General features: G+C 39.0%; 1 protein-coding gene and 1 pseudogene across 3 annotated transcripts; one reads left to right on the top strand and one right to left on the bottom strand.

Annotated features, from left to right (window-relative positions):
* The first annotated feature begins 38,249 nt into the window (after positions 1-38,249).
* On the top strand, positions 38,250-42,876 carry LOC112590486 (40S ribosomal protein S25-like; annotated as a pseudogene).
* A 370-nt stretch (positions 42,877-43,246) lies between these two features.
* Positions 43,247-60,719, bottom strand: LOC105185627 (uncharacterized). 3 transcript variants are annotated; one of them, XM_011145262.3, is made up of 16 exons: positions 60,245-60,719; positions 59,910-60,064; positions 59,621-59,722; positions 59,223-59,347; positions 58,942-59,125; positions 58,687-58,790; positions 58,448-58,564; positions 58,229-58,344; positions 57,923-57,971; positions 57,576-57,791; positions 57,290-57,515; positions 56,401-56,956; positions 54,047-54,750; positions 53,428-53,624; positions 52,214-52,388; positions 43,247-44,819 (listed from the first exon to the last, which is right to left on the bottom strand). In XM_011145262.3, exons 2-16 carry the CDS (start codon positions 60,057-60,059, stop codon positions 43,530-43,532), a joined length of 4,311 nt encoding a protein of 1,436 aa, XP_011143564.1. In that variant the 5' UTR covers positions 60,060-60,064; positions 60,245-60,719; the 3' UTR covers positions 43,247-43,529. The 3 variants fall into 3 exon arrangements, with proteins under 3 accessions (XP_011143564.1, XP_025162944.1, XP_011143565.1); XM_025307159.1 differs by lacking the exon at positions 60,245-60,719 and having other exon boundaries at positions 52,214-52,346; positions 59,910-60,238; XM_011145263.3 differs by lacking the exon at positions 60,245-60,719 and having other exon boundaries at positions 59,910-60,238.
* Between the last annotated feature and the right edge of the window lie 6,168 nt (positions 60,720-66,887).

Below are 66,887 nucleotides of genomic sequence, written 5' to 3' on the forward strand. Positions count from 1 at the left end.
TTCGGGCTCCAAACGGCCGAGGGCGTTCACCTCTGTCTGTCTGAGGTGGCAGACAGGAGGGGACAGGGACTCACCTTCCATCTGGCGCAGGTGCTGACCGGACACGGGTGTTTCGGGAAGTACCTGTGCCAGATTCGGAAGGAGCACATCACTTGATGCCAACACTGCCCGGAGCCATTGGACACGGCGCAACATACGTTGGTGACATGCCCGGCATGGAACCAGCAGCGCCGTGTCCTGGCCCGAGCGGTAGAGTGCCACGTGGAGGACCTCTCGCTTTCAAGCATGGTTCGCGCCATGTGCGGGAGCGAGTAGGTGTGGGGGGCGGCGGCCTCCTGCTGCGATGTCATGTCGCGGAAGGAGGCCGCCGAGCGGGAGCGCCGCCCTGGTATCCGCCGCAGGGAGCGGCGGCGAAGACGGCGCTTCCCCGGGACGGGCAGCGGGCCCGAAGTGGCGCCGGCCGAGGAGTTGCTACCGATTCGCCGGAGGCCTCCTCGGCCGCCTCGGGCTCGCCCTCAGACGCGGGGGAGGAGAGGGGTGACAGATGTGTGAAGCCCACCCGCCTCCCTCCGGGCGTCGATAGGGTTAGGTGAAGGAGGAGTGGAAGCCTGATTGGGGCTCCACTCCCCCCTCCCCCCTTAACAAACAAGGGTGTTTAGGAGGGAGAGTAGGTGTCCCCTCCCTCCAGTAGGTGTAACCAGTAAGCCAACCCGGGGGATTGCGCCCCCGACTCCTTATGTGGAAGGGGGCGCGATACTCAGGCGTGGGGCCCTTAGTATTAGCCCTGGGGCTGGGGTGTCGAGGAGGGAATACGGGAGTAGTTCCTCTGCCTCCTCCCACCACGGTTCGGAAGATAGACACCCCGGTGGGGTTTTGGCAGGTAGGAGTCCGGCATAATCCCTCGCTCCCCCAAGGGGCGGGGGTATCAATGATGAATTTCCTCACCGTTATAAAAAGAAAAAGTTAGTGTTTACTAAGTTATTATTAGGTGCGCAACTAAGTTCTCGCTGTTTTTTTGATGAAAATGCAACTTTATTGTGAAAAAATGGTTACAAATGAATCATTCAAAATATTGCCCATCGCTAGCGACAACTTTTTCCCATCTTTCTGGCAGAGCTCGAATACCGTCACGGTAGAAGTGTTCGTCTTTTGAGGCTATCCACGAATCAAGCCATTTTGAGATGTCTTCATATGAGCGGAACTGCTGATTAGCCAGACTATGTGCCATCGAAAGGAACAAGTAATAATTGGACGGCGCCATATCTGTGGAATATGGCGGGTGGGGTAGGACTTCCCATTTGAGCGTTTCTAAGTAGGTTTTAACGGGTTTGGCAACGTGAGGCCGAGCGTTGTCATGCTGTAGAATCACTTTTTCGTGCCTCTGCTCGTATTGTGGCCGCTTTTCGCGCAGTGCTCGGCTCAATCGCATCAATTGAGTTCGATACCGTTCCCCAGTGATGGTTTCATTCGGTTTCAACAGCTCATAATAAATAACACCGCCCTGGTCCCACCAAATACATAGCAAAACCTTCGCAGCGTGAATATTCGGCCGAGCCGATGACGTAGAAGCATGACCGGGCAATCCCCATGATTTTGTTCTCTTTGGGTTGCTGTAATGAATCCATTTTTCATCACCTGTAACGATGCGATGAAGAAAACCCTTCCTTTTTTGCCGCTGGAGCAGTTGTTCACAGGCGAAAAAACGACGCTTAACGTCTCTTGGCTTCAAATCATAAGGAACCCAAGTTCTTTGTTTTTGAATCATTCCCAACGCATGCAATCGCTTGGAAATGGCTTGGCGGGTAACTCCTAATACTGAAGCAAGCTCTTTTTGCGTTTGGCACGGATCCTCATCGAGCAATGCCTCCAATTCAGCGTCTTCGAAGGTTTTTGGCCTTCCTTCACGCGAATGATTGTCAACATCGAAATCACCGTCTTTGAAGCAACGGAACCAATCACGGCACGTTGTTTCACTTACAGCAGCATCTCCGTAAACTTTTTGGAGTTCTCGATACGCTTCAGCCGCCGTTTTCTTCGAATGAAAGAAGCAAAGCAACACTTCCCGCAAATGACGATTATGTGGCACAAAATAAGATATTTTCACACAACCAAAAGTATATGACGCAAAAACAAAATCACTAATGTGTCAAAGCGGTTTGTTTACCATATGTCTAAGCTTGGTTCATGACGTTTTGGTTATGTCACAATCGACCAGCACTTACTACTGGAGCCATCTCTTGAAAAACTGCGGGAACTTAGTTGTACACCTAATATATTTTTTTCATAGCATTTTATATTATTTACTGTTATAAAATACTTTACAAGAAATGTCTATAAATTTAATACTAAAAAATTAATATCATATACTAGGTGCGCAACTAAGTTTCCGGGTTTCACACATGGATGGCGCTAACGACACATGTAGTCGACATACATGTCTGAAGTTGTATTTTTTTATAGCTTGGACATCTGTTAACAATAACCAGTCGTAATACCAACACATATCGCAACGCAAAAATATTTTTTGCAACAATGAAGGTGTCGAGTTTTGTGCCAAATAAACAGCATTTGCGGAAGCTTCGTTTTTCTGCTGTACTAAGTGCGCAACTAAGTTTCCAGGTTTTTTTGATCAATGAAAAATGGAAAATTTCAAAAAAATACAAAAAATAGATTATTCAAAGTATCGTCCCTCGCTAGCTACACATTTTTGCCATCTCTCTGGCAATACATGAATACCGTGACGATAAAACGACGCATCTTTGGACCGAAACCATTCATCCAATCAATTTTGCATTTCTTCGAAATTGGCCAAGTGTTGCCCAGCCAAGCCATGCGCCATCGACCGGAACAAGTGATAATCGGAAGGGGCCAGATCTGGCAAATACGGCGGGTACGATAGCAGATCCCATTTCAGCGTTTTGATGGTGCCCTGGACGATGGGCGGTGGCACGGAGCGTTGTCGTGCTGCAATATCACTAGTTCGTGTCTCGTGTCCCCGAAAAAAAAGCAGCTGGAGCACGTCATTTGCTTGAAGAGGCCTACGGCGAACATGCACCATCGAAAACTATCTGTGAAGATGGGTTTAAACGCTTTAGAAGTGCAGATTTGGACACTGAGGACAAGGAGCGCTCGAAAGACCAAAAACAATTGAGGACGCCGATCTGCAAGCGTTATTGGATGAAGATGATACGCAAACACAAGATCAACTTGCGGAGGCATTAAACATGACTCGCCAAGATATTTCCAAACGTTTACATGCCATGAGAAAAATTCAAGAGGAAGGAAAATGGGTGCCTCATGAATTGACTGAGAGACAGATGGAAAGTCGAAGAGCCACTTCCGAAATTTTGCTTTTGCGGCATGAAAGAAAGAGTTTGCTGCATCGAATTGTTACTGACGATGAGAAGTGGATATATTTCGAGAATCCCAAACGCAAACAATCGTGGCTTTCACCTGGCGAAACATCAACATCGACGGCACGGCCAAATCGCTTTGGTAAGAAGACAATGCTCTGCGTTTGGGACCAGAAAGGAATCGTGTACTATGAGCTACTGAAACCGGGCGAAACTGTCAATGGGCATCGCTACCGACAACAGCTGATCAATTTGATCCATGCATTCTGGCTCGAAAAACGGCCAGAATAGGGCACGAGACACGAACGAGTGATATTGCAGCACGACAACGCTCCGTGCCATCGCACTTCCATCGTCCAGGACACCATCAAAACGCTGAAATTGGATCCGCTACCGCACTACCGTATTCGCCAGACCTTCCTCCCCTTCCGATTATCACTTGTTCCGGTCGATGGCGCATGGCTTGGCTGGGCAACACTTGTCCAATTTCAAAGAAGTGCAAAATTGGTTGGATGAATATTTTCGGTCCAAAGATGCGTCGTTTTATCGTCGCGGTATTCATGTATTGCCAGAGAGATGGCAAAAATGTGTAGCTAGCGAGGGACGATACTTTCAATAAACCATTTTTGTATTTCTCTTGAAATTTTCTATTAGTCATTGATAAAAAAAACCCGGAAACTTAGTTGCGCACCTAGTAGCGAATTGTTACGTTCTGACGTTATGTTCGAAACGTAATGATTATAATCATTTCTTCGTGAATAGGGGGGAGATACTTTTTATAGAGAGACGAGTTTATTCGAATATATGTATTTAAATATACGCTACGAGAGGAACGGGAAGTGTTTCTTGCGGGAAAGAAGACAACTGGATACTGACGAACGGTTTCGTGAGAAGTTTAGAAGAAAACTACTATCAAAAAAGGGATGGAGTCATAAAAGTAGGTATGATCATAATGCAACATTTGAAAAGGGATAGGAATGTTCAAGACATAGGTAAACAGACTAGGGCTGGAAAGATACGGAGATACGTTAGGAACGTAACACCTCCCCCTTTAAAGTGAGGAATTTCCTTATAATGGTTTACAATACTTCCTTAAAGCTAGAGTACAATATAAATTCTTATCTTAGAATATCCTGTATCATACCCTTATACTATAACCTGTAGTCATTACAAATTTATTATTATTCTAATAAAAATTGTTCATTACATTAAGAGATAATATTATAGAGTGGCGTTGTATGTGTTACGTTATAGATTTGATAATCGGTTTTTCCGCGAACGAGAATGTCTAGTTTCTGTATTTCTAGTATGCGCCTGTTTACTTATATCTGTATTCTGTATAAATTCTGTAATTTCAGTGAGTGTTGGAGTAATTGTTGTATTGCGTCGTAATTTTGGTAAATGAACATCGTGAGCGTTAATCTTGGTGTTGAAACAATCATGAAAATATTGAGAACAACCATTCTTAGGTATACAACATAGCCTAAAGACATTAATACATTTCCTTATCAAACTACATTTTAGAACGAAATATAGGATAATTAATCCGATAATTATATATACTATATAATATAACCAACTCGTTTTTTCATATAAAGTTTTAGCGCGGTGATGTTTCTCTATCTCTTCTGCTTCTTTGTACAGTTCGTTCAAACTGAAACTAGCTGATTTTAATGAATTAACATCTAAACGAGGCATTTTTCCAATATTTAACAGAGGAAGTTCTGAAATATTTACGTTATGTTCCTTTATACAGTCTATAAAATAAGAGCGTGTACGGCATAAATGGCAGTTGGCTTCAAATATCGTTCTAGTATTTTTGTGAGCCGATAGATGAAATTTTTGTCGTGAATGCTTTGTCATAAAAGATTCAGTTGGCGTCGAACTCTAACCTGAGAAACACGTTAACCGCCATGAGTGCCGCATACACATCGCGCTACGAGGCTGTGTTACTTTATTCCCACCCCAAAGGACCAAAAATGTCATGCAGAGGCTGATAAATACATGGGAAAGTCAAAATCGTTCGTCGCTAAGTGGGTTCAGCTATATAAGAAGATCAAAAATGTCGATGACTTGCCAGAACGTAGCTCGATAGGCAAAGTTACGCCGAATATGGAAAAAAAATTGTGAATTTGTTTAAGCGGAACCCGACCTTAACATTGCGACAAGAAACAGCAAAATTAAAACAGAAAGGTATAGAAGTATCACATACAACAATTTGAACCCATCTCCTTGCGCATAACCTCAAATATCGAAGCATAATGAAGAAACCACTGTTAGTCGAAAAACATGTGACGAAAAGACTCGCTTGGGCAAAGGAAAGTTTGGACCGAGATTGGAGCAACGTGATCTTTACGGACGAAGCTTCTGTTTGGGGATATATTGTCATCCGACGTTCCTGGTCAACCTTGATCAATAGATTAATACAACGGACTGTTAAACACCCTGTAAAAGTTCATCTTTGGGGCTGCTTTTCGAAACAGAGTTTTGGAGCATTACATCTGTTTACATACAATTTAAATGCTCCGAACTGCTTAAAATTTATGAGAAGTGTTTGTTGCCGACTGCTGAACGATGCTTCATAAAAAAAATACGAGGACTGGATCTTACAGGAAGACAACGACTCAAAACACCGGAGCAAGCTTTGCACTGAGTGGAAAGAGCAGTCTAGCATCGTCACACTTGATCGGCTATCGCAGTCGCCAGATGCAAATCCCATTGAAAATGTGTGGGCATATCTGAAGCACAAGCTTCGAGGAAAAAGAGTGTGCACTTTGAAGCAGCTGATACGACAAATTCGTCTCATTTGGAGGTCTTTACCGAACGAATACGCAGTCACCTTAGTAGAAAGTATGCCTTGGAGATGTCAGGCAATTATCAATGCTGGTGGTGACTGGACTCATTATTAATGGTATAGCATTTTTCTTCTCATGGAGTACAACAAATCCATGTACTTAAATATTATTAAAAATAAATTTTTCTATACATTAACCCGTACACGCTCTTACTTTATAGACTATATATTCGCACAATTTGTTAGTACTTAGATTAACTTTGGATACAAAATCTCTGTTTGTAGTGGATACTGTACTACATGGGCTGAAAAGTCTTTGGCCTGACATATAGATGGCGCCACAAACTAAAAATCCTTATATTTCTTATAGAGTACCAACCTTAACTTAGATGCTGTAAAATTTTCATGATATTTCGTTGACTCGTGTACAAGTTATAGCTTTCGAAGTGACGTTACCTCTGAATTTATCTTTACTATGGAAAAAAGTGAATTTCGTGTTTTGATTAAACATTGCTTCCTGATGGGAAAAAACACTGTTGAAGCAAAGGCATGGCTTGATAAATGTTACGGCACATCTGCCCCACCGAATTCAACCATCAAATATTGGTTTGCTGAGTTTCGTCGTAACCGTACGAGCACAAATGATGCACTACGTTCAGGAAGGCCAAATGAGGCAGTTACTCCAGAAAACATCCAGAAAATCAGTGAAATCGTGTTGAATGACCGCAAAATGAAATTGAGTGAGCTAGCTAACATCATAGGCATCTCAAAGGAACGCGTTGGTCATATCATTCATGAATATTTACACATGAAAAAGCTTTGCGCGCGTTGGGTGCCGCGTTTTTTGACAATTGAGCAAAAAACGGAACGTGTTCGACTTTCAAAGCAAAATCTGGCCCTGTTTAACCGCAATAAGAAGGAGTTTTTGCGTCGATTTGTCACAATGGATGAAACATGGATCCATCACTATAAACCGGAGTCCAATCGGCAGTCAGCGGAGTGGTTATTGCCTGGTGAAAGCCGTCCGAAGCGCCCGAAGACACAACAATCAGCCGGCAAGGTTTTGGCCAGTATTTTTTGGGATGCGCATAACGTAATATTCATTGATTATCTTGAACATGGTAAAACTATCAATAAAGAATATTACTGTACATTACTGGATCGATTGGACGATGAGGTCAAGGTCAAACGGCCACATTTGGCAAAGAAAAAAATTTTGTTTCACCAAGACAATGCTCTAGCTCACTCGGCTCGCGATACGACCGAATATAAATAAATAAAATTAAAGAAATTGCGCTATGAATTGGTCCCGCATCCCCCGTATTCTTCAGACCTGGCCCCCAGCGACTATTTCCTTTTTCCCCGACTGAAGCAGTGGCTCGCTGGTAAAAAATTTTACTCGAATGAGGAGGTCAAGTTGGAAACAAATGCCTATTTTGAGGGACTTGACACCGAGCGCTATAAGACCGGCATCGAAATGTTAGCGGACCGTTACACTAAGTGCATTACTCTAAATGGAGATTATGTCGAGGAATAAAACACTTTTTTCATTAAAAAATCGTTTTTTCATTGTTAAGCCAAAGACTTTTCAGCCCATATAGTAGTTATAGATTGGCTATGTAACAATACATTATCTGAGATTGCATCACAGTCGGGTAATAATTTACTTAATCCAGTTGAAATCAATTGAGTTTGACGGGGTTTATCATATTTGCACAATATGTGTAATGTTTCTTCGTGCGGAGCTGTGAACAATCACAAATTAGCAGTATGTAATTGGAACCAAACTGTATTATGTATTTTCATCAATCTGACATCACATTCCTTTAACAGGTTCTCTAGTTTAAGTAGTATGTGGGAAGGTATGGGCCGTCAAAACATTCCCCCTCCACTCGAACCACCGGCGCCACTAAACCATGTCCACCGGCGCCAACGGGTCGAGTGGAGGGGGAATGTTTTGACGGCCCATAACTCCCCACAGGCATAAACTGATCGATTTTTGACATAAGCAAATTATGGTCGGAACTAGTAAAATAGCGGACATTATTAGGGAGTTAGCGATTCTGGCTCTTGACCAGCTACCTAATTTACATATTGCATTTTTGGAAGAACTCTGTAGGCTCTGTTAGATTCGAACCTGGGACCTCTGGCTCTTGAGTCACGCGTCTTACCACTACGCTACTGCTATACCTTGATGAAAACTAGTTATATTGCTATACCTTGATGAAAACTAGTTATATTGCTATACCTTGATGAAAACTAGTTATATTGCTATACCTTGATGAAAACTAGTTATATTGCTATACCTTGATGAAAACTAGTTATATTGCTATACCTTGATGAAAACTAGTTATATTGCTTACATACGGAAAATATTGACGTCACAAGTTTTGGAAAAACTCTGTGATCCTGCTCGGATTCGAAACCTGGATCCTCTCTGGCTCTTGAGTCATGTATTTTACCACTACGCTACTGCTATACCCTGTTAGAAACTAAAGGTTGTCCCAAAATTCACGCAAGAAGTAATTTTGATAGAAAACACAGGTTTATAATTAAAAATTGTAAATTTTTTATTGATTCATAAAGTATACAATATAGAGTTATGTATGGAATAGCATATCGGATAAATGGCCTTCACGGCTTTGCTGGCACATATGCACTCTTTTGTTGAAATTTCCCATAACCGTTTTGCATAAATGTGGCTGAATTTCGTTGATACAGCGCTCAATTTCCTCCTTCAAGGAGTGGGTGGTCGTGGGCTTGTTGACATAAACCTTAGACTTCAAAAAACCCCAAAGAAAAAAGCCCAACGGTGTTAAATCGCATGATCTGGACGGCCAAATCTGATCACCAAAACGGGAAATTATACGACCAGGAAATGACTCATGCAGTAATTGAATTGTTTCTTGGACTATATGACATGTGGCACCGTCTTGTTGAAACTACATGTCGTCCACATCCATATCTTGCAATTTAGGCACAAGAAACTGGATTATCATGTCGCGATAGCGAGCACCATTAATTGTTATTGCCTAACCAGCCGCATTTTCGAAGAAGAATGGTTCGATGATGTCTCCAGCCCAAAATCCGCACCAAACAGTGACACGTTGTGGATGCATTTGTTTCTCAACAATCACTCGTGAATTTTCTGAACCCTAAATGTGACAATTTTGTCGATTAACCAAACCATCAAGATGAAAATGAGCCTGAAGATCATCGCTGAAGATGATTTTGTTCGGAAAATCAGTATCCATTTTAAAATATTGCTCAACAATGACAACGCGTTGTTCTTTCGTGTAGCACTCCATTTTAAAAATCCTGAACTGTCAGCTGTCATGCTGTCTTTTTTTTTTTCGTTGTCAACACTTTACCGTACAAATGGCGCAAAATTCAAATCTTGCGTGAATTTTGGGACACCCTTTAGTTACATTGCTTACATACGGAAAGCATCGACGTCACAAGTTTTGGAAAAATTCTGTGGATCCTGCTCGGATTCGAACCTGGATCCTCTGGCTTTTGAGTCAAGCGTCTTATGCACTACGCTACTATTATACTCTAATGGAAACTAGCTATATTGTGTACATATGGAGAGTATTGACGTCACGCGTGGAAAATTTCGAAAATTCTAGACTCAACGGACTCAAGTCTCTGAAGCTCTTGCTCTTGAGTCATGCGAGCATATGCGAACATGTTCGAGCAGATAGGGTTAATTTCGAAGACAAAAACTACTCAGTAATTGTTGGAAGACGATACCTCCGGTCTATGTCTACCCGAATATTTTTACCTGTGTGTGTTCCCTCGCTTTCGAATATGAAAAGTTTACAATGGGTTTTGTTACCGTGAACTGGAGATCACAGAGAAGAGAGAAGAGGTGGAGAGAAAGGAATTGCGACCGCTCCTATCACGGGGGAGGCGGACAAAAGTCGCGGCGACCTATCAGTCGCCCTCCGTCGCTTCCTAAAATTCCACCAAAACGAAAGTTGGGCGCCAGGCACGATTCTCGTGCTCACCAATACGAACAATAGCTGTAGCGACGGCGAGACGACTCGGTCGCCTACGAGACCGGTAGCTACTGTGGTTATAGTCGGAGTAAGGGAGTGGATCGGTCGTCTCGGAATCCTCGAGAAAAGGGATGGTACCGAAATTAATAGAACGTGAGATTTCGAATAAGGAAATAATCGTATATTTTCGTCCGTGCGACAACGGAATTATAAATTTCTATTTTCGTCCGGGCGACAACGGAATCACACCCGAATCGATAATCAGCGCTATGTTTTCGGTATAAACCGATATCTCGCGTACCGCGTAAGTTAAGTAAAAGTTTCGCGAATGACTCTCGACGGGGCGACAGTGACCCCGGTGTGTCCTCTCAACACGCGACTCGCGATTTCGATAGCGGCCATCACCCACTCCGGAAAGAGAGAGACGCCCGGCTCTCCGCGTTCCGCGGAAAGACCGCCCAACGGCTTCGGTAACCGATTTTGTATATTAATTCTTACCAAAATCCGACAGCCGCCGACCGATCCCGCCGCGCAAGCGGTTCACCCAGATAAAGGGGCTACTACAGAAAGATACCCTTACAAGTTCGCACGCCCGCGGCAGCCTTCTTCCGGTAAGTCGCACTCCTCCGCTCGTCCGATCCGCTCGCTCTCCTTTTCGTCTCCTGCGCGCTCTCTATCTCTCTCTCTCTGTCTCGCTTCCGCTCAGGCACGAACGACAGCACTGGTCCAGTCACGACAACGGAGGCGATACCCCCGGTATTCGCACTCTCTATTCACGGTCTACCGTTTTCGCTGTGGCGATACACCTACGACACCAACAAGGCGGCAACTCGGGATTCGAATCTCGATATCTTATTTTTCACAAAAAGAAAAATCTCTCCTGTCGCTCTAACGCCGCCATGAGCAAGACTTGTTTGCCCGCGCCCAAGAGACGTTGCTCCGGTTGCTCCTTCCTCGCTCCAATTTTTCTTCTTGGATCACGCGATGTCGAGATGTTGCTCGGTATCTTTCTTTCTTTCGACGAGTCTCTCCTGCATGATCCAGGCTCCGGGTTATTATGTGTCGTGTCTCGGTTTGTTTTCGTCGCTGTCGACAATACACAAAAATAAATCGGCAGTGGTGCAAGGTTAACGGCACAAACTTTCGAAAAACAAAATTATGCTCGGGACAACGACATCACCTTTTTAATCTCTTGGTTCTCCCGGCGGCTCCCTGGTTCCTCCCCTCTTTCCGCCTTCGGCCCGATTTCCCTTGTCCGTTGCTCCTGCTGGTCGGAAGCTACTCGCGGCGAGGGGGCACACACGTTATCGAGACGCGGGAGTATCACCAAAAAGAAAAAGAAAGACAATCTCGCACTCGTCGGTACGAGATTGTTCGCCAACACGATGCATCCGCGACCATTCTTCAATATAACGCAGCTCGCCGCGCGGTTGCGGGAGAGCGCGACGTCCCCGGGGCTCTCTTGGAGGCCCTCAGCCCCTTGTGACGAGCGACTCAAAATCGCCATGTCACAATAGCATTCTTCGCATAATCTTGTTGTCTTCGCATAATCTTGTCCTCTGTGTATATATATTTTTTCTTCATCGTTTGTTTGCCTTATACAGATGCTCTCTATTAATAGAGCATATGTGGCGATATGCTCTATTGGGAAGACCCCATCGATGGGCTCGTATAATTTATTATAGTCTTTGTTTTCTTGCCCAGCTGGGATCTTCATATTGTAATTTGAAAATATAAGGTTTTCAAAATAATAATATGTTTAAATAATAAAATTGTTAATTTAACTTAATTATTTTAGAAAAAGAAAAGTGTAAAGTGTGATATTAGAGTTATAAATATATTCTTGGATATGTTGCTTGAGCTTTATTGCGAATATTTCCTGATGAACATGCATTTTGTGGATTACTTACTGTGTTTTCTGTGTGAGTGTTAGTAATATTGTTTGTATTGGGTAATATTATTGTTGTTTCTTCATGATTTCTTCCAGACGATTCTTGTTCTTTTTAATTTTTTGAACTTTCTTCTTCTATTTTCCTTCCCATGTGCAGTAGCAAGTTTGTTATTGAATCCCAGATTGCTCCAATGAGATGTATTGACCATCCATAGATTGAGTGAATGGCGTATCCATGAGTTACTGTGTCAATTATTAATTTGATTGCTCGCACGCAAAAGTAAAATCCAATTATTCCTGCGCTGGCGTTTCCAAAAATGATGAACGCTCCCCAGATTTTTTTCCAAGTACTGTTAACAATTTTTTCCATCGTTGCTTCGTCTAATAGGTGTGATAGTGAGATACTTTGTTGTTCGATTTGTTTGCCTTGAACTCCTCGTGCCATAATATTTAAAATTACACCTTTCCAGCTGGGAACATAATATAATCTCTTAAGTTTTCCAAATCTTTACTACTAAATTCCGCTTGTCGCTAAAGATCTAGGATTTTTATATTGCCAAGTTGGTTGCATCATAGGTTTAATTTGGTAGGTAGTATTGCCAGTTCTGGAGTTGGTGAAATTCGGTACCATGCGTCAGTTAAAAAGTATAATGGTGGTATTACTTTATTGCATGTGATTTGTGTTCCTGTTTGTAGTAGGATGTGTGTTCTTGGAGCCGCATAAAATATGTTTCAGTTCCTTTAAATACTGGTAATTGATGATAACATTTATCGGTATGTCGAATGGTTACTTCCACTGGGGTGCATTTAATTACCAGGTGTATGCATAAGTGTTTTCCGGTTTAACTAAGAGATGGCGCCAGCGAAAAGTACGCAGCGTATTAATTTCACATATACGTCATTTTGTTCGTCTGACATTAAACTACAAACACACACAAGTTAGGTCCGCCAAAAACTAACGTCTTTGTTTTATCGTTCAGTGATCATGTCGAGTTTTGTGCCTGAAAAAGAACATTTGCGGCACGCATTGCTTTTCTTATTTAATCAAAAGAAAAAGGCTGCTGAAAGTCAACGTTTGCTGGTAGAAACATATGGTGAACACGCTCCATCGATTAGAACATGTGAGACATGGTTTCGACAATTTAAAAGTGATGATTTTAATGTGAAAGACAGTGAGCGCTCTGGTAGACCACAAAAATGCGAAAACGAGCAATTGCAGGAGTTATTGGATGATGACCCAACTCTAACTCAACGGCAATTAGCAGAAGCATTACATGTGGCACAAGAAACAATCAACAGACGTTTACGAGTAATGAGGAAGATCAATAAACTCGGTAAATGGGTCCCACACGATTTGAATGAACGTCAAATGGAAAATCGCAAAGTCACTTGTGAAGTGCTGCTTCAACGCCACGAAAGGAAATCATTTTTGCATCGAATTGTGACGGGTGACGAAAAATGGATTTATTTTGAAAACCCGAAGCGGAAAAAATCGTGGCTTTCACCTGGCGAAGCCGGTCCTTCAACACCAAGGCCAAATCGCTTCGGCAAGAAGACCATGCTCTGTGTCTGGTAGGACCAGAGCGGTATTGTGTATTATGAACTCTTGAAGCCCGGCGAAACCGTTAACACACAACGCTATTGCCAACAAATGATTAATTTAAACCACGCATTAATCGAAAGACGACCGGAATGGGCCAGAAGATATGGCAAAGTGATTTTGTTACACGACAATGCGCCGTCTCACACAGCAAAACCAGTGAAAGAAACCTTGAAATCGCTTGGATGGGACATCCTTCCGCACCCGCCGTATTCGCCAGACCTGGCGCCATCTGACTATCACCTCTTCGCATCAATGGGGCACGCGCTCGCAGAGCAGCACTTCAGCAATTTCGAGGAAGTTGGAAAATGGCTCGACGAATGGTTTGCCGCAAAAGACAAGCAGTTTTTCTGGCATGGTATTCATAAGTTACCTGAAAGATGGGCGAAATGTGTAGAAGCCAATGGCCAATATTTTGAATAAAACAAAAATTAATTTCCCTTGAAAATTACGTGTTTTTTTGTACCAAAAAACCGGAAAAAACTTATGCATACACCTGGTATATATACTGCTTCTCCTAATATGGTTGCCATATAACCAGGCCCTTTCATGAATTGGTAGGCGAATTCATCAGGTGAATGTATTGCTATTATGCTAAGTGCATTTTTGATCATTTGTTGTTCCAGATTGCAACGTTGTTGGAGTATGTCTCTATATAAGTATTTAATTTGTGTGCGTATGTCTTTCCACATAAACAAATTTTGAATTTATATAAGCAAACATTTCAACATTTTCGATGCTTTTTCGTCTTTTTTGAGCAAATGAGTCTCCCTTTTTAGTTTCAAGAATTAATAATTTTGGATGTTCTGTTTTGATTAAGTTATATCCGCAAAGAACCTCTTCACCTGTTTTTGTCAAGGCAAATGTCACATCTTCTGTAGATAGTGAATATACAATTGTTAATTTTTCATTTACAGGATCCATAATTTTTTCCGCTTTGCCTTCATATAATAAATCATAATGATTAAAATTACAGAAATCATATGGTATGCTTTCCCAAAAATTACTTTTTCCTTCAATATCTAAACATCTTTTGTCCGAATATTGACATACTGTTCCAGAATTTAAATGAATTTGGTTTGTTTCAAGGTTTATTGGTGCTTTATATGATTGTAAAGTTATTGTTACTGTTCCTTGTACTATTACGTTTTGCCAAGTTCCATAATTATCTGAATATTGTACACCATAACATTGTCCATCTGCAGTTATTGACCCAGCAAAAATTGTCGAACGTGAAATATCCATTTATAATATTGTTAGAGTCCCAAATTAATGTTCCAGTCTCATGCATATTTTTACACTGGTCAAAAGATGTTTCCGTTATATATATTGCTTATGAATTTGTTACTGTAGAGATATGGGGTACATTCCGCAATAATATATAGTTCTTGATATTAATATTTTACATTGTATCACTTTTTAGTATCAAATTTTGAAAGTTGAAGTAATTGTATGTATATGTTATCTATTTGTGGTTCAGTTAATGGAATATTACATTCTTCTATGTCTATTAGTGATAACGCAGTAACATTTAAATTGGATGATCCGCAGTCGTATCCAGTTAAAGTGTCCATTTTTGTACACAGATAATCATTATTAAGAAGATTATGATCTTTATCTACAAAATACGATTTTATTAATTCTTATATATCTATTAGATATATTTATTATATTATATTATTACATATTTATTATATTATATATATTATATACTACATGGGCTGAAAAGTCTTTGGCTTAACAATGAAAAACGATTTTTTTAATGAAAAAAGTGTTTTATTCCTCGACATAATCTCCATTTAGAGTAATGCACTTAGTGTAACGGTCCGCTAACATTTCGATGCCGGTCTTATAGCGCTCGGTGTCAAGTCCCTCAAAATAGGCATTTGTTTCCAACTTGACCTCCTCATTCGAGTAAAATTTTTTACCAGCGAGCCACTGCTTCAGTCGGGGAAAAAGGAAATAGTCGCTGGGGGCCAGGTCTGAAGAATACGGGGGATGCGGGACCAATTCATAGCGCAATTTCTTTAATTTATCGGTCGTATCGCGAGCCGAGTGAGCTAGAGCATTGTCTTGGTGAAACAAAATTTTTTTCTTTGCCAAATGTGGCCGTTTGACCTTGACCTCATCGTCCAATCGATCCAGTAATGTACAGTAATATTCTTTATTGATAGTTTTACCATGTTCAAGATAATCAATGAATATTACGTTATGCGCATCCCAAAAAATACTGGCCAAAACCTTGCCGGCTGATTGTTGTGTCTTCGGGCGCTTCGAACGGCTTTCACCAGGCAATAACCACTCCGCTGACTGCCGATTGGACTCCGGTTTATAGTGATGGATCCATGTTTCATCCATTGTGACAAATCGACGCAAAAACTCCTTCTTATTGCGGTTAAACAGGGCCAGATTTTGCTTTGAAAGTCGAACACGTTCCGTTTTTTGCTCAATTGTCAAAAAACGCGGCACCCAACGCGCGCAAAGCTTTTTCATGTGTAAATATTCATGAATGATATGACCAACGCGTTCCTTTGAGATGCCTATGATGTTAGCTAGCTCACTCAATTTCATTTTGCGGTCATTCAACACGATTTCACTGATTTTCTGGATGTTTTCTGGAGTAACTGCCTCATTTGGCCTTCCTGAACGTAGTGCATCATTTGTGCTCGTACGGTTACGACGAAACTCAGCAAACCAATATTTGATGGTTGAATTCGGTGGGGCAGATGTGCCGTAACATTTATCAAGCCATGCCTTTGCTTCAACAGTGTTTTTTCCCATCAGGAAGCAATGTTTAATCAAAACACGAAATTCACTTTTTTCCATAGTAAAGATAAATTCAGAGGTAACGTCACTTCGAAAGCTATAACTTGTACACGAGTCAACGAAATATCATGAAAATTTTACAGCATCTAAGTTAAGGTTAGTACTCTATAAGAAATATAAGGATTTTTAGTTTGTGGCGCCATCTATGTGTTAGGCCAAAGACTTTTCAGCCCATGTAGTATACCAGTTATGTCGGTAATTACTTTCCGGTTTTTGTAACAGATGTCACTAGCCATAAGTATGCAATGTTATGATTTGATACATATGTCATTTTATTCTACTGACATTAACCTCAAAACTACACAAGTTACGTTCCGCCAAAATAACAGCGTTATAGATTAATAATTTTTTGAGAATGTCGAGTTTTGTGCCTGAAAACGTGCATTTGCGGCACGCATTACTTTTGTTGTTTAATCAAAAGAAAAAAGCCGCTGAAAGTCATCGTTTGCTGGTAGAGACTTACGATGAGCATGCTCCAACCATAAGAACATGTGAAACGTGGTTTCGACAATTAAAATGTGGTGATTTCAATGTTCAAGACAAAAAACGTCCTGGTAGGCCGAAAACGTTTGAAGATGCGGAATTGCAGGAGTTATTGGATGAAGACCCAACACAGACTAAAACAATTGGCATAAAAGTTGAATGTGAGCCGAGTAACAATTTGTGAACGATTACAAGCGATGGGAAAGATCCAAAAGATGGGAAGATGGGTGCCACATGAATTGAATGACAGGCAATTGGAAAATCGAAAAATCGTCAGTGAAATGCTGCTTCAAAGGTATGAAAGGAAGTTATTTCTGCATCGAATAGTAACGGGTGATGAAAAATGGATTTATTTCGAAAATCCCAAGCGAAAAAAATCATGGTTATCACCAGGCGAAGGCGGCCCATCGACTGCAAGGCCAAATCGCTTTGGTCGCAAGACCATGCTCTGTGTCTGGTGGGACCAGGTTGATGTCGTTCATACTGCAACAAAAACAATCCAAGAAAGCAGCGACTTTGACCGCGAGTCGCTCATTGATTGTGAATTATTAGCATACGCTGTAAAAATATAATGTATGAAGCCGTGAACAAATAAATGATATTCTGGAAAACATAAAATTATGTATAAATTAATTCTATATGTCTCCCATTTTACTTCCCTTCCCCTTCCTCAGAACGATGAGGATAGTGCCCGGCGCAAGTCGGCATGGTAAAATACTCTTTCGACGAACATTTCGTATTCCCTTCCAACCTAACCTATGATGGTCTAAGTGATAGAACCATCGCACAGTAAACGAAGGGTCCGAGGTCCGAGTCTGGCCTAGTTTCGACTTTGTTTTTCTTTCGACGCATGCGTGATGCCATCATACACACTGTAAGAACCTTCACTAGGCGCCTGCTAGCAATAGGTAACAATGGTCTAGGAGGTTCGAGAGACATCCGATAGACGTTCGTGAGACGTCCGAGTGACGTCCGAGAGACGTTCGAGAGACGTTCGAGAGACGTCCGATAGACGTTCGAGAGACGTCCTATAGATGTTCGAGAAACGTCCGATAGACGTTCAATAGTAATCACGGGGCCCAGGTTCGACCCTACCTACACCGCCGCCATGTTTGTTCTTTTGACGTATGCGTGACGTCACGATCGCCATATTACCCGTAACGTGACGTCTATTAGCAATAAGCGACGGTGGTCTAGGAGGTTCGAGCGCTCGATAGCAACCGCGGGACCCAGGTTCAAGTCTGGCCTACACCGCCGCCATGTTTTTTTCTTTTGACGTATGCGTGACGTCATCACACATACTGTAAGAACCTTCACTAGACGTCTACTAGCAACAGGCAGCAATGGTCTAGGAGGTTCGAGCGTCCGATAGCAACCCGCGGGGCCCAGGTTCGAGTCTGCCTACAGCCCGACGCGTTTTTCTCTCGTGACGTCACGGCCGCCATCTTGCTCATAGAATCAAAAATTCTGGGGTAGAGGAGGAGGAGGGTACCAATAAAGAGGGGGTATCAATTAAGAGGGGATAACAATTAAGAGGGGGGATCAATTAAGAGGGGGTGTCAATTAAGGAGGGGTATTAATTAAAAAATATAAGTTAATAAATAATGTCTTTTGCATAATTAATTAGCAATTTGGGTTAGAATCCCCCTATTCTATCTACTCATTTCTATATTCTGTTTTTCATATTGTCTCTTATTACATAAATCAAACATAAAATGCAATTTAAGGTAAATGCAATATAATTGCAATATAAATGCAATATAAATGCAATATAAATATTTATTCGTTACAGGAACGATATAAAGGAAATATAATAAAGATATGAAAGATAGAAGGAACAGAAATAAGAAATAAAGAAATCCACTCTTGGCCTACATATGTCATTTTTGTAAAAACAATTTTGGTAGTTATTGAAACACTTACGTATTGTTCATTCAAACAGAATTAAATAAAAAATGAAATGAAATGGTATTTGCTATGAAAAAATATTTCTTCTATTAATATACGTATTATTTTGCGTGTAACAACTACATGTAGTAAAAATTATTAAAAAATATAGTCTTGCACTAATAGTTCTACACTTATATTAATAGTCATGTATATACAATACATAATGTTGCTCAACCGAAACCACGAGTAGGTGATGGTCTTTTCCATTAGAAGGAAATGTAAAGCGTTAGTTTCTTTTAATATTGCATTAATTGTTATATGCATATGACCTTCTTATAATATAACATGTAGAAATAAGACATGTTATAATATAAAAAATATGTTGCAATATAAGGAATACAATATTAAAAACAAATATTTTGCATTTCCGAAAGTTGGGATGAAGGATAGGAGAGAATAGAGAAAGGATAGGAGGACAGAAATAAAGAAAGGATAAGAAGACAAAATAGACAGAAATATAGAAAAAAAGGATAGTAAAAGAGTAAAAAGAATTACAAAAATAGAACGTAGATAGAAGCGATAGATAGAAAAATCCCAGACAACACGGGCTTTGAAGAGATATCCTAAAGAAAGCTTAAGATGTCCAGAGGACATTCAACGTCCCGAGGACATCTTTAGAGCATTTCCAAGATGTCTCTTGGAAGTTATGTTGTCTTGGATATAAAGAATAGAACATAGAAAGACACGCAATGCATAGAGAGTTATATTAGAGTCACTTTACACGATGTATACTTTACGACAGAATTCGGAAAATATTGGATTTAGAAAACAATAACATACTTGGAGTAATTATGACAAAAATAATAAAAATATACACATTTAATAATAATACACATAAATGATAAATATATACAGGGTGTTATAAAAGTCCCGGAAGAGTAGAATAACTAGAAAAATGAGTCCTAGAAAAAATGCAAAGTACCGGGTTTTTTATTTTTTCCTGGCTATTTGACGGTGACCTTGGATTTGACCTTGACAATGACCTTGAAGGTCATTTCGAGGTCAGGTCAATTTTTTTAAATGGGACTCCATACTTTTGACCCCAGAAATGAAAAGAGCGGAAAATTTTACGTTCAGATATGACATTAAACACTGCCAAATTTTACCTCTGAAGGTCACATAAAGGTCTAAGCTTGTTTCAGGCTGAAAACGTGAATATTTTCGAAAATGCACCTGCTAGGGAGCAATGTTACGCATAAGAATAAGAATGTAGAGGTCAACGAGGGACATTAGGCTGTGACCTTGTCCTTATTCTCAAGGTCATGAGTTAAGATTATTATTAAGGTCAAACTGGACTTTTTTAGGACTGAAAATCCATACTTTTGACCTAAAAATATCAAGATTGAAAATTTTTACGTTCGGATATGACGTTTCAACCTTGACCTTGTTCTTAAGGTTATGTGTCAGTCATATCAAGGTCAATTAATTTTTTAGGCTGGAAACATATACTTTTACCTCCCCTCATAATGTGAAGAGTGAGATTTTACGTTACGTACGAGATCACACTCCGATTGTTGGTAATTCCGTAATATCGGGCGCCATTTTGGATCGGTCATCTTGAATTTATAAAATCCAACGTCGGATTCGATTTCAGAAACGACTTCAAAAACTCCTTAAACGAGATCCAATTTTTGTTATTCTTAAATATCGGCCGCTATCTTGAATCGGCCATCTTGAATTTGCAAAATCCGACGTCGGATTTGGTTTTAGCGAGCTCAAAAATCCCAGGATCGGTATCCGAAAAATTTATTCGCCATCGATAAAGTGTATGCTTCAAGGTTTTTATTTGTTTCGATTCTATCAGTGTCAAACAGATAATAGATTGTTTTTGAGTTTTCATCGATTTAACAAGTTTTGATGTCATTCTAGTCCGTTTTGAATTATTATCATATTATTATTAACGATCAATGGTACATTACTTATTATTTTTATTAAAGGTAAAGAAACCGAATTTTTTATACTAAATTTTTGCAAATTTTTTGTTTTCAATTCCAAATGGCTTCTCTTACAGAGCATGAGAGAGTTTCGCTATTGATGTTGAGAGGATGGGGGGATAGACAAAAGTCATACAGTGAAGTGAGATTGCTGTTCAATGAAAACTTTCGTAATGAAGGCGAAGGTATTTCAATATCGATTGTATCTCGCACCATCAGACGATTTGTAGAAACTGGAAGTAATAGAAACCGCCAAAAATCTGGGAGGCCAAGGTCCCAAACGACAGAAGAGCGACAATTTGAAGTAGCCCAATCATTTGTTAAAAATCCCAGATTGTCAATTAGAAAAGCATCTCAACAGCTTCAAATGAGTGTATTGTCAATTTCCAAAAATCTAAAGACCATTAAGTTCCACCCCTACAAAATTCATCTCCACCATGTGTTGAATGAGAATGATTTTGACCGCAGGGTGCAATTTTCAGAAGTTATGATGCAAAGAATTGATTAGCAACCGAACTTTTAGCATAATCGTTTTTCAGACGAAGCGTCTTTTGAAATTACTGGTAAGGTAAACCGTCATAATTTTAGATATTGGGACAACGAAAATCCTCATTAAATGCTTGAAGCACATACGCAGCGACCTCAAAAATTGAATGTTTGGGTAGGTCTTTATGATAATCAAGTGGTTGGGCCTTTTTTTATAAATGGGAATTTGAACTCAGAAATCTATCTGCAGCTTCTAACAGACCAAATTGTTCCATCAATACAGGAGATTATTGGTGATAATTTTGATGATGTTTGGTTCCAGCAAGATGGGGCACCGCCACATTATGGACGCATTGTTCGGAACTATTTGAACGAGACTTTCCCTAATCGATGGATAGGTAGAAGAGGAACAATCGAATGGTCACCAAAATCGCCCGACATTGCACCACTTGATTTCTTTCTTTGGGACTACATAAAAAATAAGATTTATTTCACTAAACCTCGTAACCTGGATGAGCTTCAACAACGGATCATAGACGAATGTGCTGCAATACCTCCAGAAATCATAAGGAGTGCGACTGACAATTTGTACGTACGCTTAGCACACTGTCAAATAGTCAATGGGGAACATTTTGAACATCTCTTGTAATCTCAGGCCGAGTTACAAGATACTTTGCCTTCGGTGGCCGGGACTAACTGAACCTTACCTTCAGTGGTCGGGTTTGATACACCTTGCCTTCAGTGGCCGGGTTTGAAACACCTTGCCTTCAGTGGTCGGGTTTGAGACACCTTGCCTTCAGTGGTCGGGTTCCGAGATGCTTTACTTTCAGTAGACTTCACGATCAGTGAAGTAACGAAAACGCATAATTTTGAGAACAAGGTCAAGGTTGAAAACGTCATATCTGAACGTAAAATTTTTCAATCTTGACACTTTTAGGTCAAAAATATGGATTTTCTGTCCTAAAAAATTCCAGTTTGACCTTAATAATAATCTTAACTCATGACCTTGAGAATAAGGGCAAGGTCACAGCTGAATGTCCCTCGTTGACCACTACATTCTTATTCTTATGCGTAACATTGCTTCCTAGCAGGTGCATTTTCGAAGATATTCGCGTTTTCTGCCTAAAACAAGCTTAGACCTTTATGCGATCTTCAGAGGTCAAATTTGGCAGTATTCAAGGTCATATCCGAACGTAAAATTTTCCGTTCTTTTCATTTCTGGGGTCAAAAGTATGGGGTCCCATTAAAAAAAATTGACCTGTCCTCGAAATGACCTTCAAGTTCATTGTCAAGGTCAAATCCAAGATCACCGTCAGATAGCCAGGAAAAAATCATAAGAATCCTGTACTTCGCATTTTTTCTAGGACTCACATTTTTCTAGGACTCACATTTTTCGAGTTATTCTGCTCTTCGGGGACTTTAATAACACTCTGTATATATGAAGGTCTCCTATATTTTCGAAGTAGACACCGGCTAATCGTTTTAACGATTGATTTGAAAAGGCCTGGAATGTATCCTCTCTAACCATCGCTATCATCAACATCGTCCTGTAAAATAAAATGTGCGCGCTTCAGACGATTAACATGTAGAATTTGTTTACATCCTCCTCTTTTTATTTCATAGTTTGTGTCGCTGATCTTTCGTAAAACCTTAAAAGGATCGTCATATTGGTTGGCAAATTTTTTACTACCTGTTCTGATTGTCTCGTGAAGTACGTAGACATATCCGCCTGGATCCAAAATTAATGGTTTTAAACGTCTATCATAGTATTCTTTAGAGTTTTCTTTTACTTTAATTAAGTCTTCATTTGACTTTTTTCGTAAGTACACTAATTTATCGTTTAAATCTACGAGAAATTCTCGATGTGTGATTTCTTGACATAGTTTCACTGTTGAGGGTAACCGCGGTTTTCAACCAAATATCAGGTGTAGTAAAAAGAAATCCATTATTTTTCCAATTGATGGCTTTAGTTATCTGTATCTCGCGTTGTATAAGTCCGATCGGGTTCCACTAGATGGCGTTAGAAAGATGAGATTTCGTACTAAAAAAACTTTTTGACAGTTTTGTGATTAGTTGACTCAGTTTTATTTGAGCGCGCGTCAAAGATGGACACTAGCAAAGAGACAATACGCTATATTTTACAATTTTTCTTCAATAAAGGCGAAAACGCAAGCCAGGCGGCTGAAAATGTGAATAGTGTTTATGGTCCTGATACTGTAACAGCCAATCACGCGCAATTTTGGTTTCGTCGATTCCGTTCCGGTAATTTCGATGTCAAAGATGCACCACGCACTGGAAGGCCAATTGTCGAAAATATCGATAAAATCATGGATATTGTCGAGTTCGACCGTCATGTAAGCACTGTTTCGATTGCCCAAGAGCTAAAGATTGCACAAAAAACCGTTTGGAACCATTTGAATAAGGCTGGATACAAAAAGAAGCTCGATGTATGGGTGTCACGCTCGATGTATGGGAGTTAACGCAAAAAAACCTCATGGACCGAATTTCCATCTGCGAATCGCTGCTGAATCGCAACAAAATCGACCCATTTCTGAAGCGGTTGGTCACTGGTGATGAAAAGTGGGTCACTTACGACAACATCAAGCGAAAACGGTCGTGGTCGAATCGCGGTGAGCCGGCGGAAACGGTGGCCAAGCCAGGATTGACGGCCAGGAAGGTTTTGCTGTGTGTTTGATGGGATTGGCAGGGAATGATCTACTATGAGCTGCTCCCCTACGGCAAAACTCTTAACTCGGAACTATACTGTCAACAATTGGACCGTCTGAAGGAAGCAATCGCCCAGAAGCGGCCAGCTTTGGCCAATAGGAGAGGAATTGTGTTCCATCAGGACAACGCCAGGCCATACACATCGATAGTGACTCGCCAGAAGCTCCGGGAGCTTGGGAGGTTCTTATGCATCCACCTTATAGTCCGGACCTGGCACCAAGTGATTACCATCTGTTCCTGTCCATGGCGAACAATTTTGCTGGTGAAAAATTCGCTTCAAGAGAGGCTTGTGAAAATCGACTGTCTCAATTTTTTGCCAATAGGGACGAGGGCTTCTATGAGAGAGACATAATGAAATTACCTTCAAAATGGCAACAAGTTATCGAACAAAACGGCGCATATTTGACCTAAATCGGATCATTCTAACTATAGTAATTAAAGCCTTCAATTTCATGCAAAAATAATGGATTTCTTTTTACTACACCTGATATTAGTTCGTAAGGTGAAATTTTAGTGGCCTCATGATATGATGTATTATACGCAAACATTGCGGCTTCTAAATATGAATCCTAATTATTCTGATTTTTGTTAATATAAGGTTTCAAATATTCAGCTAAAACATTATGTGAGCGTTCTAGTGTTCCATTTGATTGTGGATAATAAACATTAGTTTTTACTTGTTTTATTTTAAAAATTCTTGCGATTCCTTCATCGATACCTCCTGATACATTGCTACCTTGATCCGAAAGCAGTTCTTTAGGAGATCAAAACATGAAAATATATTTGTTTACTATCGCATCGGCAATAACTACGCTATCAGCTGTAAATAAAGGATAAGCTGTACAAAATTTTGTTAATTGGTCCTGAGTAGTTAATATACAGGGTAGTTAATATACAGAGTAGTTAATATCCTATAACTAATCTGGCAGAGCTTGTGGAGACATAGAGCGGGTTAAGACAAATATAAAAGTCCCATACCGTTTTGTGAGATTCGCAATAATTATCGAGTTATTAATGACAGAAATCTGAGGAATGAGTGCACGTCGAGACGTTATGGGAGGAGCATCTAGCCGCTCAGGCTAGAGAGCACTGCCCAGTCGACAAAGGAACTATTGCTGGCGCGCGGCGAGAGGAAGGACAACGCGCCAATGTTTCATGTCCTTACCTCGCCGCTCCTACATAATAGCATCTCAATTGATAAGATTTGTCGATAAATGGAAGGGTCGATAAATAAAAAAATAAATCCCAAATCAATGAAATTATGCGAGAGCAGCACGGGCAAGGTCTCCGATTTTCAACAACAACAATTCAACAACAATTCAACAACAATTCAACAACAACAATTCAACAATTTCTTTCATTCCTTACATATTTCGTCCTTCACATGTTTTTGCTTGTATGTCATCGTACGTGTCTTCTTATACGTGTTTCGTACGTGCTTCTTGCTTGTTGCTCATTCATTAATAATAAAATTTACGGCAGAAGAATACGCAGATATGATTATCTGCTACGGAATGACCGCGGAAAATGCACGCGTTGCGGCGCGTATACGTATACGCGGAGCGATTTCCAAATCGTGAACGGCATCCGTGTGTACAAACAATAACAGATTGTATCCGAAGATTGAAAGAAACGGGTTCCGTCTTAATGAATCATCGGAATCATGGTGGTGCACCAGTTCAACGTAGTGTGGAAGATGATGAGGACGGATGATGAGCTCCAGGAATTTTATGAAAATCCTGGAAGTAACGTGCGCTGTGTAGCCCATGACCTTGGTCTATCGTGAACGATGGTGCATCGCATTTTGCAAGAAAATGGGTTGCACCCATATCATTATCGACGAGTGCAACATCTTTTGCCAAGGGATAAAAGACAGCGCGTCGAATTCTGCGAAGGTATTTTCATAATCTTTTTTATAATATTTACAACACTTTTGTTACACATAATAATTTTGAACAAAACACGCACAGGATTCCTCGCACAATGTCGGCGAAATATAACGTTTCCCGATTATATCATGTGGACAGACGAGGCTACTTTCACGCCGAATGGTGTGTTCAATTCTCGAAATTCCCTACTTTGGCAAGAGGAAAATCCGCACGCTATTCGGCAGTGCACATTCCAATATCGATGGTCCATCAATGTATGGGCAGGAATAATTGGAAATCAAATGGTAAATATTCTTCTCAAGTAAGACATCTTTTCTCCCGCTGGTCTCTTAAACTTTTCTCCTAAAATTACCATTGTTCATTTTCAGATAGGCCCATTCTTCTTTCCGCCGCGTCTCAACGGTCAGACGTACGCAGAATTTATTGAACAGGAGTTGCCTGTTCTCCTGGAAAACATTCCTCTCCATGTTCGAGAGAGAATGATCTTCCAACACGACGGAGCTCCCGCGCACTTTTGCCGCGAAACACGCGAATTTTTGGACCAGCGTTTCCCGGACAGATGGATGGGTCGAGGTGGCCAAGTTATTTGGCCGGCACGATCGCCAGATTTGAATGTGCTCGATTACTTTGTTTGGGGCCATATTAAATCTAAAATCGAGCATAGGCGTGATGATACCAGAAATGAGGTACGCGATGCAATTATAGCGGCCTTTCGTACCATCACGCCAGACATGGCGCATCGTATGACGCGACGAATAACTCGAAGAGCCGAACTCTGTTTACAAGCAGAAGGAGGGCACTTCGAACAATTATTGAATTAAATAATGAGAGTGGATTAGGCCTACTGGGGAAACCACTTAAAAATAAAACGCGCCAAGCTATCTACCTCACAAGGCGATGTGGAAATGATAGCTTTTATTCTACCCTGAAATAAAATAAATAAAATAATTGCCCTTTCGGAATTGCCCTTTCGGAATATTATTTATCGCATCGGATTTTCTTGCCGTTTCGTATCATTTCTTACTTCAGGAATTGTGAATTAACGATTGATTCTTTATGTTCTTCTTCGGTAAGTATCTTATTAAAAAAATTAGGGAGATGCGTGAAATATTTAACTATAAAATGTTTTTTTGCACGATTCAATGACAAGAAACGTGTAAAGAAAGCGTCAATCAATCATATATTTATACGTGTCAAAATAACATACTTGGAATATGCGTTGTATCGCGATTATACCTAGGAATCAATTTTGTGCCGAGTATCGTTGGTGCACCATTGACAACGATGGTCCTCTTTTCGCAATTGTACGATACAGAACTTTCAGTTTCTTCTGTCGTTAATATAGCACTGACAAGAATTACGATATGAGACAACAATTTATGCATGATATATAGTAAAAATGTTTGGTCTATGATACAGCTTGCAAATGAAATATGAACGATACAGAGAAATATTAACTGAAAATATTAACATTGAGTCTAATTCATCAAGGTTTATGGTTAAACTTAAACAAAATTGTGCTATTCTCAATCAAAATTTCTTAATCGTTCTCTCTCTCTCTCTCTCTCTCTCTCTCTCTCTCTTTTTCTCTCTCTCATTTCGTCAGAAAATTGGTTCATTCAACTAAACATATTTTCCGTGTAGACTTGGATAAAACGATAGGACACGATGAGTCTCTACGCGAATTCTATCATACTCTAACAATTAAATATTCTCCAAACGATAGAGTACAATAAAGTACGATGAAAAGTGTTCATCGTACTCTATCTTTACGCGATATCATTTCTTTCGGATCCGATGCAGCAAAACGATAGATTGCGATAGAAAACGATGAGAATCTCTGTAGATCTCATCGCTCTCTATCGCTTTCTCCTTTTCGATGTTTTCCTTGATCAAAGAACTTTTGAACCTTGAACTTTACAATTCATTATGAGCTGTCTGTGGTACCTCATAAAATAATCTCGTAATTGTAATCGCGAATATTCAGCGGCCATAACGCGCGAGCTTAGACGCGGTGCGGCGAGATATAGGAGCGGCGAGGTAAAGACATGAAACATTGGCGCGTTGTCCTTCCTCTTGCCGCACGCCGGCAACAGTTCCTTTGTCGACTAGGCAGTGCTCTCTAGCCTGAGCGGCTAGATGCTTCTCCCATAACGTCTCGGTGCGCGCTCATTCCTCAGATTTCTGTCATTAATAACTCGATAATTATTGCGAATCTCACAAAACGGTATGGGACTTTTATATTTGTCTTAACCCGCTCTATGTCTCCACGAGCTCTGCCAGATTAGTTATAAGACACCCTATATATTTATTTCCATTTCGTGTTTCTGGTAGAGGCCCTACGATCGCCACCTTCTCAAAAACTTCACTCGGCGTGTCTGTAATTAACCCATTAATGCCCAAAGATCCTAAAATATTAGCCTTACTTTACAACTGTATTTTATGTAGAAAAACATATTATATAAGGTTGGAATAGCATTTTCTCATGTTTTCGGGTTCGTTCTCCGATTCCGGCATCAGAATTCGTTTAGATTCACAATAAAATTCTATATGGCAGAATTTTTTGAAAAAAGTCGTGAAAAATTGATAATTCTTTTCTTTTATAAGCCTGATTTCGTATCAAAAACGTTACTTTGATACAGATACAAGTATCACATCTTTTCTCAAAAATGTTGAACTTTTAAGGTATGCATTAATAAAAATGTGAATTCAAGATGGCTATCTCAAAATGACGGTTTGAGCGAAAAAAACTTAAAAAATAATATATTTTTAGAATAACTTCGCAAAATCCTAGTATTTAGCATCAATTTAGTATCCAGGATACTGATTTTAGGATATTTGCTGACAACTAATTCATATAATTTCAAAATGGCGGATCCAAGATGGCGACTAAAAGGCACGAATAATCGTGAAAATTTCCAGATTATCATGAATTTTCTTCTATTATTTTCATATTCATTAATTATTTTCGAGACGTACACACGCACATATATAGGATGAGTAATTATAGACTTATAAACTTTATAAAAAACATAAAAAACATCGAGATAAGTACAACGGACGGGAAAAAATTGGAATCGACTACGTAAAGTTTTGAGAAAAATTATTAAATAAATGAGCATCAAAACGTCAAGACGCCATCGCGACAGTCAGCGCGAGACGCGTTATTGCTCAGCCCCTACGCACACAGCTTGCCGTGGAGCGTGTATAGCCCGCGATGGGAGTGGAAGAAGCCAAACTTTACGCGGCTATTACTAAAAAACTCTTACGATTTTCACATTATGGTACAGGACTTTTTTATTCCTCTCACTTAACTCTATATCCCTACGGAGCCCGTGTCCCAAAGTTCTGAAACACCCTGTATACAGGGTGGAGGGTTATAAGTTTACAACCCGAAATATGAAGATAGATTGAGTTAAGACAAACATAAAAGTCCCATACCGTTTTGCGAGATTCGCAATAATTATCGAGTTCTTAATGACAGAAATCTAAGGAATGGGAGCGCGCCGACATAGATGATTGGAGAAGCGTTGCAGCTACTCAGGCCACAGCGCGGCCCACTCGACCCAGCAACTGTTGACAGCGTGCGGCGAGATATAGGCCCGGCGAGATAAAACAACGAATAGCAGCGCATTGTCTTCCCCCTCGCCGCGTACCGGCAACAGTTGCTGGACCAACTGGGCCGCGCTGCGGCCTAAGTAGCTGCAACGCTTCTCCAATCATCTATGCCGGCGCGCTCCCACTCTTCAGATTTCTGTCATTAATAACTCGATAATTATTGCGAATCTCGCAAAACGGTATGGGACTTTTATGTTTATCTTAACCCAATCTACCTTCACACTTCGGGTTGTAAACTTATAACCCCCCACCCTGTATACAGGGTGTCTCATAATTGTAGGACATGAATTCCATAGCGACGTAAAGCTAAGCGGGAGGAACAAAAAGTCCTGTTCCATTTAGCGATATCTCGCATAGTTTTTTAGTAATAACTGCGTAAAGTTTGGCGTTTGTCATGCCTATCACGACCTATAGACGCTCCGCGGCGAGCTGTGTGCGTCGAAGCTGAGCGGTAAGGCGGCGCGCATTGACCGCCGTGCCGGAGATGGCATTTTGACGCTTTGGCGCCGCCGGCGCGCGACGAGGCGATGATGAACACACCGCGTGTACGCTGCAAATCTAAGTGTTTTCTCTTTGCCAAAAGTGTGTGGCGCACACTTCTGGGTTGCAGGCATTAATTAAACGTTTAATAAACACGACGACAAATGCGAATTAAACGCAATTGTACGTATTAAAATTATTTTTTTCACGTAGAAACGCTATCATTTCCACACTACCTATGAGGTAGATAGCTTGGTGCGTTTTTTTTTACATGGTTTCCCCAGTAGGCCTAATCCATGGTTACTGATTAGTGTAGTAACTGTTCGAAGTGCCTTCCTACAACTTGTAAGCAGAGTTCAGCTCTTCATGTTATCTCTTGCGTCGCACGGTGCGCCATATCCGGCGTGATGGTAGTGAAGGCCGCAATAATTGCTGCATGTACCTCTTCTTCTGTACCATCGCGCCGTTGCACGACTAAGGATTTGACGTATCCCTATACAAAATAATCGAGAACGTTCAAATCCGGCAACCATGCCGGCCAAGTAATTGGGCCACCGCGATCCACCCACCTGCCCAGAAAACGCATATTTAATATTTCTTACACTGCACGCGAAAAGTGCGCGGGAGCCCCGTCGTGCTGGAATATCATAGATTCGCGTGCGGGGAAAGGAACATCCTTGAGGAGAAGAGGTAGCTCGTTCTCAAGGAATTCCGTGTACCTCTGCCCATCGAGACGTGGCGGTAAAAAAAATGGGCCGATCTGAAAATAATTACCACATTTAAATAATTATACGCGTAATAAAACATGTTCTGCATGTTGCAAATTACAAGAATACGTACCACTCTGTCCGCAATTACTCCTACCCACACATTCACCGACCACCGGTGTTGAAAGGCGCATTGCCGAACAGCGTGAGGATTCTCGGATTGCCACAGCAATGTGTTGCGAGAATTAAACACGCTGTTCGGTGTGAAAGTCGCCTCATCCGTCCACAGAAAACGGTCGGGAAATGATTGATTTCGCCGACACTGAGTAGATAGACAAGGCGGGTTCTAACTCACTTTTTAAAATAAATTTTCAAAAGCCTGACCTTTTAATTAAATATTTTCAAACCTGACCTTTTTAATGAAATATTTTCAAACCTGACCTTTTTAATGAAATATTTTCAAACCTGAGCTTTTTAATGAAATATTTTTAAACCTGCCTTCTTAATGAAATATTTTCAAACCTGACTTTTTTAATGAAATATTTCCAAACCTGACTTTTTTAATGAAATATTTTCAAACCCGACTTTATTAATGAAATATTTTAATTAATACCCCTCCCGCTCTTTATTGATACCCACTCCCTATTGGTACCCCTTCTTTATTGATACCCTCCCTCCTCTCCAGAACTGTTTGATTCTATGGGATTCTATGGCGGACGGCCGTGACGTCACGCACATGTCCAGAGAAAAACGTGTCGGGATGTAGGTAGGCTCGAACCTGGGCCTCGCGGTTGCTATCCAAACGCTCGAACCCTTCTAGACCACTGCCTCCTATTGCTAGTAGACGTCATGTTTACGGGTAAGAGATGGCGGCCGTGACATCACGCACATGTCCAGAGAAAAACGTGTCGGGAGGTAGGTAGGCTCGAACCTGTGCCCGGCGGTTGCTATCCGAACGCTCGAAGATTCTAGAGGCAAGCGCGCGCAGCGAGGGGCAACCTTAAACGACAAGAGGCGAGCGCGCGCGACGAGGAGCAAGCGCGCGCGGCAAGTCATAAAGAAAAAATATGACATCGCGCCGTCCCGTCTTTTCAGAGGCAATAGGTAATGCGCTATCATTTCCGCACCCCCTTAAAAGGATAGCCCCATAAAAACATATGTTGAATCCATGTGGAACGCACGTTGCATTAATGTGGAATCCACAAAACCACGTGGATTTCATGTGAATTCAATGTTCCCGTTTTCGTGGGGAGATAGCTTGGTGCGTTTTTTATAGTGGTTTCCCCGGTAGGCCTAATCCACTCTTACAATCTAATATAAGAATTGTTCGAAGTGCCGTTCCTCTCTCGTATGCAGAGTTCGGCCCTTCGTACAATATTACGCGTCGCACGGTATACCATGTCCGGCGTAATGGTATCTAAGGCCGCAATAATAGTTTCACGTACCTTGTTTTCTGTACCATTACGCTGGTGCTCGATTAGACTTTTTATATGACTCCATACAAAAAAGTCTAATACATTTAAATCTGGCGACCGTGCCGGCCAGATAATTGGGCCACCACGACCCATCCACCTGTCCGGAAATTGCGTGTTTAATACCTGTTGAAGTAAATTTGTTTTTCGCGCAAGAGATGGCGTGTCCAGCGTACGCACTGTATGTAAGATCTTCCACGCGTGCATAGTTAGTCTGTTGTTTTCTCTTCGAGCGACCACATGCATGGTAAAGTCCTCGGCTTTTCTTTTGTTTTAACCAACTAATAAAACCAGTGCGATAATTTTCAACAAAGCTTCGTCTATTCGTACTCTTTCACGCCTACCACACCTCATAATACCAACAGATTATTGGCCCAGGTAAGCGCGTGTGGATTCATCAATACAGGATGGATGCGAGTGATTCGGTAGTGCAACACTTCGCCAAAGTACAGAACATGGCTCGTCAACTCGAAGACATCGGAGAAAAAGTATCCGATGTAGCCGTGATGGCAAAAATACTGGCAAGCCTGCCGTCGAAATACAACTCACTTGTCACACTACAACTCGCTTGGGACAGCGTGGACGCAGAGAGCCAGACATTAAATAATCTTCAGTTGAGGTTATTAAAAGAGGAAACTCAGCTGACCGCCGAAGAAGAAACGGCAAGTGCGCTAACTGCCACGAACGTCAGCAGGAAAACAGCAAGTTACAAACAAAGTCAAAACACATGGCCTACTACCAAGTCTTGAAAGGAACTCAAGTGCCATTACTGCAGGAAGCCCGGCCATTTTGTGCGGGAATGCCGGAAGAAGAAACGTGACGAAGAGACAGGTGGCGACAAATGCGTATTCATGATGGCGACATCCAACAGAGAGCGACGTGTCGGTAAAGCAGTTTCCCCTAGCGTGGACGAAAAGAAGCTATTGCGCGCAAACACTAGCGACGTGTGGCTCACAGATAGCGGTGCCTCACGATACATCACGAACCGTCGCGAATGGTTCGACTCGTTCACTCCCGTAACAAACGAATCGGTATCCCTCGGGAACGACGGTGTGTGTGAAGCAACAGGAGTCGGAAACGATTTCAATCGAGACATTAGTAAACGGAAAATGGCGCGAAGCCCAGCTAGAGAATGTTTTGTACATCCCACACATCAAGAAAAATCTCTTTTCAGTCGGTGAGTGTGCGTTAAGAGGTTAGAACATAACCTTCAAGGATCGACGTGTCAGTATAAAGAGCGACGAGGAAGTCACAGCAATAGGGATCCAGCAAGATAACAACTTATACAGAATGTTATTTAGAGTCAGGAAACCCTCAACGCAAGATGCTAATGTGACAGCTACTCTTAAAACGTGGCACGAGAGGCTGGAACACGTAAACACAAGAATGCTGGAAGAAATGGCTAGTAAGAAATTAATAAAAGGAGCAACATTAGCGGACATCGAGAAATTCTTCTGCGAGTCGTGTCAGTTCGGAAAGACATCGATTAAAATTCGCACAAAAGGACTGCGAGCGGCGGATTACGAAACCAGGAGAGTACATACACTCTGATGTATGCGGACCGTTCTCAACAGACTCTCTTAGCGGATCGAGGTCATTTGTCAACTTCAAGGACGATGCCTCAAGCTTCAGATTCGTGTACTTCATGAAACATAAATCTGATGTTTTCGAACGATTCAAGGATCTCGACAAAATGATAGAAACAAAGTTCGGACATCGAATGAAAATGTTCCGAGTTGACAACGGAACAGAATATGTTAATGCTCTCATGAAGAACTATCTGTCAAATCGAGGCATACAAATGCTGACAAGTGCACCATACACGCCGGAACAAAACGGAAAAGCGGAAAGGGACAATCGAACTATTGTCGAGAGCGCTCGCACGATGTTGCATGCCAAGCAGTTGCCACTGTTCCTCTGGGCTGAAGCCGTAGCCACGGCTGTCTACATTCTAAATCGGACAACATCCCGAGTGAATCCAACCACAACGCCATACGGAATGTGGATGAACAAAAGGCCCGAGCTGTCACATGTAAGAGTTTTCGGGTCGGATGCATACGTGTACGTCGATAAACAGTTCCGAAAGAAACTTGACCCGAAGGCGAAGAAGGTGATCTTGTAGGATATCAAGTAGAGTCCACGAACTACAGACTGTATGATCCACAGTCGAGGAAGATTATCGTTTCTCGTAATGTCACAATACACGAGAATCAAGAAGGTCAAGTCATAGAAGATGAATCCAGCACAGAAGATCTCAAACTCCCTGCGATCCAAGGAGATGAGAGTCAAAAGGCTGAGGACGTGACAGGGAAAGCAGTAGCGTCACCGAACATGCCTTGTTCTAACGACGCCTACGATGGGTCAACTGCGACAAAAGGCACAAGAGTGTTACGAGACAGAGTCACTCTCAAGGCACCGGATAGGTACGAAGCAAATGTAGTAGAATACAACATACCACTTACATTTCAGGAAGCAATCACAGGTCCGGACTGTGACCAGTGGAAAGAAGCAGTAAAAAGAGAGCTGGAGGCACATCAAAAGAACAACACTTGGGTGATCGAACAAAGAAAAAACGATCAGAAACTCATAGACTCGAAGTGGATATTCAAGACAACCAAAGATGCGAAAGGAGAAATATGTCGACACAAAGCTCGACTATGCGCACGAGGATTCCAACAACAGCCTGGGTTGGACTTCAAAGAGACTTTCTCGCCCGTCGTACGGTACGACTCACTTCGCGTGATGCTGGCCTTAGCAGCTACGAAGAACCTCGAACTGGCACAGTTTGATGTACAAACAGCCTTCCTCTACGGCAAACTGGAAGAAGAAATCTGGATGAAAATTCCTGAAGGCTTGTAGATGTAGGCTGAAGATGTAAGAGATGAGAAGGACAATCTAGTTTGTAAACTCAAAAAATCACTGTACGGACTAAAGCAGTCTCCCCGCTGCTGAAATCAAAAATTTTGTACGATTATAGAGAAATTTAACTTTAGATCCAGCGACGCAGATAACTGCATTTTTCGGGGAACAATCGATAATGAGGAAGTATATTTAGCACTTTTCGCAGATGACGGTCTTTTGGCCTCGAAATCACAATGCGTGTTAGATGAAGTAATTAGGACCTTGAGTTCGTGTTTCGACATTACGCTTGGAAATGCGAAGATGTTTGCCGGTTTACAGATCGAGCGCGATCGAAGTAATGGAACCGTATTTCTACATCAGCAAGCCTATACGCGCCGAATAATAGAAAAATTTGGAATGTGCGATGCTAAAGCAGTGAATGTACCCTCTGATCCCCATGAGTAGAGTTGTGTAATGTAGAAGAAGGAGAGCCAAAACAAAAAATTGTACCATACAGAAAGGCTGTAGGCTCCTTCATGTTTCTAATAATAGTCTCGAGACCAGATCTAGCATATGCGGTAAATGTAGTTAGTCGTTATCTAAACAAACACAATCATGTTCATTGGCAAGCTGTGAAGCGTATTTTTAGGTATTTGATCGGCACAAGCGATTTACGAATAGTGTATAGAAGTGGCGGGAGCAAAGTCGAGCTAGTCGGTTATTCTGATGCGAATTATGCCAAAGATGTTGATACACGTCGTTCTACTATTGGCTATGCGTTCTTCTTGGCAAACGGCGTAGTAACATAGTCATCTCAATTACAGAAACACGTCACTTTAAGCACTACGGAATCGGAATATGTAGCGGCTGCAACAGCAGCAAAAGAAGCCATGTGGCTTAGAAAACTGGTTAGTGACATCGAAGGTAAGACCCTCAGCGCTACGACGCTATACGTCGACAATCAAAGTACAATCAAACTCGCGAAGAATCCGAAATTCCACAAGCGAAGTAAACACATCGACATACGATATCATTATCTGAAAGAGCGAGTGTCCAAAGGAGATATTAATGTTATATATGTTCCTACGGAAGCACAGCGAGCTGATATGTTTACCAAACCTGTACCGAAACCAATGGACCGATTCAAATTGTCATGTTCTATGTTAGGTCTAGGAAATCTTGCAGCACTCAAACGGCGGGAGTGTTGAAGTAAATTTGTTTTTCGCGCTTCAAGAGATGGCGTGTCCAGCGTACGCACTGTATGTAAGATCTTCTACGCGTGTATAGTTAGTCTGTTGTTTTCTCTTCGAGCGACCACATGCATGGTAAAGTCCTCGGCTTTTCTTTTGTTTTAACCAACTAATAAAACCAGTGCGATAATTTTCAACAAACTTCGTCTATTCGTACTCTTTCACGCCTACCACACCTCATAATACCAACAATACCTTCCGTACTTTGCGACAGAAATGAGCCGGTGCTCTGTCGTGTTGATAAATGAGCTATGCTCATATCGTATATTTAATGATACCTTTGCGAGAAGCACTGACAACTTGTTCTCTAATAACTGTCTATAAATCCTGCCAGTTAAACGCGGCGGGAGGAAATGTGGACCGATCTGGAAATAACGAACGAAAAAATGTTTCACTTAAACAGTAGGAAAAATTATTTTTTTTCTAATTACCACTTAATTCCCGATTACTCCCAAATGTTGATAGACCAACGGTACTGAAATCCGCCTTCACAGACGACGTACGGATTTTCGTCGGATCAATATAAATATTAATTGCGAGAATTAAGTATGCCGTTTTGCCATGACCCTCAGATCATTTGAAGGTCAACTTGAAAAATTTAAATGGGAACCCCTGTTTTTTTTCTACCAATAAATTTGAACTGTTGTCTAAAACTTTTTTATTTGTCTAATATTTTTTGAGCTATTTGAGGAAAACTTGATAACTTTTTCAATATTTGACTTACGATATCTCGCTAGCTATTTGTCGGAAGAAAAAGTGAGGGAGAATTAAAGTAAATGATGTGGGAAATGATAGAAGGATGGAGGAGTGTAAAAAAATATATGGAGGGAATGAAGTTGGAGATGGAGAGGAGAGAGGAAAGGTGGAGGGAAGAAAGGGAAGGAATGTTAGAGAGAATTGAGAGATTAGAAGGGGAGAGCAAGACAAGAGGGGAGAGGAAGAGGGGGGAGATAGCCTGAAAGAAGGGATGAGCAAGATAAAGGAAAGCAGGACAGGAGAAGTAGGGATTAAAGGGAAGGAAGGTTTAGAGGGAAGATTGAGGAGAGTAGAGAAAGGATTAGAAAGGGAGGGAAGAGAAAAAAGAAGAAAGAATGTAATATTTAAAGGAGGAGGGAAGAAAAGGGAGACACCGGAAAGGGGGTAGAGAGGATTTGTACAGAGATAGGAGTGAGGGTAGAGATTGAAGAATTGAGAAGAATAAATACAAATAAGGAAGAGAAAGGGCAAATATTAATTGTAAAGGTAAAGACAGAGGAAGAGGAAGAAAGAATTTTAGAAAACAAATGGAAACTTAAAGGGAGTAAGGTATGGATTGAGGAAGATCTAACCTTCAGGGAGAGAAGGATGGCGTGCAGGTTAAAGAGGATAATGAAGGAGGAGAGAGGGAAAGGAAAGACAGTGAGGATGAGAGATAAAAGATTATGGATAGAGAACAAGTGGTGATTGATTGATTGGGATAAAGAGGAGGAAAATGTAAGAAAGAGAGGGTGTGAGGAAGATAAGGAAAAAGGGAAAAGCGTAGAAGAGACAAAAAGGGGGAAGAGGGAAAAGGGAAAAAGGGGAGAGGATAGGTGAGAAAAGGAAGAAGGGGGAGGAAGTGGGGGAAAGATGAGAGGAATGGGAGAGAAATGGATAGAGAAAAGTAGAAGCAAAGAAAAGCGAAGGATAGTTAAAGTGGTGTTTTGGAATGTAGCAGGGTTAAAAAACAAAGACAGGGAGTTTTGAGAGGGACTAAAAGAATGGGATGTGATGTTTTTGAGTGAAACGTGGGTGGATAAAAAGGGGTGGAAAAGGATGAGTGAAACGTTGCCTAAAGGATATATATGGAAGGCGCAGTGGGTGGGGAGGAAGAATAGAAAAGGAAGAGCAATGAGAGAGATGTTAGTAGGAGTAAAAATAGGTATGAAAGTGGAAAGGGAAGGGAGGAGGCTAGATAGAGAGGGGATTATGATGATCAAGGTCAGATTGGAAAAGAAGTGGTGGAGAGTAATAGGAGTGTATGTGAATAAAGATTTAGAAAATAAGTTAGGGAACTTAAGAGAATGGATGGAGGAAAAGGAAGAGGGAGTAAGAATTTTGATAGGAGATTTTAACGCAAAAACAGGAAGAGAGGGGGAGATTTAGGAGAGGAGAATGAGAGAGGGGAAAGGGTAGAGGTTAGGAAGTCGAAAGACGATAAAGTTAATGGAGAAGGCAAGAGATTGTGGGAATTCAAAGAAGGACAGGGGTGAACGATACTAAATGGAAATTATAAGGGGAATGAGAAAGGAGAGTATACTTATATAAGTACGCAGGGAAAATCGGTAATTGACTATATAATAGGAGATGAGGAGACGAAAGAGGGAATACAGAGAATGGAAGTAGAAGAAAAAATTGATTCGGACCATCAGCCGATAACGGTATGGATAGAGGAGAAGGGAAAGGAAGAAGGAAGGAGACAGGGATTGCGAAGGAAAAAGGTAGGTAGGGGATAGTGGAACGAGGAGGGAAGAGGGGAGTTCAAGAGGGAGTTTGGGAAGAGAGAAGGAAGAAAAGGGTTGGTGGAAGAGGAATGAAAAGTTTTGAGGGAAAAAATAGTAGGGGTGTTGGAAAAGACGGGAAAAGGGAAGAAGGAGGGGGGAAAAGGAGGTGGAATGAAGAATGCAGACAGGGGAAGAAGAAGGTAAGAAGAGAGCTAAGAAGATGGAGAAAGGAAGGAGGAGATAAGAAAAAATATAAAAAGGAGAAGAGAAGGTACAGAAAATTATGTGAAGAAAAGAAAGAGAGGGCAAGAGTAGAATGGATGAGGGAGATAGAGAGAGCAAGAACGGAAAGTCAAGTATGGAAGGTGGTAAATAGAGATAAGAAGAAGAGGATAAACGAAGGAATTGAAATGAAAGAATGGGATAAACACTTTAGGAGGATTAGGGGGAGTGGAATGGAAGGTGGTCAGAGGGGTGAGAAGAAATAAGGAAAGGAGAAAGGAGAGGGGGATATAAAGAGAGGAGATGAAAAGGGTAATAAGGAAGTTAAAAGATGGGAAAGCGATGGAGGGATGGGATTTCAAATGAAGTGTGGAAGTATGGGGGGAAGAAGTGGAAGAGTGAATATGGGAGATTTGTGATAGGGTGTGGAAGAGTGAGGAATAGCCGGAGAATTGGAAAGAGGGAGTTATTGTGCCAATTTTAAAGAAGGAGGGGGAGAGAGGAGGATTACAGAGGTTTACAGAGGAGTGACGTTGATATAGACGGCATATAATACATACGCTACAATTTTGGCAGAAAGGCTGAAGGAGGAGATAGAAAAAAAAGAAGAAAAAGGGTTATTGCCTCCGAGTCAAATGGGCTTCAGAAAAGGAGTGGGTGCCATAGATAATATACGAGGGTAGCCCCAGAAGTACCTTTTTTTTTGTTCACGCAGGGGAAATCCATCATGGATACCCCCGCCCCCTTGGGGAGGGGCGGGGGTTATGTCGGACTCTTACCGACTAAAACCCCTGCGGGATGTCTACCTGTCGAGCCGTGAAGAGGGGAGTTAGGGGAACTGCTCCCGCATTCCCTCCCCAACCCCAGGACTCTAATCCAAGAGCCTCTCGCCTCCTTGTATCGCACCCCCCTTCCCCTTTCGGGGAATTAGTGGGAGAGGTGCAGTCCCCGGCGGGTAACCCCGCCGGTTGGCCTTCTGGTGTCACCTTGGAGAAAAGGGACATCCACCCTTCCTCCTTATTCCCCCCTTTCTAAAGGGAGAGAGGGGATTTTTGGGGAGGTGGGCCCGACCCTAATCGGGTTCCCCACCTCCCCTTTTCCTCCCTATCCAATCACTCGGGAGAGCGGGAGGTCTCCTTCCCGCTCCCCTCCGAGTGGCGGAGCCTGGCCCGAGGTGGCCGAGGGAGCCGCCGGCCCATGTAGGCCAACGGCCTCTCCTCGTCCGATGCCACCTCGGGCTCGCTGTTAATACCCCCCCCCCAGGGGAAGTCCCAGAAGTACCTGACCTAACAAAGAAAACACAAAAAATTTGGGAAAAAATATTTTTATTTCTCTACATAGTCTCCTTTTAATTCAATACACTTTTCCCAGCGATGTTCAATAGCTTCGATACCCTGTTTATAGTGGGAATCGTCGAGCTCCTCAAAATAGCCATCAAGCCACCTTGGTCCATTGTTTTGACTGTTTCTTCGTCTCAAGTGTGAAGTGATGGACCCATGTTTCATCCATGGTTATGAATCGACGCAAAAACTCGGCTTTATTGCTGCGAAACTTCGCCATACACTCGATTAAAACATCTTCACGACGCTGTTTTTGTTCCAATCGCGGCAGCCATCTTGCGCACAGTTGTCTCATGTCCAAATTTTCAGTCAATATACGATGTACAGCACTTTTTGAAATGCCTACCATATCTGCTAACTCGCGCACTTTCAGTCAACGGTCATCCAATACATTTTGTGGATTTTCTTCACCATTTCTGGCGTGGTCACCTCATTTGGTCGACCACTGCGATGTTCGTCTTGACAGCTCGTACGGCCTCGTTTAAACTCTGCCACCCAATATTTTACTGTTGTAAACGAAGGAGCAGACTCTCACAGAGTAGAATCTAGCTCCGCTTTGGAGGGATTAAAGGGAATGATGGCAAGGATATTTGGATGGAAAGGAATTAGAAGTAAACGTGGATAAAACGAAGGTGATGAGGTGTAGGAAGGGGGGAGGGAGATGGAGAAAGGTGAGCTGGAGGTGGAAGGGAAAGAAAATAGAGGAGGTAAGGGAGTTTAAGTATTTGAGATATACAATAAAGAATAATGGATCACAGTAGACACAGGTGAGGGAGAGAATGAAAAGAGGGGCAATACTGCTGGGACAAGTGTGGGGAATAGGAAAGAGGAGATTTGGAGGGGACTGGGGAAGAAGAATATGGTTGTTCGATAGGCTGATGGACGGTGATGAGTTATGGGATAAAAATTTGGGGATGGAAAGAGAGAGAGGGAATGGAAAGGGTTCATGAGAGATATTTAAGATGGGTGTTAGGAGTGGAAAGGTGCACGCCAGGGTATATAGTCAGAGAGATGCAGAGAGAGAAAATAAGTGGAAAGGCAGGAATGAGGGCATGGGAATATGAAAGGAAATTGAAGGAGGGGAGGGGAGGGGAGCTAGCAAGGAGGTGTTGGGAAGAAATGAGGGAAGGAGTGAAGAAAGGAAGGGCAAGGAAGGGATGGGACGAAGAGAGGAAGGAGTACATAGAGGCAAAAGGGTGGAGGATAGAGAAGGTAGAGCAATTAAGAGAGAGGGGGGAAATGAGAGGGGAACAAATAGTGGAGGAGAGGAAGCAACAAAGGGAAGAAAGGTGGAATAAAATTAAGGAGTCAAGATATAATAGATGGTACAGATGGATAAAGAGGGCGGGGGTGCCAGGATATTTAAAGAAAGGCTGGGGAGAAAGTAGGTGACAAAGAGTTGCAAAATATAGATTGGGAAATGGAATGAAAGAAGGCAAATACTGAGAGAGGGAAGAAGGAAGGAAATGTAGAATATGTGGGGTAGAAAATGAAGTATGGGAGCACGTGTGGGAATGTGCAGAGTGGAGGGAAGAAAGGACGTGGCAGGAGATGGCGGGGGAGGTTTTAGGGGAGGAGGGGGAGAGGAAAAAATAGTTAAGGAAGCTGGATGGGGTAAGGGGGAGGGGAAGAATGAGTGGAAGGATGAGTACGAGGAAAATGAGATTAGGGAAGGTAAATTGTAAACGGGAATGGAAGTCCAGGATAGGAGAGGGAGAAGTGTAGTGTGTGTGTGTATAGGTAGGGAGGAAGGATAGGATAGGATAGGATAGAGTAAGTAGGTTAAGATAGTTCGTAAGAGAATTATAAGAGAGTTGTAACCCTAAGGGGAATCAATAAATTATTATATATATTCTTTTTTATGCTTTATAACATATCCAAAGCCCATCCAAATCGGTGAGGGATACCTCCGACTGTTCCCTTGTAAGTTATTTTATTAAAAATTATTTTCCATTTGATTAATCATTATAGCCACCTAAAAAAGATACAAAAAGTTCTTCTAAGCAACCAGCCTAAGCAGAAAATCCAGAAGAAGAAGAAAGGGTGGATCTGCTGGTAAAGCTAAGAAGAAAGTTTGTTATTTCATTATTATAATCATGATAATTATACTAGATTATTAGATGAGATAGATCTTAACTGACATATGACTTAACAACTTGACCAAATATGGAGGCAAAAATTGATTTAATGAGTCTGATAATATTTATATTATATATTTTCTTTAATATATTACTTACATTAGAATTATTTTTAATATAACATTGTCTTTTTTCTTTATACTTGTAGAAGTGGTCCAAAAGAAAAGTACGTGATAAATTAAATAATCAAGATTTTTGGATTTTTGTAAATCCACATATGAGAAGTTGTTGAAAGAGGTACCTCAATATAAATTAATTACACCCTCTATTGTCAGTGGAAGATTAAAGATCAGAGGGTCACTTGCTAGAAAAGCTTTGATGAAACTTCAACAAAAGTCTGATTAAGCAAATTGTGCAACATCATGCTCAACTTATTTACACACGTACTAAAGGAGATGATCCAGCAGTATAATATATGTAACATATTTTATAATAAAAAATTATATAATTTACTTTTTCCAACTTTTAATTACACTTTCATGTTTATTTTAAATTCTTAATTAATTCAATGAAATAGAGATGATATTTAATAATAAAACATTAGCTTTGTTTCTGTTATATAATTATAAATTTTACAAATGTACAAATTAATTCATAATTCCTATGTATAACTTAATCTATAGTTAGAAATTTCTATAAATTTAAACAAATCATATAGAGGAATTGCAAGAAATAATAGACGCATTAAGTAAAATAGCTTATTTTATTTAAGCTTTAATTGAGTCATAACTAAGTTTGATTTCGTATTATAAAGAATTGCAGATAAGAATGTTTATCTAAGTAAAATCATCTTTTTATTACATCGATATAATACAGAAAACGACTTTACTGTAACATATAAAAAGAATGTGTTCATACAACGATTTAACAACTATGTTACAATTTGAAGATAGCAGTCAGCAGAAAATAATAGTTTTAAAATTAATTATTCATTATATCGAAACATCCTGCACTGTTATACCTTATCTTAACGAATGTTGCATGAAAATCGTGTCATTTAGTAAGCCTCGCTCATTATTCTCTATCTCACCGATTATGTCTTTTATGTAATATGCATTCCTCGTGCTACCTGTTACGCTTATCAAAATATCTAGTTTCGCGTTCTCGTTTCCGAAACCGATTGAAAATATTTGCGTTTGAATAAAGAGTACCTCGCGCCTCGATGACGCTAGTCTGACTAAGCTTCTGTAAATCGTCATTTCTCAACGAGGAGTGTCTCACGTTATCATTATTCTCGGTGTCGTGAAATTTCGCCTGCAGCTGAGTATAATCATTTGCACCACGCAGCCGGCTTATGCATCTACGACGACGCCTGTTGCTTTCACTGTCATTATCCTCCTCGTCGCTCAAAAACAATTCTGGCTTAGAATCAATCAAATTTTGTATCTTGTGTAAATCTATGCTAACTCTAACGTTGGAATCGTCGTAATCATAATTGTTCTCGTCATCACACGATGCCATACAGTGAATCAATTGACTAGAATTACATGCACCGATTTGCCTATTTGAGATGCTGTGCTCATTGAATATGATATTTGGTACATTCTGATCTTGGGTCTGCAATTTCGCAACGTCCGTTTGGTCTGAATGTTGGCTCTTGCTTTTCCTACGGTTCGTGCGCACATACGAAAAATTGTGTAAGTGTGACGTCGGAGAGTTGTCTGTCGTGCGCGAGTCATCGGAATGCCGGTTTGTCATGACAGTGACATTATTTTGTAGTATTTTCTCAACATTTTTATTCGTACGAACAATATTCAGATCAGAGTTGATGCTGTATATTGTACGCCTATGAGATAACCAACTGCTCTCCGCAACAGGCGTAGACGGGTTACATACAAACTGTTTACGTTGCACACCTTCCCGATTTTCAACTCGCGAGTTTTGACTGCGATCGTTATCCTTTTCTGTATTATTATCTATAATAGTGTTACATATCGCTCGATCTAACGCATTTGAGTTAATATTGCTCCGAATGAGACACGTCTGTGCATCATGTTCGCTACTATTCTGCCACGTGTCGTTCGTCGCATCAACACCATTAGCATTTATTAGATTTATGTTACTCGAGGTGACTGTATTAGGAGCCGTTCTCGATACCGGGTCCAAGTTCTCCTTCGCGTCGTCATGTATAACGACCGCCATTGCATCGGCTGTATACTCAGTCCTATCCTCGATTAAACAATTCGCGAATATATCATTGTTGACATGATCTGGACTGGACAAAGCTTCGTATTGTGTCTGAGAGCTGAATGGCCGTTCTCCCAACTCCTGCATAGCTATGCTTGGTTTGATTTTGTTGTACGTAGCGGGATTTTCTACGGAAATATTTACAGAAAATGTGTCGTACAAGGTCATCTGCAAAAAATATAAACAATTCATCAACATCATAATTATAATGTTTCAATCATGGAACTGAAATTGCCGAATTCTTCGACAGGTCAATGATTATTATTATGATTATTATATATTATATATACGCAGTAGCGTAAAACTAGTTTAGTAATATCATATTCTACGTTTATATGATTAGCATAAAATCGCTTTGACAATTCTTGTTATTATAACCTAGTACATACCCAATAAAAACAAAGTATCATCGATGTTATAATGTCAACTGAATCATATGGTATGTTACGTAACTGTTACTTTGTAATATAACAAAGCAACTGTTATGTAACATACTATGATTTAGCTGACATTGTAACAACGATGATACTTTGTGTTTACTGGATAGCATATAATACAGAGTGTCCGGTAATTAGCTGCCAACCCGAAGTGTGAAAGTAGATCAGGTTAAGATAAACATAAAAGTCCCATACCGTTTTGCGAAATTCGCAATAATTATCGAGTTATTAATGAAAGAAATCTGAGGAGTGGGAGCACGCCGACATAGATGATTGGAGAAGCGTCGCAGCCTCTCGGGTTACAGCGCGGCCCAGCAACTGTTGGAGGTGTGCAGCGAGATAAAACAACGAATAATGGCGCGTTGTCCTTCCCGTCGCCGTGCACCGGCAACAGTTTCTGCATCGACTGGGCGGCGCTGTAGCCTGAGCAGCTGCAACTCTTCTCCAATCATCTATGTCGGCGCGTCCCCACTCCTCAGATTTCTGTCATTAATAACTCGATAATTATTGCGATTCTTGCGAAATTGTATTTTACTTTTCTTTTCAGCTTAACTTAATCTACCTTCACATTTTGGGTTGACAGCTAATTACTGGATACCTCATATAAGTAAATATAGAATGTCTCATAACTAATGTTGCAGAACTCGTGGAGACATAGAGCGAATTAAGACAAACATAAAAGTCCCATACTGCGAAATTTGCAATAATTATCGAGTTATTAATGACAGAAATCTGAGGAATGGAAGCGCGTCGATAGGTGATTGGAGAAGCGTGCAACCATTTCGATAAGAGTGCAGTCCAGTCGATCTAGTAACTGTTGGCGATGTGCGGCGAGGGGACAGACAACGTGCCGTTATTATTTCATCGCACCTACGCGTCTCGCCGCATGCCGTCAACAGTTGCTGGGTTGATTGGGCCGAGAAGTTACGACGCTTCTCCAATCATCCATTTTGACGCGCGCTCACTCGTCAGATTTTTGCCATTAATAATTCAATAATTATTGCGAATATCACAAAATGGTATAGGACTTTTATGTTTGTCTTAATTCGCACTGTCTCCACGAGCTCTGCAACATTAGTTACGAGACACTGGGTATATAGGGTATCTCTATCGTTCAACCCTTGGATCTCAGAAACGGCTTTAAATATAGAAAAAATGTTTCAGAAAAAAGTTGTAGGATATTAACCCGTTAACGCTCAAAAGCCCTAAAATAATAGCCTTACTTAGCAACTGTATTTTATGTAGAGTAACATATTATATAAGGTTGGAATAGCATTTCCTTATGTTTTCGGGGTCATTCTACAAGATTCTGGCATCGGAATTCGTTCAGATTCACAATAAAATCCAATATGGAATTTTTGGAAAAAAGTCGTGAAAAATCGACAATTTTATTTCTTATAAGCTTGATTTCGTATCAAGAACGTTACTCGTTACTTTGATATAGATACAAATGTCACATCTTGTCTCAAAAATGTTGAACTTTCAAGGTATGCTTTGGTGAAAATGTGAATTCAAGATGGCTGCCTCAAAATGGCGGTTTGAGCGAAAAAACTTAAAAAATAATGTATTTCTAGAATAACTTCGCAAAGTCCTAGTATTTAGCATCAATTTAGTATCCAGGGTACTGATTTTTTAATATTTGCTGACAACTAATTCATATTAGAGAATTTCAAAATGGCGGATCCAAGATGGCGACTAAAAAGCACGAATAATCGTGAAAATTTCCAGATTTTCATGAATTTTCTTTTATTATTTTTATATTCATGAATTATTTTCGAGATGTACACACGCACATATATAGGGTGGGTAATTATAAACTTATAAACTTTATAAAAAACATAAAAAAACATCAAGATAAGTACTACGGACGGGAAAAAATTGAAATCCACTACGTAAAGTTTTGAGAAAAATTGCTAAATGAATGAGCGAATAAACGCTCAGTGGGCATGCGTTGTGGGCATCGCATGCTGTTTCGCACGGCTTGGGCTGGATTGGCAGGCAACAACAGCGGACCGACGCGCGCCGTTGTTGCCTGTCAATCCGGTCCAAGCTGTGTGGAGTAGCAAGCCCGCGATCATTTATTTAATAATTTTTCTCAAAACTTTACATAGTCGATTCCAATTTTTTCCCGTCCGTTGTACTTATCTCGATGTTCTTTATGTTTTTTATAAAGTTTGTAAGTTTATAATTACCCATCCTGTATATGTGCGTGTGTACGTCTCAAAAATAATTCATGAATATGAAAATAATAGAAAAAAATTCATGAAAATCTGGAAATTTTCACGATTATTCGTGCTTTTTAGTCGCCATCTTGGATCCGCCATTTTGAAATTATATGAATTAGTTGTCAGCAAATATTCTAAAATCAGTACCCTGGATACTAAATTGATGCTAAATACTAGGATTTTGCGAAGTTATTCTAAAAATATATTATTTTTTAAGTTTTTTCGCTCAAACCGCCATTTTGAGGCAGCCATCTTGAATTCACATTTTCACCAAAGCATACCTTGAAAGTTCAACATTTTTGAGACAAGATGTGACATTTGTATCTGTATCAAAGTAACGAGTAACGTTCTTGGTACGAAATCAAGCTTATAAGAAATAAAATTGTCGATTTTTCACGACTTTTTTCCAAAAATTCCATATTGGATTTTATTGTGAATCTAAACGAATTCCGATGCCGAAATCTTGTAGAATGACCCCGAAAACATAAGGAAATGCTATTCCAACCTTATATAAAATGTTTTTCTACATAAAATACAGTTGCAAGGCTAATATTTTAGAACTTTTGGGTGTTAATGGGTTAAGGGAGAAATATGATGAAAATATGGACTTGACTTTGAGCGACTTTATCAAGACCTGGTCAATGTTATCAATGTTTTCTTAAATGGAATCCCCCATTTTTATTGCATATTCTTGCAGCTCTCGTCGAGACATTTTGAAAACACTACCTACTTGTGTCTTTTATGCCAGCTATTCCGAAGGTATAAAGCTCCAAAGTTGACATACTGCCGGTATTCACATTACCCGATGTATACTGCGGAGAGGTTGCTTGATCGGATTTGTACACCATAGTGGCCTTAAAAAGGGCTGATTTTGTGTTTCTTCAGTTAAAATTCTCTCTCTCCATCATTCTTCTTCTCCTTCCCCTTACATTAGTTATTTTCTTACCGTTACTACAGAAGATGCTCAAAATGAGAATCATTGACTTCCATGCAGTGAAACAAGCGATCGTGGAACTCTCTCCTTACATTCTGAAATGTCTGAGGAGGAATATCTCTACAAGCTATAACTATCTTATTTTGCAATTTCTCGATTGTACCTGGAAGCGTTCTGAAAACTACCAATTTTAAATAATCCCACAAGAAGAAATCGGTAAGGGCTAAATCGGGAGACCGTGGAGACTTAATCGGGCCCCTCCTCCCAATCCATCTGTTCGGATAATTTTCGTTATATTCGCTTATAAGCTTGATTTCGAAATTGTTGCGCACGTCACGATGGTATGCAGAACATCCATCCTGTTGAAAATGAATGTTATCTACATCGAATTCTAATTAACCATCCTCACCAACAACGTTATCTACAACTTGGGTTATCAAAGAATCAATAACATCTCGCAGCAATGTTAAACTACCATCCATTATTGCTTATTACTGCTCATTACCGTTTAAATGTATAAAGTGGTCAGAAACGCATTACCTACATTAATTGATTGCATTCAGAAGAAACTATCTTCAATTCGAATGAAGAAACATTATAATTTTCCCCCAGTTTTTGAAAAACCTGTTGCTGGAAAAGGTGTTTTCATAAAAAAAGGCCTTCTATTTTTTTTGTTATAATGGGCGGTAATGTTCGAAAGAGTGACAGTTACTCGCCCATTTCTTTCTGATTTTCGTATTGTTCCACCTTCCTTTGTCACTTTTCTGAAATAAATTAAATTTTTCTAAATAAATTAAGTTTTAAATTATGTCGCGATCTAAGAAGGATAAGGTGGAAATGATTTCTTTTTACGGGAAATGTAGTCGCTCTTATCGCGCAACTACGAACCGTTTTAATGAGCTCTTTCTTGATCGTTCTATTGACCATAAATACGTCTCCAACTTGATAACCAAATTTCGCGGAATTGAGAATGTTAAAGACCGGCTACGTAGCGGCAAACCTAAAGTCGGCGAGAATATAGTTATTGAAATTATTGGTTGTGTTATAGACAACTCCCAACAGTCTTTAGCCGAATTACATAATGCAAGTAACATCCCGCGCAGCATAATCGATAAAATTCTGAAAAATCATAGATTTCACCTTTACAAAATGCAAATAAAACATGAGCTTGGAGATGGTGACTTTGATCGCCGTGTTCAGTTTTGTGAAATAATAATAATCACGCTCATTGAAGAGAATGCACATTATTTGAAAAATCTTTGCTTTAGTGACGAAAGTACTTTTTATTTACGCGATGAGATAAATGAGCACAATGTTAGGTATTGGTCTAACTTCAACCCATACATTTACAGAGAGGGACATACGCAACAGCCACAGAAGTTAAATGTTTGGGCCATTTTAGATAACTACATAATTGGACCTTTGTTCATCGATGAAAATTTAACAGGCGAATTTTATTTAACATTGCTGCGAGATATCATTAATCCTTTGATAACTCAAGTTATTGAGAACGCTGTTGGTGAAGATAGCCATTCATTTTCAACAGGATGGATATCCTGCACACTACCATCGTGACATGCGCAATTATTTGGACGAAAATGATCCGAACAGGTGGATTGGGAGGAGGTACCCGATTGAATAGTCCCCACAGTCTCCTGATTTAGCCCTCAACGATTTCTTCTTGTGGGGTTATTTAAAATCGGCAGTTTTCAGAACTTCTAGCTTCCAGCTAGAATCGAAGAATTGCGAAATAGGATAGTTGTAGCTTGTAGAGATATTCCTCCTCAGACACTTCAGAATGTAAGGAGAGTTTCACGATTGCTTGTCTCACCGCATGGAAGTCAATGGTACTCATTTTAAGCATCTTCTGCAGTAATGGCAAGAAAAAAACTAATGTAAAGGAAAAGAGAAGAATGATGGAAAAAAAATTTTAACTGAAGAAATACACATAAAATCGGCCCTTTTTAGGGCCACTATGATGTACAAATTCGACCAAGCAACCTCCTCGCGGTTTACATCGGGTAATGCGAATGCCGGCGGTCAACGTTGAAGCTTCATATCTTCGGAATGGCTTGCGCAAAAGATACAAGTAGGTAGTGTTTTGAAAATGTCTCGATGAGAGCTGCAAGAATATACAATAAAAAATGGGGGAATAAGAAATGGGTTTTCTTAAATTACATTTAAGAAAACATCGATCACATCGATCTGGCCTTGATAAAGTCATTCAAGTCCATATTTTTATCATCTGTTCCCTGTTAATATCCTACAACTTTTGTCTGAATCATTTTTCCATATTTAAAGCCGTTTCCGAGATCTAGGGATCAGACTTTAGAGACACTCTGTGTATATATATATATATATTTATTTATTTAAATAAATATTTATACGGGGGCCATGCTAAATTTAGATCAATGCAAAATCAAGAAGCCCTATGACAATAAAACTCAGTTTGGAAAAAAGAGTATCTTCTTTGCTGAATAATAAATTAGCATGAAAAACTTAGATCTATTAGTTTAGAAAAGGGAAGTTGAAGAGTGTCAGATAGTTGGGTCTGACCGCGATGGAGTTCGAAAGACGCAACTTTTGTACCATTATTTTTTATAATTTTAAATTTGATTTAAATCGAAATTAATGTCATAAACGTTTGGTGAAGTGTTTTGAAGACTCTGCTCTATTATGTGCTACAGTGTTCACTTGGTTTGCCGAATTTAAACGTGGAAGGCAAAGTTTAAAAATGAGCGACGCTTTGGGCGTCCTCACATAGTAACGGACTAAAATATTGCTGCTGTTAAAAACCTAGTGAAAGAAAACCAGCATATCACCTATGGTAAAATAGAGGCGACCTTGATCGGATTAACCGCAACGCAGACGATAATTAAGGATCACCTGCATCTCACAGTGTTGCAGTTGTTGAGTGCCCATCTGCTTACGTTTGAGCAAAAGGAGGAGCGGTCGATTAGTATTGTTGTATGCCTTAAGGTTTAGAGAAAGACAAAAGACGTTTTTAATATCATCATAGGGATGAAATCTGGTTATATAACTATGATCTAGAAGATAAAGCAGCAATTGACAATATGGTATTTTCGGAATGAGTCTCCATCATCAAAAGTGCAATAAATAGGGAACAACGTAGGGAAGATTATGTGATCGCATGTTTCTTCGCAGGCCATATAACGACTGTTCCATTAGAAGACCAACGCATTATGACAGCAGAGTAGTATGCTCGCATTGCCTTCGAAGAACTTTGAGGTGTGGACATTCAAGGTCAACACTCTATCATTTCATCCTCCATCACGACAATGTATGGCTTCGCACAACGACAGGAACTTTGGAGTTTTTGCAGGAAAATTAAGTTCGGGTCCTACCTCATCCTACCCAATCTTTAGACTTGGCTCCCTGCGACTTCACATTGTTTCCAAAAGTAAAGAGAAAGCTTCGGAAACATCGATTTGAAACATCAAAACAAACGTTTGTAGCTTATAATGAGGAAGTATCGATGGCAAAATAAGAATGGAACAAAATTACTGGTTTTTGAGAATGCATAAATGTATTGATGCTCAGGGAGAGTACTTTGAAAAATTATAATATATATTGTTGAAATAAATTCATTTGTTTAATAATATTTAAAAACTTTCGATATGATCCTCGTATCTGCAATTAATCGTAATATAGAATTAAACTTCGTTATGACTAACTAACTAGTCAGAACTATACTCGTTAATAACTATGATGATTATTAATAACTATGAATATTTACAGCTATGAAAATTATAATTAATAACACAATCGTGTAATACTAATTATAACAATGGGAATTGTCAAATCGATTTTATTACTGTTCATCTAAAAGTAGGTTACGAATATTATCGAAACGGTTTTGTTATCATGTAAACGTAGTAGCAGTAAGTAGAATAAAATAGTAAGTAATAGTAAGTAAAATAATAACTGGTCGTAATTATATCTTACCTGAATATCATCCGTTCCGCAAATGCGAAACTTAAGATCATGTAGACGCATATACTGCGGTATCAATCGAGGCTGATGACAGGTGTTATGGTTATTTGTGACTTGGGGGAAGGCACTGCACTGGGTTCTGACACTTCGAATGCATGAAATAATGGACATGATATGCATGGTATCGCTGCACAAAAAAATATATTAAAATATTAATATGTATTGGAAAGTTCACTGTTCATGTTCATATACATCTTTCAATCATGATATTGAATGGCATAATACATATTGTTTATTTGTATGCAAGGTTGAAAAATATTTTACAAAATAATCGATTAATGAATTTGTGCCTTATGTAAAGGTGGAATATATTAGATTCTCTCTTCAACTTTGAGTAAAAATATTCACACTTGATGATTCAGATTGTGAAAGTATGATTAAAAATTCTCTCAAATTCATGTGACTCATTTATTACTTTGTTTTACGAATAAAATTTCATTTTATTTGCATTGAAGAATAACGAAAATAGTAATAATTCGTTAGTTTTGGAATAAAGATAACAGTAACATTAACAAATTATATTTTCAAAAAATAATGAGCAATAATGAGTTACTTTTAGAAAGAGTAATACTTTTCTACTTTAATACTTTCTATGTATTTGTATGTAAATAATTATCGCTACTTCGTAATAATTATTATTCTGCTTATGGAAATTATTCTCCCAGAGCGTATGAAAACATCCGCGAGGGAGGAAGGGCACATATCCATTTTTTCTCTGAAGATCGAATACTTATTTCTACTTACCCCGACAATTGTGTCCAGTTGTAAATCGATTCGCAAAAAGGGAAAAAAATAATAGTCAATGAGAGAATATATGAAAAATACAAATTGTTTATAGATGAACCGCACTTTGATCACGACTGATCTAAGAATACAATATGTACATCTTAGGTTTGTATTAATAGTTATTATCTAAAACTTTTTCATATAAGGTACTCAAATTTGAAAATTTAGAGTTTAATATAAATTTTTTCTAGTTAAATTATATACAATATATTTGCATTATATTTCGCGATTCAACTAAAACTCTTACATCTAAATTTGAATGCGAATTTGAGTTTTCTACTTGAGACAAATTTCAAATAACTATTAATGTAAAGATTGAATAGAAAACTAGTAAAGCACTATTTGAAGGATTTATACCACTGTATATTTATTAAACTCACCTCTCATCAGAGGATCTTTTGAAGTTTTTTCTGATTCCTGCGAATCCCGGTGAGTTTCTTCTTTGGTTGGCTTTTGTTCCAATGATTTTTGATGTATCGAGCGTGTCTGCTGCTCCGGCAGTCTTTGCGGTCTCAGAGAAACAGGCACATCTGGTTGGCGTAACAGCAGGATTGGTCCTGCCTGCATCCCCGTCACACTGTTAGAATCGCAAGACATTCACTGGAGAGGAGGTACGGGGAAATTTTTGTTACCACACATACTCCCCGCACCGTCTTTCTCGCCAGAATATTTTATTCCTACTACTTTATCAAATATTTAACCGAGTTTTGTGGAGATAAGGATGAAAAGAGAAAAAATCTCACTGCTTATGAAGAAATATTTTATCATAAAAAAAGAATTGATCACAAAATTATTTACAAGCTCTCATCAGAGATATCTCTATTGAAGTTATCATACTATCTGCGCTTTCTAAGGAAACTAACAGGAGAAAAAAAAAAACGGACTTCATTATCTTAGGCAACAACAGAAGTTTTATTACATCCTTACATATTCGAAACCTTATTATGCTCTTACAAAATACAATTTGACATTTTTAAGATATTTGAATAAATTACTTACTACTATTTTGCTCGAGGTGCCGTTGCTTGCAGGAAGATTATCGGTTGTTTTCTCTTTCGGAAGTCCAGCTTGCTGATTACATGATCCTTTAGTTTGTTGACTGTTGTTCGTGTTAACTGTATCTATGTTTATCGGCCGAATAACTACAGACTGACGATTGCTAATAGTAGCGGTGTTATGTATAACTGGCGGTCGTACGACATCGTTCGACGTCATAGCATACGATGTGGTGGTGGTACTTTCGGTTTCTCGACTCATACGACTCGATATCGATTGAGTATAGAATATGCTCGACGACGGAACCGAATAGTAAATCTGTGTGCCGGACTGAATGACTGGCGTATATAACTTGACGGGCCCGTTCTCAGCATGTTGCATGGCGATCTTCGGGACACTATCGCTTTTCTTTGTATGATGATTGGATTCAATTGCTGCATATGTCGCGTCCGGCGTGCACGTGCCAGCTTGCATAGATATATCATTCTTTTGATCGATATTCAAGGACGGACTAGAAATTGTACTCGAGGATGCTAAACGCTTAGCAGTGTTTTCGGTAATTTCACGAATCTCTGTACTAGGTGCGACTTTAAATTCGGTCCTTTGACTTTGCTCCCACCTGGTATCACACAGAACAGTATTCCTGAACGTTTTGTCCGAATTTTCTCCTCTAATTCTCTTGCAACTGCTATCCACAACACTGCTTGCTAACAAAATGTAACATTATTGTTAAATGTATTATATTTAAAATTTCCTTTTTTTGATAAAAATCCAAAAAAGGGTCAGACGTCTGAACTATATTACTATTAAAGTTATACATATTAAATATCTCGATAACCGAAAAAGAAAATTTTTTTATTTTATTAACTCTATTTTTAATTTGATATATCAACCAATCCTTAAAATATTTATTTTCTTGTACAAAATTGTCACTCGTGTGTGTACACGCATGTTGACAAGTTTATATTTCTCTTAACTATATAGGGTGTTTTATTTTAAGTGATATGTTCGATTATCTCGCGAATCGATGATCTTATTGAAAAATTTTTCGAACGAAAGTTGCATAGCTTGAAGGGGGATACATGATGGAAATGTGGACTTGACCTTGAGTGACCTTGTCAAAATCAGGTCAAAATACATTATAATTTTTCAAAGTACTCTCCCTGAGCATCAATACATTTATGCATTCTCAAAAACCAGTAATTTTGTTCCATTCTTATTTTGCCATCGATACTTCCTCATTATAAGCTACAAACGTTTGTTTTGATGTTTCAAATCGATGTTTCCGAAGCTTTCTCTTTACTTTTGGATGTTTCCGAAGCTTTCTCTTTACTTTTGGAAACAATGTGAAGTCGCAGGGAACCAAGTCTAAAGATTGAGTAGGATGAGGTAGGACCCGAACTTAATTTTCCTGCAAAAACTCATTAATATTTTTTTAAATCCCTATTTTTTATTACATATTCTTGTAGCTTATCTCGAGAGCTTTCCAAAACACTATAATAAAGTTACGTTTCATTGAGTACTTTTCAAGTTATGAGGCTTGAAAGTTAAGGCAAGACCGATCACTGATCCGGCCAACTAAGGTAAGATCAATTCGAACATGTCTTTAGCCGTTGATGAGTCTTGCCTCAGTTGGCCGTATCAGTGATCGGTCTTGCCTTAACTTTCAAATCTCATAACTCGGAAAGTACTCAATGAAACGTAACTTTACTATAGTATTTTGGAAAGCTCTCGAAAGAAAGCTCGAGATAAGCTACAAGAATATGTCATAAAATATAGGGGTTTCCATAAAAAAAAAAAACATTAATGACCTTGACCTGGTTTTGACAAGGTCATTCAAGGTCAAGTCCATATTTCCATCATGTGTCCCCCTTCAAGCCATGCAACTTTCGTTCGAAAAATTTTTCAATAAAATCATCGATTCACGAGATAATCGATCATATCACTTAAAATGAAACACCCTGTATATAAGCTTATTCTTTTTAGCTGCTGCTTTAGGTGCCATGTTGGAACTTTGTTTCTTTTCTTTTCAACGCTTATATAGCTGTTTTACTTTAAAAGCAAAAAACGCAATTTTGTTCGACTAAAAAGAACAGACTTTATATTTCTTTTTGTATTTCTTTATATTTCTTTATATTCTTTATATTCTCTTCTTTATGTTATCTTCTTTATATTATCTTCAGACTTCTTTATATTTCTTTATATATTTCAATTTCTCTGTTTCTCTTTTTCCTCTTCTTTTTCATCTCTTTCCACTTATTTTTAATTATTAATATTTATTTGTCTCGTTTTAAAAGTGCAATACAAAGCAACTAAAAAGAACAGACCTATAACATCAAATCTTCTCAGCGAATTACCTTCCTCGTGCATACTGCGCTTCATCGTAGTAGGTGAAGATTGCTGAACAGCAAACCACTTGTCTAACGGTTTGCCCAACTTATCTACGACAGAAGACATACCGACAGTGTCAGACTGCAACCACGTGACGTCTTTGTCAAGACCCACGTCAGGCACGCTTGCAAATATCTCCGGTGGTACGGAAGTGACGTTAGTAATTTTAATATTCATAACAGAGCTGGAGTTCACTGGAGAGATTTTTAAGTCATCGTTCTTTGAAGAAATAGCAACTTGTGTAGGTTTTAACATTGCAGGCACGTCAGGTTGCTTCGAAATAGTAATTTTGCTTTTCGAGATCGATACATTAGATTCTTTAATACTATCACATTTCTTCGATACTTCCTTCGCATTAGACTGAACGGTATCCTCCGTTTTTAACGGATCGACTTCACTTATACTCTTGGTCGTGGAATTTTCTGTCAAGTTGTTTGAATTATCAGGTTTTGACGAAGAAAACATGTTTGCCCATGCAATCTGTACCGTCGGGATACTTATTTTGCGTTGCAATGCGATAATCTGCAACAAATAAAAATAATCAATATCAGATATCAATGGTATACGCGATTTATTTACGCGATTATATACGCGATTATCGTTTATTTACAGATTGTCTTTGTTAGACAATTAGACACTTCTAAAGCTAATATAGACGTTGTGTACACTGGTATATACAACGGTTTGCACATGCTTTATTCTAATGCAACTCCAAATATAGCTAATGTCTAACAAAAGAACTCTTCAGAGAAACACATTTTCCTATTTTTGACATTAACTGCATTCCGAACTTCATCGAAAAAAATGTGCAAACTGTGATGCAAATATATTACTACGAATTACTTTATCATTTACCTCTACATCATCGTCGTCGTCGCTTTCGATTGTGATGATAATATTCTTATTTGAATCAGGTTGAGATTTCATAATGTTGCTAGAAAAATTTTTCTTTCGTTCGCAATGATCTTTCTTAGTTTGCAGAGAATCGTTCACCTTGTTTTTTTGCACATTATTTTCCTTACTAACTTTATCAGTTGACGTTGTACTCTTCGTAGCAGCAGTGCTTATAGGTGCTGATGCACTATATAAAATAAAACGTAAAATATTCCATTGTGGCACTTAGTGTAATCAGAAAACTCACCATGACATATCCATCAACGAATCAAGCATACCACTACTTGCTTTCAATTGCTGTTGTAACTTAAACGAACGTGGCCCTGGCCGTGATTTAAAGCTTGAATTTATCATGGTGGAAGATGAACTAGGACTAGGTAACGAACACAATACAGGGAAATCAGTGCCCACAGAAATGTCAGAATCACTCTCCTCTGTATCGGAATCTCTGCTCAAACTAGAACTAAAGAAATATTCGAAATCAGTTTGATATTAGTCGTTGTATGAGAACAAGTGCAATCATAGGTTCAAGACACTCTTTGTCGAAATCTTTTCATTATTTGCACAATTAAAAGTAGTAAATATAGAGCATACCTATCAGAGCTATCACCAGACCTTGTATTTTCATGATCTGTAGGATTACCTTTATAGAATAGAAAAATAAAATATTTCGTTTTTTACATAAAGATTACAATATATTTATTGTATTTCATAGTTATATTTTGTGTGTGTGTGTACGCGTGCGTATGTGAAATAAATCATTTTAAACATATGATCTCAATTATTACAATTACTTTTTACTTCAGAAAAAAATGTGAAAAATAAAAAGTAATTAAAATATAATTAAGATTATACATTATGTTTGCTCTATATATTCTTACAAATCAAACAGGTGCTTACATAATATGGAAGTACATTCGGCGCATTCCCATATGGGATTTGCCCATTTCAATTTCCCGCAAGCCATATGAATGCCCTGTGAGCCGCAAATCCGACATAACACCAATTCCCATTTACTGTAATATTTATCATTATAAAAATATTTTATAAGAATGATCTACATATATACATACTAGACGCCATATAGGTTCAACATTGTTTCATACAATCATTACTTACGCGTTACTACTTGTATGTTTCCTTCCCTTTGGACAAAGACATATTATAGCGTCACACTGATCGTGTCTATACAATAATTCTTCGAATGCATTTGGCACCAATTCCCATGAGGCATCCCTTATTAAACATCAGAAAAACAACTTTAGAATATACATATTTAAAATAAGATGTATACACAATTTAAAAGGACATTGTACAAATAAAAAATATTCTTCTTGAAGCTTTAATCAAATACTTACTGGCTCGGTATGAAAATGCCGTGTTGTAGCATAGCATTTTGAAAATCTTTCTTATTGTTACATAGAGGACATTTAAAGAAATAGCCTGCACTTAAAGCAAGTTGCTGAAATGAAAAATTATATATATTATACATGCACGTTATAAACATAACATTCAGCAAAATACATGTTGTGATATTAATAATTTACACTGAAATTGAAGTGTAACAGCTGCGATCAATAAGTTTCATACATAAACTTTTTATCAAGACTAACCTGAACACATTTACGGTGAAACCATGCATCTTTTTTACAACAGGGAGCCCACAAAGTTTCCATAAGATCTTTGGGGTTTGCTCTATCATAACATATATAACATAATATATCATTTAATGTACTAATTTGCTTCAATACATACTCATCAATTTTTTGTTTCGGTCTATGATTTACACAAAATGATCTAGAACATTATCAAAATCAATTCATTAATATCAATTATTTATTATCCAGTTTCTATAACTATGACACTGATGTAATATTCCAATATTGTTCCTTACTTAAATTCTCCAAAAAACTGATGTAAAGAACCAGCTTTTAAGCCACAAGGAAAGTGAAATATGCGTTTACACTTTAAATTGCAACAACCTAAAGTTGCACCAATTCTTTTGCAGTATGAACAAATCTAAAATAAACAATTTAACTGTTAACAATTCAACTGTTAATAGTGAGAGAAATTTTATTTATTAAAAATGATGAAAACTTATTAAGTTTAATAAAAATGAAAAAAACATTCATAGCGAGTAAACTCAATACTAAATTTCTAATAAGTTAACTTAATAGATTTTTGCTAATATGCTTTTGATATAATTATACAAAAACTTATAAACTATATATAAATATATATTTTATGTTTTAATATTCAGAAACCAACATTTATTATTATTGATATATATACCAATTTCTTTCCTCTGCGAAGTTCCTTATGTATATCTTCTGCTAGGAATCCAAGTATACCTTCATCATCATTTCCTTTTTGTTCCATATTAGAAGACAAGAGCTAAAAATATATTTATATTGTATAAATTAACATCAATGTAAACAATAATATGAACATCATCCATTCATGAAGTTCTGTGTTTCTGTTTGTGTGTTATTTGAATAATATGATATAAGACAAGACAAAAATAAACTTTTTGATCTAATATTATACAAAACTAACATCAGCAGTTGTATCTAAAACTCACCAGGCAGTAATAATGTGTGACGATGCCATCCTGTTCATAAAACTTGCCATATTCCAACTCGTTGTCCTCTGCTAAGTTACAGAAGCAACAGACTTTGGAGGACGAGGCGGTAGTTGTGGAGGAAGTTGAGTTACGCTTGGTAGCAGACATTATGCCTGTTGATAGATCATATAAACGACCAGAACAAGATGCGATATGGTACAATGAATATCCTTTCGCATCTCACGCGAGAATCGCGATTGATGTGGTCCAACACAACATTGCACAGTTGACAAACATATGATGAACGAACACGCTCGATTATCACAAATTATTACACACTCATTCGACATTACCTGGCTATCGTATCGAAATCGCTCGTCTCATAGAATATGTAGGTGAATAAATGAGTAAACGCGTCAAATGTCGGAATAACCGCGATAATTACAATAATTTCGCGGATGATTCGTATGGGCACTGCAATATCATTAATAGTCGTATCCACATGCGTTGTATATATTTGTGAGAAACATAAACAAAACTTTCAAACGATATCGGCATAATCATTCGTTAACAGAACGTTGTTCTGACGACCTCAAAATCGCCGACATGTTACAGCATCGAATCGAAAAACGCCCTAAGAAACGTCGAAGAAGAAACACCGTCCGTTTTCATTACAACCCTCAAAACTTGTAATTCTTCTTTGGCTTCGTTAATGAAGGATACTTTTAAATATTTAAGCTTGATGTGAATGAAGCTAACTCTATTTGGAGGGAAATACAATATGCCGACGACTGACGTCTCGTCGTTGATTGGGTTAGATTCAAACATGGAGTAGTTGAGACATGGGCCGCGTTCCGAAATTCACTGCCAGTACTGAAAATATATAGTTTGTGTCACGTATACTATAGAATTTCAGTGCTGGCAGTGAATATTGGAACGCAGCCGTGATAAGTATGAAAGAATCAATTATGAATTTTCTCTTCTAGCATAAATTCATGTGAAATATAAATTTTTTAATCCAAAATTATTTGAATAAATTTGTGCTTTTCAGCTAAAATATACAGGTTGTAGTTTCTAATATTAAAGTGAAATAAATATTCAACTTGCCTCAGAGAGAAGCCTGAGAGCGGCCATTGAGCAGGATTCCTACGGATGCTTTATTCGACGTGCCCTCTGAAAAAGTACATATAAACTACGTTCACTCCGATGGTAATAGCAAAGTGTGTACAGTTTTTCTTTACTTCCTTACAAAGGCAGTTTCTCAACAAGGGTCACAGCCAGAGAGAAGAAGGAGAGGTGTCATGGGCCGCTTTCAGCCGAGCCAGAGAGAAGTCTGAGAGCGGGCATGACTGCATTTACAGCGTTATCGAAAAGTTGGCTGATTCGAAGCGCCAACTGGGTCCATTTTTCATGAACATAAACTACTAAGCCAATGTCCACGATTTGTTGGTACTATTCCGTGCTATGTCCATAATTATTTGGTTCTGTTCTGTGCTATGTTCATGAGCGAGCTAGATTAGTTAGATAAAAACGGAAAATCGATCTTTGTCTCACCACCAACGAATAGACCAGTGCCCGGAATTATTTGCACGATCGGGCCGATTTCTGAGAGCTACGCCTCCTTACTTCCCCTTACCGCTCCAGCCCGCACGGCGGACCTAGAAACTGACAGTCGCGAGGCGCTGTCTCAGGGACGTCACATGAGACAATCACATGAGACGCTTCACAGTTTAACATAGCTGAAACAAATTTATTTATTAAAACAACTCCATAGGCATTTTTTATAGTTTACTAATATAATATAGTCTTAATATTAATATAAATATATGTTAATAGAAATATCAATATAAGTAATATTCTTAATATAACTATAATATACACTGTATACACTGTAATATTCTTAATATAACTATAATATACAGTGTATATTATAGTTATATTAAGAATATTACTTATATTAATATTTCTATTAATATATATTTATATTAATATTAAGACTATATTATATTAGTAAACTATAAAAAATGCCTATGGAGTTGTTTTAATAAATAAATTTGTTTCAGCTATGTTAAACTGTGAAGCATCTCATGTGACTGTCTCATGCGACGTGCCTGAGACAGCGCCTCGCGACTGTCAGTTTCTAGGTCCGCCGTGCGGGCTGGAGCGGTAAGGGGAAGTAAGGAGGCGTAGCTCTCAGAAATCGGCCCGATCGTGCAAGTAATTCCGGGCACTGGAATAGACAATCGCGACGATAAACTGAAGCGAGCCAGCAACGATCTTATCGTAAGACAGACGTCGGCGTCCCCCCTTTCATCCCCTGATTTTCTTTTCACGTTGCTTCATATTCATAATTCAGGAAGAAAATTATTTCGAGAGTTCGGACGATTTCTAACAATGACGCGACAAAGATAACGCACGGCCACATTAATTTGTCATGATTTGTATATTACTTATAATTACTTAACCGCTTATATATGCAAATTATAGATAATTATTGCGCGTATGTTTTAATATTGTACAATGGTATATAATAACAACAACTTCATTTTTTACAGTAATATTTTTAAGATCTTCGTTGAGGTCGTGAATTTATTTTTTTCTTCATCAATCAATTCTTTCCAAAAAGTAAGATTTTTTTAATAAAATATAAAATGTTTCTCTTTTCTTCTCTCCGAAGAGTTAATTAAAAATGTGTACTTTACAGAATCAACTAAAAAATGTATACTCAGGAGAGTCAATTTAAAAGTATACTCCGAAAAGTCAATTTAATAGCGTATTCCGAAGAGTCAATTTGAAAGCATACTCTGAAAAATAAAATTGATATTGTAACCCAAAAAGTCAATTTATAATAGAATATTTATTTCGATGATTTAGCTAAAGAAAAAATATTTATTATTATATCGAGAGAATAATATTTAATTTATTATTTATATTTATCTTACTTACGCTTACCTTCTTTGAATGAAAAATTTAATTTATTGACTGATTCAGATTCAGATTTGTTAAAATATCTCTTATCCGCAACTCTTGAACAGACAGGTAGTAAAATAATTTTCTTTCTTTACGAATTTTATAAACTTTTTACGAACATAAAAATTGAAAGATTCTCAGAGAACAAATAACTTTTCTTGAACATTTAAACCAAAGGAAAATCTTTTCCTATTAATAAAGAATGAATAATTAATATCTCACACAAGAGGAATCTTCATCCTTGAAATAACCGCATGATTTTGCTTCTAGAAAAGTATAATATTGATGGAATAGTAACAAATGCTATTCAAAAACGGTGCAAATCTTAAACGTTTTTGAGAAATGCAGTTTGAAGTTTAGTCTTTTCTGTTAATGTCGTTATAGCAGAAGAATTACCAATTTGCTTCAGTAGCGCAGTGGATAAGGCTTTGTGATATGAGCGTAGAGGTTGTTCAAGTGTGTTATTTTTACTATCACAGGGAGAACTATGTAGAATGTATAATAATACGCAGATAAATTCTTTACATAATCATACTTATCTTTTTTTAGCATGAATAAAAATGATCAATGCTAACATGATAAGTGTATATCGCAATTGTACGTGTACACATACACACACACATTCACACGTATACCAATGATGTCAAAACCGAACAATTCGTGAAAATTTTTTATTGATCGCAATTGTACGCAAAGACGAAAGAGAAGTACACGGGTCTCCGCGGGTATCTCCTCATATTAATTGTCTATGAGCTGATAAACAGTTGATCTCTGATATTTACAAGTTACGTTTGTCCGCAGCTTGTTCGGTTTTGACATCATTAGTATCAGTGATGCGAATTTGATGACGGGCTTGCACGAGGATTCCCTCCCTCCCTCCCCATGCACGCACACAGCCGGCTCGGTCTATCCGTGTGAGCCACGCGATCGGCAATTGTCGACGCGCCGAGCGAGAGAGAGAGAGAGAGAGAGAGAGAGAGAATATCATTCCCTCCTTGTCGCTCTCGTTCTCGCTCAGCTAGCGTGCCTATTCTTTCTTGCCCATAATCTGAATCGCGGGCGCGACTGTCTCTCTCTCTCCTTTCCTCTCTATGACAATACTGAAAAGTTTTGTCTACTCGGCGCACCGAAATTATTACAAATAATATTTTATTATTAATAATATTATTATTTGTAATATTATTATTTGTAATTTTATTTGTAATTGTATAATAATGTTACAAATAATACAAATTTTATTTGTAAAAATTTATATCATTTGTAATATTATTTGTAATAGTATTGATAATATTCGGCACCAACAAAATGAAATATATTTTATTAATTATTTTGCGGAGTCGAGCAGGTTCACAGGTTTGATTATCGAATTGTTTAATAATATTTTAAGAATAATTTTAAGTTATACAAGGATGTAGTATGAAATATAAAAGAATATTGTAACAGAATTAAGAAGTACGAAATGAAACCTCTTTGCTTTTATTACAATATCCTGTAAGTTAATAAATATTTTTCATACAGTATTAAATAATCTCCAAAAACAATTACATCCGTGAAATTTTCTATCTGCGCGAAAAAAAATTCATAAAATATATTTGTTTCGTCGCTCTAAATGAGGAAACTCTCAGAACAATGTCATAGATATTCAGTGCACTACTCAATAAAAATATAATAATACTATGTTTGTATGTGTGAAGAATATTTGTTAACTTACAAGATATTGTAATAAAAGCAAGGAGGTTTTATTTCGTACTAAGACCAAGACTTATTAACGGCTAAAGACATATTCGAATTGATCTTGCCTTAATTGGTCGGATCAGTAATCGGTCTTGCTCTAAGTTCCAAGCCTCATAATTCGAAAAGTTCTTAATGAAATGTAACTTTGTTAGAGTGTTTTGGAAAGCTCTCGAGATAAGCTATAAAAATATGTAATAAAAAATAATAGTTTTTATTTAAAAAAACGTTAATGACCTTGGCCTGATTTTGACAAGGTTACTCAAGGTCAAATCCACATTTCCGTCATATGTTGTCCTTCAAACCATGCAATTTTCGTTCGAAAAATTTTTTAATAAAATCATCGATAATGGACCATATCACTTTAGTTAGAAAAACTAGTCTGGAAACGGTCAAATACCTCGAAAACAAAACATTTTTAAGAAAAATGTTTCCAACTAAAGTTGTAGTATTTTAAAAGTTCTATTAAATGATTATATCCATTGACCCTGAGTAGAGGAGTCAAGGCGAGGTCAATGCCAACATGATTTTTTTAAATAGAACATCCCACTTTTTATCACACAGTGTTAAAGATAACAGCGAGACGTTTCCAAAACACTATTTGATGACCTATTTTTGTCGAGAATTGTCTGAGTTATGAGCTTTAGAATTTACGGTGCCGCCAACATTAGTATTAGTCAGGATGTACTATGTGGAGGTTGCATGGTCGGACTTTACACCCCCTGTGTGTGTGTGTGTGTGTGTGTGTGTGTGTGTGTGTGTGTGTGTGCGTGTGCGTGTGCGTGTGCGTGTGCGTGTGCGTGTGCGTGTGCGTGTGCGTGTGCGTGTGCGTGTGCGTGTGCGTGTGCGTGTGCGTGTGCGTGTGCGTGTGTGTGTGTGTGTGTGTGTGTGTGTGTGGTATGTGTCAGCAGAGATAAGGACTATGCAGTAGTAGTGCGTCAATTTTTAACTGATACTTTCCCAAACCGATGGATAACAAGATGTGAAGAAATAGAGTGGCCCTCTAGATCATCAGATCTTTCTCCATTGGACTACTTCTTATGGGGATATGTTAAAAACAATGTATACGGAACGAAACCTGCTAACTTGGCAGGCCTTAGGGAACACATACTGCACCAAGTAAATCTTATTTCACCAGAAATGAGACGAAACGTTTTAAATGATTTCATCTACGATAAGATTATTGTCAAGTAGCAGACAGAAGACAATTTGAACACTTAATTCAATAAAAACCCGTCTACATACACACGCGCATGCGCGCGCGTGCGCGCGCACACACACACATACACACACACATAGCAGAAAGGGTTTGGAGTCATTAAATACTGCGGTAATGACGAACCGTGGAGGGACGAACCTTATTTTTGCTGACACATACACACGCACACACACACACACAGGGGGGGTGTAAAGTACGACCATGCAACCTCCACGTGGTACATCCTGGATAATACTAATATTGGCGGCACCGTAAATTCTAAAGCTCATAACTCAGACAATTCTTAACAAAAATAGGTCATCAAGTAATGTTTTGGAAATGTCTCGTTGTCATCTTTAACACTGTGTGATAAAAAATTGGGTATTCTATTTAAAAAAATTATGTTGGCCTTGACCTCGCCTTGATCTCTTTACGCAAGGTCAAACGGATATCATCATTGAATAGAACTTTTAAAACCCTACAACTTTGGTTGGTTGGAAACATTTTTCTCAGAAACGTTCTATTTTCGAGATATTTGACCGCTTTCAGACTTTCTAATACCCTGTATACATATATGTATAAATAAATTTACTCTGCGTGCTGTCCCAACAACTAAAGTATCAGTAGTAGGACAGTTGTATAAAGTAATGAATGCCATATTTCATCATGGATGGTGCATTGCAAGCGGTCATTACACAAGTATATGTACAGAAGGTAAATCTGATTGGATTGAAGCTGATGATACGCAAATAAAAAACACTGACCCAGAGGCGCTACAAATGTTTGTATTCTTTTCATGGCAAAAATTTAATACGTTTATTAATAGTATCCAACATTAAAAAAATATCTTTTTAAAAGTTATTATTATTCCAGAAAAACCTAACGACAAAAAATGTACGTAACATAAGTTTTTACATGTAAAATTTATTATAAAACTTACCTTTTTAAACAAAAAAGTAAAAAAAGGCGCCAAGTACAAGCGCAACATGTATTGTGTTATTTTTAGAAATTTCAAATTCAAATTTTTTTTAAAGGTATATATGTGTACATAACAGGTTTTACAAGTAAAACTTAAAGATAATACATAAGATTTTACA

This window comes from Harpegnathos saltator, unplaced genomic scaffold (assembly GCF_003227715.2).
Source record: "Harpegnathos saltator strain DR-91 unplaced genomic scaffold, Hsal_v8.6 scaffold834, whole genome shotgun sequence".
NCBI lineage: Eukaryota > Metazoa > Arthropoda > Insecta > Hymenoptera > Formicidae > Harpegnathos > Harpegnathos saltator.

Excerpts from the sequence above, each read along its gene's own strand:
- LOC105185627 (XM_011145262.3), bottom strand. The coding sequence starts at position 60,059 with ATGTCTGCTACCAAGCGTAACTCAACTTCCTCCACAACTACCGCCTCG. Across the intron at positions 57,516-57,575 it reads TCGTTGATGGATATGTCATG|TGCATCAGCACCTATAAGCA; the intron begins GTGAGTTTTCTG and ends TATTTTATATAG. Across the intron at positions 53,625-54,046 it reads GCACCTCGAGCAAAATAGTA|TGTGACGGGGATGCAGGCAG; the intron begins GTAAGTAATTTA and ends CGATTCTAACAG.